General features: G+C 43.7%; 4 non-coding genes across 4 annotated transcripts; all 4 read left to right on the forward strand.

The window, feature by feature from the left end:
• Window positions 1–15,834: 15,834 nt before the first annotated feature.
• TRNAK-UUU (transfer RNA lysine (anticodon UUU)) lies at window positions 15,835–15,907 on the forward strand. The gene has a single exon. It is a non-coding gene; the product is annotated as a tRNA-Lys (tRNA).
• Window positions 15,908–20,441: 4,534 nt separating this feature from the next.
• Window positions 20,442–20,514, forward strand: TRNAK-UUU (transfer RNA lysine (anticodon UUU)). Its single transcript has one exon. It is a non-coding gene; the product is annotated as a tRNA-Lys (tRNA).
• A 10,842-nt stretch (window positions 20,515–31,356) lies between these two features.
• On the forward strand, window positions 31,357–31,429 carry TRNAK-UUU (transfer RNA lysine (anticodon UUU)). Its single transcript has one exon. It is a non-coding gene; the product is annotated as a tRNA-Lys (tRNA).
• Window positions 31,430–43,492: 12,063 nt separating this feature from the next.
• On the forward strand, window positions 43,493–43,565 carry TRNAK-UUU (transfer RNA lysine (anticodon UUU)). Its single transcript has one exon. It is a non-coding gene; the product is annotated as a tRNA-Lys (tRNA).
• Window positions 43,566–72,089: the final 28,524 nt, after the last annotated feature.

The following is a 72,089-nucleotide window of genomic DNA, read 5'->3' on the forward strand; positions in this document are numbered from 1 at the left end:
GAAATGGACGAGAAACTGCCATAATGGTTAAATAAATATGTGAAGTGAGAGACACGCCTAGCGTATGAAGTTCGATATTAAGGAATTCTCGGTGTGACAGTATAACGGACAGGTCTTTGATTATCAGCCAGGAGATCCGGGGTTCGAATATTGGAGTCGAAAATATTACTATTACTTTACTGGACTCCGTTACATTATTGTGTAATTTCTCCATACTAATAGTCTTTGCATTTCCACTCTAACGTTTGCAATGGGAGAGAGAGAGAGAGAGAGAGAGAGAGAGAGAGAGAGAGAGAGAGAGAGAGAGAGAGAGAGAGAGAGAGAAAGCGCTTTCTCAATTACACCCTTTCTTTCTTTCTTTCTTCTCAATCCGGTTACCCTCCAGGGTTGGTTTTTTCCCCTCGGACTCAGTGAGGGATTTTACTTCTACCGCCTTAAGGGCAGTGTCCTGGAGCGCGAGAATTAGCGTCAGGGTGATACAACTGGGAAGGAGGACCAGTACCTCACCCATGTGGATTCACCTGTTATGCTAAACACGGGCCTTGTGGGGGTATGGTAAGATTAGAAGGGATATACAAGGTAACGGACGCTTGCTTCCCTCTCCCTTAAATTATGTACCATCCGGTATTTGCCTGGAGGAGAAGTGGGAAAGCACGGAAAACCACTTCGAACATGGCTGAGGTGGGAATCGAGCCATTCTCTAATCACTTGACCTCCCGACGCTGTTCCAGCCCTCGTCCCACTTTTCAAATTTTTGGTAGAGCCGGGAATCGACTCCGGGTCTCCGGGGGTGGCAGCTAATCACACTAACCACTACGCACAGAGGCGGACTATTAAACTATACTGGATTATATTACAATATAATGAGGGCTTTGTCCATTAATTTCCAAAGAACAAAAGAGAAGTACTTACTCATTATCCGTTATCTATTATTGAGGTTCTGTGTCATAACTCACATGATTACTTCCACTAAGTTTAAGGCTATGATTGCGGATATGACTGTTGCTCAAGGCAAGTAATTAGTGTATTCGCTTGTTCCAATATTATTGGCTTTACGTCCCACTAACTACTTTTACGGCTTTCGGAGACGCCGTGGTGCCGGAATTTAGTCCTGCAGGATTTATTTTCCGTGCCAGTAAATCTACCGACACGAGGCTGACGTATTTGAGAACCTTCAAATACCACCGGACTGAGCCAGGAACGAACCTGCCAAGTTGGGGTCAGAAGGCCAGCGCCTCAACCGTCTGAACCACTCAGCCCGGCTATTCGCTTGTTTATCGAGTGAATTTGGATTCAATGCCCCACTCAAATTCTAATTGGAAAATCACTTCGAGGATGGCTGAGCTGGGAAAGGAACTTACCTCCACCTGTAGCCAGTAGACAGTAATGATCACCTTTCAATATTAAAAGCTTAGCGTAGAACGAGAGGAAAACTCGGAGTAAGAGTATTCTAAGTTTGTAATCATCTAGGCCCTACACAGAAAAAAGTTAAAGTCACTCCAGTCATTTAGAAATGGTCATTTCTGACATAGCACATAAGAATGCATATTTAAGATGCAGCCAAGTTTGAATCGTTCTTATCCTGCTACATTCTTCTTCTTCTTCTTCGTCTTCTTCTTCTTCTTCTTCTTCTTCTTCTTCTTAATCTGTTTACCCTCCATGGTCGGTTTTTCCCTCGGACTCAGCGAGGGATTCCGCCTCTACCGCCTCAAGGACAGTGTCCTGGAGCTTCAGACTCTGGATCGGGGATAAAACCGGGGAGGATGACCAGCACCTCGCCCAGGCGGCCTCACCTGCTATGCTGAACAGGGGCCTTGAGAGGGGGTGGCAAGATTGGAAGAGATAGACAAGGAAGAGGTAAAGAAGCGTCCGTGGCCTTAAGGTAGGTACCTACCATCCCGGCATTTTCCTGGAGGAGAAGTGTCAAACCACGGAAAACCACTTCCAGGATTGCTGAGGTGGGAAGCGAAACCACCTCTACTCAGTTGACCTCCCGAGGCTAATGGATCCCGTTCCAGCCCTCGTACCACTTTTCAAATTTTGTGGCAGAGCCGGGAATCGCACCCGGGCCTTCGGGGGTGGCAGCTAATCACACTAACCACTAACCACTACACCACAGAGGCGGACGACATAGCACATAAGACTGCATTTAATAAGCAGCCAAGTTCAATCGTTATTATCCTGCTGCATCTTGGAGGGAAATTTTCAGATGTCTAGTTTAATGTACATCTGCGGGTATGCAGTTCGAAATAAAAATTGTACACCCCTACGCCGCAGTTTTAAATCTGCGCCTATAAATCCTCCTGTACAGGAGAAAACCTGAACTTTAAAAACTGGATCAACTCATAAGTTTCTCAGAAGATGTCACTACCATAAATTTTGTGATTACGAACTTGTCAATACTGTGTGGATTTCAACTTGTTTGGTTTTCCATTGATCAAGAAGTGTGGACATTCTCTTATAGATGTCTGAACATGCACCCTGGTGCGAAGTGAAGGAACTTTTTTTTAAAAGAAATTTTGTATTCATAAGTTTTCTTATTATTAAATTTCGTTCTTTCATTTGTGGGTTGGCAATATTAATCTTTTCTTTCCGCCAGTTTTGAAGTTAGCCAATCAATTATTTCTGTAATTATTTTTAGACCAATCGTGTCTTTCTTCTTCGATTTTGATGTGTAACTTTTAGCCAGCCAATAAAAACCTATGGGTGTGGCTGTTTTATTCATGAAAGGTCTCGAATTTTCCTCGAGGGTATAAAAACTGCTGATTTTCTTGTCTCTCGGCCACATCATCAACATTTAATTTAGTGCATGGACGTGTAGCAGGACGCGGAAAGCGCATCTTTCTTCAGGCAGCAGTTCTTCAATAAGGTAATTGCCGCTTAACATCTTTATTTCTTGCTAGCTCAGCAGTTTAACCCGCGGGGAAGGTCCGAAGCCTTTACTATGTAACCTGTCTTCAACCATGTAATTTGCCGTCGCTTTTGTAAAACTTAATATATCTTTAACTGTAAATCGGGGATAGAGAGTGCTTTACCCTCTCGAGCTCCCCTTCATTTTGATTTTAGGTGACTATGTTTTCGTAACCGATTTTCTACTCTTCCTTAATGTGATAAATTTATTCTGTATACGAGTAACCTCCATAGTTTGGGAATAGTCCCTTGGCCTCTTAGGTTTTAAGAAGTTTCATTCAGGAGTGCAAGTATACGCTGTTGAACGCCATGTGGTTTTTTTTCGTCCGAGGTCAGCACAATCAGACTGCTACAGCCCCAGTGGACGTGGGACAGAGTCACGCGCCTCACCGGCGTCAGTGAGTTCCGAGACTGGGACGAGCGTGGGTAACGGTATTGTGTTTGTGCGCTACAACATGGACCACGGCGTCCTAATGCATATTTTGTACAGTGTTAATAGTTTTGTGAATAAATGAAGTATGTAATGTACATTATGTTGGCCTTCCCTTTGCACTTAATGAAGTACATTTCGTGGACTGTTGGGAAGAGCTAGGCCTCGTTCAACACGAGTAAGCAACTCGAAAACGAGACCGAACATTTTGGTCCTCCGGTGCCCGATGTGATTCAGTGACGATATTACATCTCATAATCTGCGCATTTAGGCCTATTAGTGATTACAGTTTATTGAAAAGTGTTTACATTTGTGTAAGTACGAATGTGTTCGTTTTACCGCCAAACTTACAACCACCCATGTGCTAAGTACTGCGCAGTAAGGTACAAATGAGTGACTTCAACTAACGTGCCGTGTATGTGATTCACAACCATTTTCTACATGAAACACTGTGACTTGTGATGTGATTGACTGAGTTCTAATACAGTTCTCATTCATTTTAAACTTCGAGATTGAAGCGTGTGTTGCCGCCATCTTGCGCGGACGAATACAGTCTTGCCAACCCAATTGGTGGAGATTCCAAGGAGTACTAATCCAGATCCGTAGCAGTAGTTCCAGAAGTGACCACCAGAGTGCAGCCCAGCCGCGCAGTGCTCTTTGGTTCTCAGCCCTGATGTGGAAGGATACATCCTCCTGATCTGTAAGTAGTCTGGCATTCCCAGTCCTTTATAATATATCCATTATTTCTTGTTATCCTTCACCATGGATCCTGTCCAGCGAAAAGGTCTCATAAAGAAGAGAGCAGTTATTAAGTCTCGTATAAAGCGTATAGCTAGTTTTGTCAGTACATTTAACGAAGGCTCAAATCTGAATGATATTAGAGTTAGGCAAAGACTGCTATGTTCAAGTAAGGAGGAATACAACGATGTTCAAACCCAGTTAGAAATTAGCAATACCGAAGAAGTTCATGATGCAGATAAGGAATCCACTGGAGAACTCATCCTAGAAATAGAATCTAAGATGGAAACTCTGTTGAATGCAAATTCGAGTGCAACTTCACCCGCAACATCTAGTTCTTCAAATACCAGTAGCATGTATGAAATAAGACTCCCTACAATTTCACTGCCAAATTTTACAGGAATTATTTCTGAATTTATTAATTTTCGAGATACCTTCCAGAGCCTAGTAATTAATAACCATACCTTAACAGAGGTACTATTACCTACTATCATGCTGGTCGGGAGAACCTCACAAATTAATTGAAAGCTTGCCTGTCACTGAAAGCAATTTCAAGGTAGCTTGGGAATCGTTCAGAGATATAATAACCCCAAATTGATTGTAGACCTACACGTTAAGCAACTGCTAGATCTTCCGTCAGTTAAAACAGAATCAGCTAAGGATTTAAGTGTGTTGCTAAATCAACTGCTGAGCAACCTGAGCGCTATTGAAGTAATGGAAATAGATGTGCCTCTGCATGAAATTTTGTTGTCTCGCTTAGTGCTAGATCGAATAAGCCTCGGTCTAAGAAAACAGTGGGAGACTAAATCCTCAGATAAGAAGTTCCCTCGCTTGAAGGATTTAGTAGCTTTCTTGGAGAATAGTTGTCAAACTATGGAGCTAATCAACCCCAAAAAAAACCAAGCGACAAGCAACAGGTCGTATCCAAACATGGTGGTGATAAGAGCAGTAAGAAGTCCTTTGTCACAACAGCAACTCATTGTGAGTTTTGTAAGGCTTCTCACACCCTAACAAAATGCCCTAAGTTTCGTGAAGCCAGCGTTGGAAATAGAATAGATTTCACTAAGCAGTGTAAACTTTGTTTTAACTGTCTGGGTGCTAATCATACTTTAAAGGAGTGTAGTTCAGGAAATTGTCGAATCTGCAATAATAGACAACATACTCTGTTGCACAAGGAGCAGAGTACTTCCTACAATGCTTCTACTACATCAGAAACCAACCAGACTCAGCAGCAAACCTACTGTGCTGTGAAGAGCAACTATACTCATGTAGAAGTTCTATTGTCAACAGCTCTCGTAGTGGTCACAGACAACCGTGGGAATGCACATCAGTGCCGAGCGCTACTTATAGTGCGTCTCAAATGCATTTCATGCCCAGGCGTTTGGCAGATCGCTTAGGGATTGAATTGAGTCGGCACTCACTGCCTATAAGGGGAATTAGTGATACTAAGGCAACTGAATCATCACATATTTGTCAAATCCAAGTTACATCCAGGGTCACAGACTACACTACCCCTATTTTTGTGCTGTACTTCCTCGCATAACTGGTCAGCTCCCTACAGTACAGCTTGACACGTCTGACTGGCAGCTACCACAGGACATTCCCTTGGCGGATCCTCAATTTAGTACACCAGGTGAAGTTGATTTACTACTGGGGGCTTCTGTGTTTTTTGACATACTGCATCGTGGTCAACTCACGAGAGAAAATCATCCTGTACTACAGGACACTGAATTTGGCTGGATTTTATCAGGCAAGATAACACCACACTCTCTAAAGTCTACCAGCAACAAAGTAATGTCTTGTCTTGTGCGCGGCAATGAACTGCACATACAGGTCGAACGATTTTGGCAACAAGAGGAAGTAAAGATGTCTACTCCGCGTTCTAAGGAAGAAAGTCAGTGCGAAGAACACTTTGTGAACAACATCAGTAGGGATAGCGCCGGAAGATATGTTGTAAGACTGCCTATTAATCCACACCATGAGGAACTTGGGGATTCGTTTAAATACGCCACTCGTTGTCTCAGTCAAACTGAACAGCGGTTACATCGCCAACCAGACTTGAAGAAGGACTATATTGAGTTCATGACAGAATATGCTGATCTTCATCACATGGAACTTGTGACAACGCAAACTAATAAGCCAACATATTACCTGCCGCATCATGCTGTAATTAAGCAGTCCAGCACTACCACTAAGGTCAGAGTCGTCTTCAACGCCTCTGCTAAAACTACTAGTAACTACTCACTGAACGATATCTTGATGGTTGGACCTACGGTGCAAGAAGACTTGTATTCTATCATCTTGAGATTTAGAACACATAAATATGCCTTCACTGCAGATGTTACAAAAATGTACAGGCAAATTCTAGTTCATCCTGATGACCAAGATCTGCAACGCATTTTATGGCGTTCATCTCCTAATGAACCTATCCAGATTTATCGACTCTCCACTGTAACTTATGGTACCTCAGCAGCGCCATTTTTAGCCACAAGATGCTTGGTACAACTTGCCAACGATGGTGCACTGCAATACCCAAGAGCGTCGGAGATATTACGAAGAGACTTCTATGTTGATGATGCTCTGAGTGGAGCAGATACCATTGGACTACTGTGGCATCCTCTAACGGACATCTTCCAGTTTGTAGCTACCAGTCACATCCAAAAGACCACAACCTGAACAAAACGTAGTGTGTTATCCTGCATTTCATCCATTTTTGATCCTTTGGGACTCTTAGGTCCAGTAATAATAAAATGTAAAATTTTCTTGCAACACTTATGGCTGGCGAAAGTGGACTGGGATCAGCGTTTGCCTCCTAAGCTATTAACCACTTTGGAACAGTTTCACGCACATTTGCCATCACTCAATGACATTCGCATCCCTCGAAAAGTGACGGGAGACGGAGGAATTAAACGATATGAGTTACACGGATTCTCTGATGCTTCAGAAAGGGCCTTTGGAGCATCTGTTTACCTGCGGAGTATAGATGTCAAGGATAATGTAACAGTAGTGCTGTTAAGCTCCAAATCCAGAGTAGCACCACTGAAACAGATTTCCCTCCCTAGACTTGAACTGTGTGGTGCATTACTCTTTGTAAAATTAATGGATAAGATTAGAACTGCACTTAACCTAAAAATTGAATAAAACTACTATTGGACTGATTCTACTATAGTACTAGCTTGGCTTGCAGGAGAGCCCGCATCGTGGAAAACGTTTGTTGGTAACCGAGTGTCTGAGATACAACAACTTTAATCTGTAGAACAATGGAACCATGTGACGTCACAGGACAATCCAGCTGACATCATTTCGAGAGGGATTGAACCACATCTTCTTCAAAACAATCTGTTATGGTGCGCGGGACCATCCTGGCTCTACCAGCCACCGTCAACCTAGCAGTCAGCGACATGAAGAAAACTTCCGAACTCACTGATGTACCAGAGCAACGGAAACGAGCTGTTTGCTTACTTGTTGTTAGTCATTTGCTTCAAGACTTAGTCCAACGCTTTTCTTCTTGGTCACGGCTGGTGAGAGTCATGGCCTTCATACTGAGATACATGAACAACCTCAGGCTTGCTGCTTCAAGGAGACAGTGGGAAGTCTGACTGTAGTAGAACTTCAAAAGGCATCGCATAGGATCATTCGTACTGCCCAAGAACGAGAATATGGCAAGGAGATTCAAGATCTGCGACTTGGAAGACCGATCGCAAAGGACAGCAAGTTGAAGTCTCTTCATCCCTTTGTAGATGCAAACCAGATGCTTAGGTTGGGCGGCAGATTGGAACAATCTCAAGCTCCGTACAGCTAGAAACATCCCATCATCCTACCACCTAATCATCATGTGACCAGGTTGTTAGTAATGTGCGAGCACATGCGACTTCTGCATGCTGGACCCCAACTTTTGCTTGCAACCATTAGACAACGATATTGGATACCTAATGGTAAGTCTGTCATTAGGCACATAACACATAAGTGTCTCCCTTGCTACAAGTTGAAGGCAAGTACATCAACTCAACTCATGGGCCAGCTCCCACACCACAGGGTAGAACCCAACAGACCATTTTTGAACTGCGGAATTGACTATGGGGGTCCACTTTACATTAAGCAAGGGACCAGTAAGAGCAAAACAAAGGTAAAATATTATATTGCTCTATTCATCTGCATGGCTACCAAGGAAATCCATCTTGAACTTGTCTCTGACCTGTCTACTGATGCGTTCCTAACTGCTCTGCGTAGATTTACATCGCGTCGGGGTATCTGCCAGAATATCTACAGCGACAATGGAAGTACATTAGTGGGAGCAAGAAACGAGCTACGGGAGCTTCACACCCTCTTCAGATCTCAAGTACATCAGAGGAAGGTGGATGACTTCGCATCTCAATGTGGAATACAGTGGCATTTTATTCCACCGCATGCCCCTCATTTTGGTGGGCTGTGGGAGGCTGGCATAAAATCTACTAAGTCCCATTTGAAGAAGGTTGCAGGAAATCTTGTACTGACTTTTGAAGAAATGTCCACGTTTTTAGTCCAGATTGAGGCATGCCTGAATTCGAGACCAATAACCAAATTGTCTGATAATCCTGATGACTATTCATTCCTGAGTCCCGGTCACTTCCTGATTGGAGAACCTCTCACAACCATCCCAGAGCCAGATTTACTTACAGTTTCCGGTTCTCGTCTGTCCAGGTGGCAACTACTTCAGCGTTGCAGGCAGTACTTCTGGAAGCGGTGGTCAAGGGACTATCTATGTCAACTCCAGCAGCGGACTAAGTGGTCAGCAGGAAGGGTAAACCTTCAACCAGGAACTCTGGTTCTTCTCAAGGAAGACAACTTGCCACCTCTCGTGTGGCAGACAGGGATCGTGGTAGATACGCACGCAGGTGCTGACGGCTTGGTGCTAGTTGCCACTATTCGCACTCCCAAGGCGACCTTCAAACGCCCAATTGCAAAACTTTGTGTCTTCCCAGAAGAGGTTGAAACTGTATATAGTGAAAAAGTGTAAGAGGTGTAATCTTTCATGTGCTAAACTTTTTTTTTCATTTGACTTTTCAATGTGAGTGTTCATTTTTATTGTTCTTAATAATATTTGTGTTTGTAATTTATATATAAATTAGGTGGGCGGTACGTTGAACGCCATGTGTTTTTTTTCGTCAGAGGTCAGCACAATCAGACTGCTACAGCCCCAGTGGAAGGGGGACAGAGTCACGCGCCTCACCGGCGTCAGTGAGTTCCGAGACTTGGACGAGCGTGGGTAACGGTATTGTGTTTGTGCGCTACATCATGGACCACGGCGTCCTAACGTATATTTTGTACATTGTAAATAGTTTTGTGAATAAATGAAGTATGTAATGTACATTATGTTGGCCTTCCCTTTGCACTTAATGAAGTACATTTCGTGGACTGTGGGAAGAGCTAGGCCTCGTTCAACACGAGTAAGCAACTCGAAAACGAGACCGAACATACGCCTCCATTCATTTTGTATTTTGGGGCCATTTACTTAACCTATTCTTTTTCTGCTAAGGCCCAGTAGATTGGGTACAAGATACCCCCGTTTCAGTGGTGTAATTTGTGCCTTGATGGTAAGTGATTGTAAGGTATGGTATGCCTTTAATAGACTTAGAAAACTGAGAGCGATCCAGCTCTTTTATGTATTGGAAATGTGCCTCTATGAGGCTTGACATTGCTAGGTGGGAGCAAGTGCTCCATGTAATTAGGCGATTTCTGCCCTTTGGTAGTATGTGTTTGTGAGCTGAGAACTCAGGAAATGTAAATCTTGGGGCTTGAAGCCCAGCTTGTTAAATTGTCTCTAAATCTTGGATTTTCTGGTCTTGTACCCGAGTGTCGGTTACTTGTTGACTTGTTGTTACGTGTTAAAGTTTCAAATTCTATGTGAAAATTGTTAAGTTTTCCTATTTTCGAAAATATAACCTTTAATGAAATTTTAATTCATATCTCGGCTTTGTGGATAGACCCATTCCAGCCCGCACCTTCTTTCACCTCTGCATTCCACGGGTATCCCCGTAACAAAAATAATAATAAGAAGAAGAAGGAAAGAAATAATAAGGTGCAGTGTATGTTTAGAGCCGCCTCTGTGGTGTAGTGGTTAGCGTGATTAGCTGCCACCCCCGGAGGTCCGGGTTCGATTCCCGGCTCTGCCACGAAATTTGAAAAGTGGTACGAGGGCTGGAACGGGGTCCACTCAGCCTCGAGAGGTCAACTGAGTAGAGGCGGGTTCGATTCCCACCTCAGCCATCCTCGAAGTGGTTTTCCGTGGTTTCCCACTTCACCTCCAGGCAAATGCCGGGATGGTACCTATCTTCAGGCCACGGCCGCTTCCTTCCCTCATCCTTGCCTATCCCTTCCAATCTTCCCATCCCCCTACTAGGCCCCTGTTCACTATAGCAGGTGAGGCCGCCTGGGCGAGGTACTGGTCATACTCCCCAGTTGTATCCCCCGACCAAGAGTCTGAAGCTCCAGGACACTGCCCTTGAGGCGGTAGAGGTGGAATCCCTCGCTCAGTCCGAGGGAAAAGCCGAACCTGGAGGGTAACCAGATGATGATGATGATGATGTATGTTTAGGCCTTGCGCATAGATTTAAAGATCTGAAATGCCTCGGATACTGCACAGACTGTAACTCGCAACTGACAGCCGGAACAACTACAGACCGCACTACAGAGCCGGAATAGCTCAGTTGGTAGAGCATTAGGCTTTTAACCTAAGGGTCCAGGGTTCAAGCCCCTACTCGGGCGACTGACTTTTTACTGACATAAAAGAAATGTTATTCCTTTTAGTTGAATCTTGTGGTAAAAATGAAATGGCGTATGGCTTTTAGTGCCGGGAGTGTCCGAGGACATGTTCGGCTCGAAAGATGTAAGTCTTTTTAGTTGACTCCCGTAGGCGACCTGCGCGTTGTGATGAGGATGAAATGATGATGAAGACGACACGTACACCCAGTCCCACTGTTAGGGAAATTAACCAATGATGGTTAAAATTCCCGACACTGCCTGGAATCGAACCCAGGACACCTGGGACCAAAGGCCAGCACGCTAACCACTTTGCCGTGGAGCCGGACGAATCATGTGGCATTATGTGATTATCACTAACTTCTTTCTTCTTCTTTCTTAATCTGTTTACACTCCAGGGTCGGTTTTTCCCTCGGACTTAGCGAGGGATCCCACCTCAACCGCCTTAAGGGCAGTGTCCTGGAGCTTTAGACTCTGGGTCGGGGACAGAACTAGGGAGGATGACCAGTACCTCGCCCAGGCGGCCTCACCTGCTGTGCTGAACAGGGGCCTTGAGAGGGGGTGGCAAGAATGGAAGAGATAGACAAGGAAGAGGTAAAGAAGCGTCCATGGCCTTAAGGTAGGTACCTACCACCCCGGCATTTTCCTGGAGGAGAAGTGTCAAACCACGGAAAACCACTTCCAGGATGGCTGAGGTGGGAATCGAAACCACCTCTACTCAGTTGACCTCCCGAGGCTGATTGGAGCCCGTTCCAGCCCTCGTACCACTTTTCAAATGTTGTGGCAGAGCCGGGAATCGCACCCGGACCTCCGGGGGTGGCACCTAATCACACTAACCACTACACCATAGAGGCGGACGACATAGCACATAAGACTGCATTTAAGAAGCAGCCAAGTTCAATCGTTATTATCCTGCTACATTTTGGGGGGCCGCCTCAGTGGTGTAGTGGTTAGTGTGATTAGGTGCCACCCCCGGAGATCCGGGTTCAATTCCCGGCTCTGCCAAGGAATTTGAAAAGTGGTACGAGGGCTGGAACGGGGTCCACTTAGTGTCGGGAGGTCAACTGAGTAGATGTGGGTTCAATTCCCACCTCAGCCATCCTAGAAGTGCTTTTCCATGGTGTCCCACTTCTCCTCCAGGCATATGCCGGGATGGTACCTAACTTAAGGCCACGGCCACTTCCTTCCCATTTCCTTGTCTTACCCACCCAATCTTCCCATCCCTCCACAATGCCCCTATTCAGCATAGCAGGTGAGGCTGCCTGGGCGAGCTACTGGTCATTCTCCCCAGTTGTACCCCCGACCCAGAGTCTGAAGCTCCAGGACACTGCCCTTGAGGCGATAGAGGTGGGATCCCTCGCTGAGTCCGACGGAAAAACCGACCCTGGACGGTTCACCAGATTGAGGGCCATTTTCTCCAAATCGAGTTAAACCTGGTATAAATTAAACCCGTTTAACTTTAGTACATAGTTTAAAGTTGCGTCCATTTTCTCCACCAATTTCTGACACTCGTTTAGTTTAAACGGGCGAGCTGTCGTTGGCGCTAAGGTTGGCTGCACTGAAGGAATAGTCGAAGGCATGGTCGATTGGAATTGGCCAATGACCGACATTTTTGTAATAATATCAGCTGTTTGTGGCGAATTAATGCTATCGTGCGTAGTGAATAAAGAACAAATTCGGCGGGATATTAGCTTTACTCTTCTTCTTCTTAATCTGTTTACCCTCCAGGGTCGGCTTTTCCCTCGGACTCAGCGAGGGATCCCACCTCTACCGCCGCAAGGGCAGTGTCCTGGAGTTTCAGACTTTGGGTCGGGGGATACAACTGGGGAGTATGACCAGTACCTCGCCCAGGCGGCCTCATCTGCTATGCTAAACAGGGGCCTTGTGGAGGGATGGGGCGATTGGATGGGACAGGCAAGGAAGAGGGAAGGAAGCGGCCGTGGCCTTAAGTTAGGTACCATCCCGGCATTTGCCTGGAGGAGAAGTGGGAAACCACGGAAAACCACTTCCAGGATGGCTGAGGTGGGAATCGAACCCACCTATACTCAGTTGACCTCCCGAGGCTGAGTGGACCCCGTTCCAGCCCTCGTACCACTTTTCAAATTTCGTGGCAGAGCCGGGAATCGAACCCGGACCTCCGGGGGTGGCAGCTAATCACGCTAAACACTACACCACAGAGGCGGACTATTAGCTTTACTGATAAATAAATTGTTTACATTTGTGCGAAGTGTTGTCATATAATTCTACCTATTGCTGTCTACAATTTATTGGAACGCACTTTTATTTCTTATTTTTCTCTGTCATGCTTTACCATAAACAAGTACCGTGGGCCTAATGCGTGTCTTTTGATGTCTGTATTGTCTTACGGAACACACGGGAACGTTTAAAATTTTAAAATCCTGGTCTTTCAGGAATAGGCCTACGGTATTCCTTTCCTCAGAAAATCAACATTTATGTGAATTTCAAGTAAACAAATTCCAAGCATGCTCGGGATCTATCTTCTATCAAAATCCATCACCCTCGGCCGGGATCAATCTCTCAAACCTTGGATCCAGCAGACAGACCACTGAGGATGTGTTATTTGGAGATGTATTACTTGATTCCATATTCGTTTATAACATAACCAAGTTCGCGATATGTCGTACTGTATGCATAATACTCTTCTCCCTATAGCATTAATATTTCTATTGCTGGTATGCTGGCAATAGATAGGCTACGATGAAACATTCTTAACTATAATCTATTCTATTACAAGTTTACTAGCAAGCATGAAATACTTTATTGTTTTTTCTGATCCTATAAATATATAATCTAGCGATTAGAAATTGTATACCACCGCCTCTCCTACCGTGCCGGTCAACATTCTGATGGTAAAAATATTTTCGACAAATTAGACTCGAACCGCTTTGTCACGGATTCGGACATTGCTGACTTCACGCTTTAGCGACCACAGCCACCAGGTACCGCATGAAGAGCGGACGTATTACACGACTTATGTAGGAATATTTTTATGCTTTACATTACAGTATTCATACCACGAACAGTATTTTACAGTATATAATATTATAAGGAGACTGCAATTTAAGGTCTGTGGTCCCCGTTGTTAATGAAAAAAATGCCTGCTGCATCATATCTTAAAGCAACCAGAATCATTGCTTCTAGCGAAATAGCATTGTTTCGTGCAGTTGACGTTTTAAATGAATCCTTCTTCGATACTAGACAATCCTTGCTGTTCGCTTATGAATTATAAATCCATCAAAGAACTCCGTTACATCCGATTTTCCAAGATTGTAAACTTTTGTTGGAACGCGGCTTCTTAACCTCTCTTGCACATCAAAATTATTTCCTATTTAACCAAAGACTTCAATAAATTCTCCCATTTTTCTAATGCTAATACTAGGTTATAATTTTAGTACGTTTTTCATTAAAGTGCTGCAGTACTGGTAGTCAAAACTAACCCTTCTATTAGGAAAATCACAGATACGGTAATAAAATGTCAAGAAAGTTGAATATAAACAGCAGTTTAAACCAACAATATAGAAGGTTTAACTCTGAGCCAGGTTTAAACTTGATACAAAGTTTAAACCAATATGGGGAAAATGAATGTTAGTTTAAACTCAGACTTAAACCAGATTAAAATAAACCTAGTTTAAACTCATTTGGGGAAAACGGCCCTAAGAAGAAGAAGATGAAGAAGAAGCTTAACTACTTATGTAGTCCTTTGTTTCTTCCACAATTAACGATATAAACATACCACTCACGATAATAAGTCCAAAACTGTACTTTATTGCACCACTAATCCTCCTCTCTCAAAGTAGGGATCATCTGTTTCACTATGTCGATTTTAAGCATCATCAGGAAATCGAAAATTGCATGGAATGCTCAGGAAATTAATGTTTTAGTTTGGACCTGGAGAGTGTGGGCATGAAAAGAGCATCATTTTAAAATGGCTACTGTCAACATTCTCTAATGCAATTATGAAGAAATATTCATATACCGAGCTTGATAGCTGTAGTCGCTTAAGTTCGGCCAGTATCCAGTAATCGGAAGATAGTGGGTTCGAGCCCCATTGTCGGCAGCCCTGAATATGGTTTTCCGTGGTATCCCATTTCCACACCAGGCAAATGCCGGGGCTGTACCTCGGCCACTTCTAGCCCTTTCCTCTCTCATCGTCGCCATAAGACGTAAAGCAACTTGCAAAAAAAATTGAATACGAATGAAGAACTTGAAGTAAGAGGAATGAGGCTAAAAACCAGAATAAAAGACGCTGTCGTCTCACAAGAAATGTTTAAACCTGTGAGTACTATTATTTCGACATATTTTTTTTAAATATCAAAGCAGTTATGATTTTATCATTTATTAGAATCTTCTTGCTATATATGTTTATTGCATAATGATATTCTTGTTTTAACATTTTTATTTTATGCTAGCTGTAGTACCCGGCGTTGAACGGATAGTTTTTGAATATTTAAGATTTGTTTTACCAGTTAGTTACGAATTGAATTTTTATAGAACTTTCTTCTTTCTGAATCTGCTTTTTCCCTCGGACTCGGCGAGAGATCACACCTCTACCGCCTCAAGGGCAGTGTCCTGGAGCGTGAAACATTGGGTCGGGGGATACAACTGGGGAGAATGACCAGTACCTCGCCCAGGCGGCCTCACCTGCTAAGAGTCTTGTGGGGGATGGGAAGATCGGAAGAGGGAAATTAAGTGTCATCCCGGCATTTGCGAAACCACGGAAGATCACGTCAAGTATTAAAGAAGTGGGAATCGAACTTCCCTTTACACAGTTGACCTCCAGAGGCTGAGTAGACCCCATTCCAGCCATCGTACCACTTTTCAAATTTCCTTGAAGAGCGGGAAAACGAACCCGGGCTGCTGGGAGTGGCAGCTAATCACACTTAGCAGCACACCACACAGGCGGACGCACATAGATCTAAGGATCTGAAATGCCTCGCATACTATACATACTGTAACACGCAACTGTCAGCCAGAAGAGCCAGACTGTGAACAGCTGAGCCCGAATAGCTCAGTCGGTAGAGTATTAGGCTTTTAACCTAAGGGTCCAGGGTTCAAGTCCCTGTTCGGGCGGAAATTTTTAATCTGGCATAAGAACTTCTTCACTCAATTGAATCATGAATGTCAGACACTGAGGCGATACCCGACTTTGAAATGGAGGAAGAAAATAATGAATGAAATCCACGTAATTTTCAATTTACGTTGTAAGAAGTAGTCCTCCTCTGCGGTGTAGTGTTTAGCGTGATTAACTGCCACCCCCAGAGGCCCGGGTTCGATATCCGGGCCTGCCGCGAAAATTTGAAAAGTGATAAGATCCTCAGCCTCGGGTGGCAACTGAGTAAAGGTGGGTTCGATTCCCACCTCAGCCGTTATGTAAGTGGGTGTCCGTGGTTTCCTACTTCTCCTCCAGGCAAATGCCGCGAGGGTACCTAACTTAAGGCCACGGCCGCTTCCTTCCCTCTTCCTTGTTTATCCCTTCAAATCTTCCCATCCACCAACAAGGCCCCTGTTCAGTATATCGGGTGAGACTGCCTGGGTGAGGTATTGTTTCCCCCCAAAGCTGTATTCACCTACCCAAATTCTCACGCTCCAGGACACTGGCCTTGAGGCGGTAGATGTGGGATCCCTCGCTGAGTCCGAGGGAAAAACCGAACCTGGAGGGTAAACAGATTATTAAGAAGAAAAATAAAAATAAGTTATATACGCTGTGGATTGCGGTTACTTGAGTTTAAATTACACTGAAGGAAAAGGTGTAATTGCAACACCCAGAAGTAGTGGTGCTACATTGCTGTAATTGAACACGCAGGACGAGTGTTAGGTTAACATTCGATGATTGCACTTTCAGGTCCCTCTGACAGCAAGTTTGGAAAACAATCAATACAGGATGTGCCCTACACGAGCTGCAATACATTGATTAATTCGTCGAGGCATGGAGTCAATAAGGCCCTGGATCGCTTCCTGAGGAATTGTGACCCATGCTTGCTGCACTGCACGGGTCAGTTGTTCCAGAGTTGTGGGTGGCTGAGGACGGTTGGCCAGTTGTCGACCCATCATGTCCCACACATGCTCAATAGGACTGAGGTCCGGGGATCTGGCGGGCCATTCTAAGAATGTGATGTCGTGGATAGCTCTCTGGAGATGCGTGCAGTGTGAACCCGGGCATTGTCCTGCTGAAACATCCCATTAGCAATGTTCGCCATCATGGGGACAACCACTCGATTGAGTACCATATCAATACACTGTCGAGCAGTCATAGTGCCCTCAACAAGCACTAATTGTGATTTCACATTAAAGCCAATAGCTCCCCAGACCATAATGGTTTGTGTTGGCCCTGTGTGCCTCTCGACAAATAATATCTGGCCCTCTCTCCGGTACGTCGGCGCACACAATTCCGGCGATCACTGCGGTCAAGACAGAAGCGCGATTCATCACTAAAGACAACAAAATGCCATACGTCGACCCACGTCGATCTTTCTTGACACCAGGCCTGCCTTACACGTCGCTGTTGTGGGATCAATGGAACACCTTCTGCAGGGACACGGGATCGTAAGCCAGCTGCACGCAGGAGATTACCAACTGTTTGATGTGTAACGTGGGGTGCCACAGTTGCTCGAATTTGCTCTGCTGTTGCATGGGGTTCAATCCGGGCCATCCGAATGATGAGGTGATCCTCTTTCACAGTTGTCTGTCGCGCTGGGCATGTGCCAGGTCTACGAGTGTGGGTACCTTCATTTGGTCACTGCTGCCATACACGTTGTACCGTAGATGTCTGTCGGCCAACACGTGCAGCGACAGTCCTTAGCGATAATCCAGCCTCACATAACCGAAATATCCGAGCCCTCTCAAACGGCGACAGTTGTTGATAGCGTGCGCTTCTCTGTCGTTAGGCATGTTTGATGGGGAACACTTCACTGCACAGACTGAAAGTCAACTACGCTACAGCAGAGTCCGTATACTGGAGTTGATTCCTCCGCGACCAATCACGTGGGGAGACCTGTAGCAACAAACCAATGGGTCTGAAACTTTGATCGGTACATACCTACATGTCTGCCTCTGTGGTGTAGTGGCTAGCGTGATTAGCTGCCACCCCCGGAGGTCCGGGTTCGATTCCCGGCTCTGCCACGAAATTTGAAAAGTGGTACGAGGGCTGGAACGGGGTCCACTCAGCGTCGGGAGGTCAACTGAGTAGAGGTGGGTTCGATTCAGACCTCAGCCATCCTGGAAGTGGTTTTCCGTGGTTTCCTACTTCTCCTCCAGGCGAATGCCGGGATGGTACCTAACTTAAGGCCACGGCCGCTTCCTTCCCTCTTCCTTGCCTATCCCTTCCAATCTTCCCATCCCTCCACAAGGCCCCTGTTCAGCATAGCAGGTGAGGCCGCCTGGACGAGGTACTGGTCATTCTCCCCAGTTGTATCCCCCGACCAAGAGTCTGAAGCTCCGGGACACTGCCCTTGAGGCGGTTGAGGTGGGACCCTTCGCTGAGTGCGAGGGAAAACCGAACCTGGAGGGTAAACAGATGATGATGATGATGACATACCTACATGGCATCGTTCCATATCTTGAAAATCAACACAAACGACCAATGGCTTCATGGTGTTGCAATTTCCTTTTTCTTAAGTGTATGTGATAACCTCACCAAAAATCCAATCGTGCTTACCGGGAATCAAATCAGTTATCAGTCAGATTATTTATTTGAAGGCTACTGTACATTTATTTGGTAAATACATTTACATGGTTGTTGTAAGTTAATCTTTGGCCCAGGCAGCCCCACCTGCTATACTGAACAGGGGCGTTGTGGGGGGCAGGGAATGGGGAGATTGGAATGGATAGACAAGGAAGAGGGTAGGAAGCGGCCGTGGCTCTAAGCTAGGTACCATCTCGGCATTTGCCTGGAGGAGAAGTGAAAAACCACGGGAAACCTCTTCCAGGATGGCTGAGGTGGGAATCGAATCCACCTCAACTCAGTTGACCTCCCGAGGCTGAGTGGACCCCGTTCCAGCCTTCGTAACACTTTTCAAATTTCATGACAGAGCTGGGATTCGAGCCCGGGCCTCCGGGCTTGGCAGCTAATCACGCTAAAAAATACACCACAGAGGCGGACAGACTTTGATTGTGGATAGTAAATATCTATATCCCCACTACTTCCTCACTAGTAACGAAACTCCGTCACCATTTAGAGGCTAGATATTACTATCGGATGTCTGATAAGATTTTGATGCTTTTTTCAGAAATTCAGTGAATAGGGAAAATCGCACAACACTGTACAAAATCAAACAAGAACTTGTTGAATTATATAAAGTCCGCCCCTGTGGTGTAGTAGTTAGCGTGATTTGCTGCCACCCCCGGAGGCCCGGGTTCGATTCCCGGCTCTGCCACGAAATTTGAAAAGTGGTACGAGGGTTGGAACGGGGTCCACTCAGCGTCGGGAGGTCAAATGAGTAGAGGTGAGTTCGATTCCCACCTCAGCCATCCTGGAAGTGGTTTTCCGTGGTTTCCCCACTTCTCCTCCAGGCGAATGCCGGGATGGTACCTAACTTAAGGCCACGGCCGCTTCCTTCCCTCTTCCTTGCCTATCCCTCCCAATCTTCCCATCCCTCCACAAGGCCCCTGTTCAACATAGCAGGTGAGGCCGCCTGGGCGAGGTACTGGTCATACTCCAAAGTTGTATCCCCCGACCAAGAGTCTGAAGCTCCAGGACACTGCCCTTGAGGTGATAGAGGTGAGATCCCTCGCTAAGTCCGAGGGAAAAACCGAACCTGGAGGGTAAACAGAAGATGATGATCATGATTCTGAATTATATAAATATTGTGCATTACGTTTTGCTCAATGAATAACAGGAAATTTACTTTTTCCTTTCTTTCTTAATCTCTTTAACCTCCAGGGTTGGCTTTTCCCTCGGACTCAGCGAGGGATCCCACCTTTACCGCCACAAGTGCAGTGTCCTGGAGCGTAAGACATTGGGTCGGGGGTTACAACTGGGGAGAATGACCAGTACCTCTCGCAGGCGGCCTCACCTGCTCTGCTGAACAGGAGCCTTGGTGGGTGATGGGAAGACTGGAAGGGATAGACAAGGAAGAGGGAGGGAAGCGACCGTGGCCTTAAGTTAGGTACCATCCCAGCATTTGCCTGGAGGAGAAGTGGGAAACTACGAAAAAAACACTTCGAGGATAGCTGAGGTGGGAATCGAACCCACCTCTACTCAGTTGACACCCCGAGCCTGAGTGGACTCCGTTCCAGCGCTCGTACAACTTTTCTAATTTCGCGGCTGAGCCGGGAATCATATTCGGGCCTCCGGGAGTGGCAGCTAAACACACTAACCACTACACCACAGAGGCGAACGACATAGCACGTAAGACAGCATTTAAGAAGCAGCCAAGTTCAATCGTTATCATCGTGCTACATCTTGGAGGGAAATTTTCAGATGTCTACTTTAATGTACATCTCCGGCTATGCAGTTCGAAATAAAAATAAGAAGAAGGAAAGTAATAATAAGGTGCAGTGTAAGCTTAGGCTTTGCACATAAATTTAAAGATCTGAAATGCCTCAGATACTGCACATACTGTAACTAGCAACTGTCAGCCGGAACAACTACGCATCGCACAACAGAGCCCGAATAGCTCAGTTGGTAGAGCATTAGGCTTTTAACCTAAGGGTCCAGGGTTCAAGTCCCTGTTCGGGCGACTAACTTTTAACTGACATAAAAGTAATGTTAGCCCTCTTAGTTGAATCATGTGGTATTACGTGATTATCAGTTACGTCAAACAAAATATAACGCACAATGAAGCTTAACGTCCGCCTCTGTGGTGTAATGGTTAGCGTGATTAGCTGCCACCCCCGGGGTGCGGGTTCGATTCCCGAATCTGCCACGAAATTTGGAAAGTGGTACGAGGGCGGGAAGTCAACTGAGTAGAGGTGGGTTCGACTCCTACCTCAGCCACCCTGGAAGTGGTTTTGCATGGTGTCCTACTTCTCCTCCAGGCAAATGCCGGGATGGTACCTAACTTAAGGCCACGGCCGCTTCCTTCCCACTTCCTTGCCTTTCCCACCCAATCTTCCCATCCCTCCACAAGGCCCCTGTTCAGCATAGCAGGTGAGGCCACCTGGGCAAGGTACTGGTCATTCTCCCCAGTTGTATCCCCGACCCAGAGTCTGAAGCTCCAGGACACTGCCCATGAGGCGATAGATGTGGGATCCCTGGCTGAGTCCGAGGGAAAAACCGACCCTGACAGGACACCAGATTACGAAGCAGAAGATGAAGCTTTGTTTTTTTGTTTTTTTTTTTTTTTTTTTTTTTTGCTAGGGGCTTTACGTCGCACCGACAGCACCGACTTACGGCGACGATGGGATAGGAACGGCCTAGGAGTTGGAAGGAAGCGGCCGTGGCCTTAATTAAGGAACAGCCCCAGCATTTGCCCGGTGTGAAAATGGGAAACCACGGAAAACCATTCTCAGGGCTGCAGATAGTGGGATTCGAACCTACTATCTCCCGGATGCAAGCTCACAACCGCACGCCTCTACGCGCACGGCCAACTCGCCCGGTAAGAAGAAGCTTGAATACTTATGTAGTCCTTTGTTTCTTCCACATTTAGCGAAATAAACATACCACTCACGATAATAAGTCCAAAACTCTACTTTAATGCACCACTAATCCTCCTCTCTCAAAGTAGGGATCACCTGTTTCACTATGTGGATTTTATCAATCAATCAATCAATCAATCAATCAATCAATCAATCAATACTGATCTGCATTTAGGGCAGTCGCCCAGGTGGCAGATTCCCTATCTGTTGCTTTCCTAGCCTTTTTCCGAAATGATTTCAAAGAAATTGGAAATTTATTGAACATCTCCCTTGGTAAGTTATTCCAATCCCTAACTCCCCTTCCTATAAATGAATATTTGCCCCAGTTTGTCCTCTTGAATTCCAACTTTATCTTCATATCGTGATCTTTCCTACTTTTAAAAACGCCATTCAAACCTATTCGTCTACTAATGTCATTCCACGCCATCTCTCCGCTGACAGCTCGGAACATACCACTTAGTCGAGCAGCTCTTCTTCTTTCTCTCAATTCTTCCCAACCCAAACATTGAAACATTTTTGTAACGCTACTTTTTTGTCGGAAATCACCCAGAACAAATCGAGCTGCTTTTCTTTGGATTTTTTCCAGTTCTTGAATCAGGTAATCCTGGTGAGGGTCCCATACACTGGAACCATACTCTAGTTGGGGTCTTACCAGAGACTTATATGCACTCTCCTTTACATCCTTACTACAACCCCTAAACACCCTCATAACCATGTGTAGAGATCGGTACCCTTTATTTACAATCCTATTTATGTGATTACCCCAGTGAAGATCTTTCCTTATATTAACACCTAGATACTTACAATGATCCCCAAAAGGAACTTTCACCCCATCAACACAGTAATTAAAACTGAGAGGACTTTTCCTATTTGTGAAACTCACAACCTGACTTTTAGCCCCGTTTATCAACATACCATTGCCTGCTGTCCATCTCACAACATTTTCGAGGTCACGTTGCAGTTGCTCACAATCTTGTAACTTATTTATCACTCTATAGAGAATAACATCATCCGCAAAAAGCCTTACCTCCGATTCCACTCCTTTACTCATATCATTTATATATATAAGAAAACATAAAGGTCCGATAACACTGCCCTGAGGAACTCCCCTCTCAACTATTACAGGGTCAGACAAAGCTTCACCTACTCTAACTCTCTGAGATCTATTTTCTAGAAATATAGCAACCCATTCAGTCACTCTTTTGTCTAGTCCAATTGCACTCATTTTTGCCAGTAGTCTCCCATGATCCACCCTATCAAATGCTTTAGACATGTCAATCGCGATACAGTCCATTTGACCTCCAGAATCCAAGATATCTGCTATATCTTGCTGGAATCCTACAAGTTGAGCTTCAGTGGAATAACCTTTCCTAAAACCGAATTGCCTTCTATCGAACCAGTTATTAATTGCACAAACATGTCTAATATAATCAGAAAGAATGCCTTCCCAAAACTTACATACAATGCATGTCAAACTTACTGGCCTGTAATTTTCAGCTTTATGTCTATCACCCTTTCCTTTATACACAGGGGCTACTATAGCAACTCTCCATTCATCAGGTATAGCTCCTTCGACCAAACAATAATCAAATAAGTACTTCAGATATGGTACTACATTCCATCCCATTGTCTTTAGTATATCCGCAGAAATCTGATCAATTCCAGCCGCTTTTCTAGTTTTCAACTTTTGTATCTTATTGTAAATGTCATTGTTATCATATGTAAATTTTATTACTTCTTTGGCCTTAGTCTCTTCCTCTATCTCGACATTATCCTTGTAACCAACAATCTTTACATACTGCTGACTGAATACTTCTGCCTTTTGAAGATCCTCACATACACACTCCCCTTGTTCATTAATTATTCCTGGAATGTCCTTCTTGGAACCTGTTTCTGCCTTAAAATATCTATACATACCCTTCCATTTTTCACTACAATTTGTATGACTGCCAATTATGCTTGCCATCATGTTATCCTTAGCTGCCTTCTTTGCTAGATTCAATTTTCTAATAAGTTCCGTCAATTTCTCCTTACTTCCACAGCCATTTCTAACTCTATTTCTTTCCAGTCTGCACCTCCTTCTTAGTCTCTTTATTTCTCTATTATAATAAGGTGGGTCTTTATCATTCCTTACCACCCTTAAAGGTACAAACCTGTTTTCGCATTCCTCAACAATTTCTTTAAACCCATCCCAGAGTCTGTTTACATTTTTATTTACCGTTTTCCACCGATCATAGTTACTTTTTAGAAACTGCCTCATACCTGCTTTATCAGCCATATGGTACTGCCTAACAGTCCTACTTTTAAGACCTTCCTTTCTATCGCATTTATTTTTAACTACCACAAAAACAGCTTCATGATCACTAATACCATCTATTACTTCAGTTTCCTTATAGAGCTCATCTGGTTTTATCAGCACCACATCCAGGATATTTTTCCCTCTGGTCGGTTCCATCACTTTCTGAATCAGCTGTCCTTCCCATATTAACTTATTTGCCATTTGTTGGTCATGCTTCCTGTCGTTCGCATTTCCTTCCCAATTTACATCTGGCAAATTCAGATCTCCCGCTACAATCACATTTCTTTCCATGTCGTTTCCCACATAGCTGACTATCCTATCAAATAATTCCGAATCCGCATCAGTGCTACCCTTTCCCGATCTGTACACTCCAAATATATCAAGTTGCCTATTATCTTTAGAAATGAGCCTTACACCTAGAATTTCATGTGTCTCATCTTTAACTTTTTCGTAGCTTACAATTTCTTCTTTCACCAGAATGAAAACTCCCCCTCCCACCTTTCCTATCCTATCTCTACGATACACACTCCAGTGCCGTGAGAAAATTTCTGCATCCATTATATCATTTCTCAGCCATGATTCAACTCCTATTACAATATCTGGTAAATATATATCTATTAAATTACTTAATTCTATTCCTTTCTTTACAATACTTCTACAGTTTAGCACTAACAATTTTATGTCATCCCTACTTGATTTCCAGTTCCCTGTTCCCTTATCACCGCTCCCTAGGCCATCCCGTTTTCCTGAATGTACCTCCCTATTACCCTTCCAAACAAATTTCCTAACTTATACGTACCACTGCGGTTTAAATGAAGGCCATCCGAGCGCAGATCCCTATCTCCTACCCACCCATTAGGATCTAGAAATTTCACTCCCAGTTTCCCACATACCCACTCCATAGTCTCATTTAAATCCCCAATCACCCTCCAGTCAGTATGCCTCCTACACAGTATTCCACTAATAACAATCTCCGCTTTCTTAAACTTCACCCGTGCTGCATTTATCAGATCCCACACATCTCCAACTATGTTGGTACTTATATCAGCTTGTCTTACGTTGTTGGTACCAACGTGAAACACTACCACCTTCTCCTTCCCCTCCTCCCTCTCTTCTACTTTCCTCAACATCTGCCTCAACCTAATTCCTGGATAACATTCTACCCTGGTTCCCTTTCCTCCACACACTTTCCCCACGTGTCTAACGATGGAATCCCCCATGACCAGAGCCTCAACCCTACCCACCTCATTTGATCCCCTCCCCTCCTGGTCAGCCGTATCTTTCCTGATAGCTGCAGAAGCTACTTCCTCCTCCATTTTCTCCTTCCCATGACCCTGTTCCACCTGTATTTTCCTATTCTCTACTCTACATTTCCCTTTCCTACCTTTTCCCTTCCTCCTACTTCCATGCATCTCAGCAATAGTTCCCTGTCCCTCATCTTCCCTCTCTTGTTCTACCTGGAGTGACTCGTACCGATTTCGCACAGACACCTGGTCTGAATTCTGATCCTGAATAGAGCCCTTGGCCTGCAATCTCCTTCCCCTTAGAACATTAGACCACCTGTCTTCTACAACTCCTCCCTTTCCTTCCCCTCCCTCTTTTACACCTACTGTAACCTGTACATTGTTTGAGGGAGTCCTATCTTCCTTCCTGTCTTCTGTGAGAATCCTAATTATCTCCCTCAAACTTTCCAACTCATCCCTCATACCCCTCAATGCCTCACCACACCCACAATAAGTACACTCGCGCTCCTTAGCCATTCTTTACGGGGGAAAAATTATAAATTAAAAAAATAAAGTACCTTATTTGCAAAAAAAAAAAAAATGAACGGAGGGATATATTGTCTGGGATAGTACACAACAATAAGGTAATTAATATACGACTACACTACAATACTACTTAGTTGTGCTCTATTTTTTTTATCCTACAACCCCTAACAGTATAAAAACTGCTGTTAATTACTGAATATCGAAAGTAATACACAAGAACTACACAATTCCAAACTGCAATCAAGCCTATCCTAATTTCAACAATATTTTAGTAAGAGTTTCTACGGATACCTCTACTACACCAGTACTACACAAATATTTTACAATAATAAAATAAGCACACTAAATTCTAATAGGATATTACTCGTATACTACTGTACAGTACACTACAGTAATTTTTAAACTACCTTCAGACGTATCCTAATTACGATACCGGTACCGTACCGTATGTCACTACTAAGCACAACAGAAATGAAATTTGCAAGAACTACTGTACTCAAAGATTACCAACAAAGCTAAATGCTTAGACAAATTATTATTAGTATTAGGGTCTAATAGATACACACGAAAGATAACACACGAATAAAGCAGGCAAGATACGGCACTATCTAAATGTACCGTACTGTATCTATGCTACAATGTATCTACACTACACTATACTGCGTTTGGTTAAATGCTTAAGTATCAAAAGGATTGCCGTACACGAAGAAAAACACGAATATAACTGGCAAGCATCATAAGGAATCGAAAATTGCATGGAATGCTCAGGAAATTAATGTTTTAGTTTGGACCTGGAGAGTGTGGGCATGAAAACAGTATCAGGTATCAGAATCAGTGACAGGTTACTGTCAACATTCTCTAATGCAATTATGAAGAAATATTCATATACCGAGCTTGCTAGGTGTAGTCGCTTAAGTGCGGCCAGTATCCAGTAATCGGAAGATAGTGGGTTCGAGCCCCATTGTCGGCAGCCCTGAAGATGGTCTTCCGTTGTATCCTATTTCCACAACAGGCAAATGCCGGGGCTGTACCTCAAATAAGGCCACGACCACTTCTAGACCTTTCCTCTCTCATCGTCGCCATAAGACGTAAAGCAACTTGCAAAAACATTTGATAACGAATGAAGAACTTGAAGGAAGAAAGGAATGAGGCTAAAAACCAGAATAAAAGACGCTGTCGGCTCACAAGAAATGGTTAAACCTGTGAGTACTATTCGGTCTACATTTTTTAAAATATCAAAGCAGTTATGATTTTATCATTTATTAGAATCTTCTTGCTATATATGTTTGTTTCATAATGGCATTCTTGTTTTAACATTTTTATTTTATACTAGCTGTAGTATCCGGCGTTGCCCGGATAGTTTTTGGATATTTAAGATTTGTTTTACCAGTTAGTTCATCATCATCATCATCATCATCTGTTTACCCTCCAGGTTCGGCTTTTCCCTCGGACTCAGCGAGGGATCCCACCTCTACCGCCTCAAGGGCAGTGTCCTGGAGCTTCAGACTCTTGGTCGGGGGATACAACTGGGGAGTATGACCAGTACTTCGCCCAGGCGGCCTCACCTGCTATGGGGATGGGAAGATTGGAAGGGATAGGCAAGGATGAGGGAAGGAAGCGGCCGTGGCCTTAAGTTAGGTACCATCCCGGCAATCGCCTGGAGGTGAAGTGGGAAACCACGGAAAACCACTTCGAGGATGGCTGAGGTGGGAATCGAACACACCTCTACTCAGTTGACCTCCCGAGGCTGAGTGGACCCCGTTCCAGCCCTCGTACCACTTTTCAAATTTCGTGGCAGAGCCGGGAATCGAACCCGGACCTCCGGGGGTGGCAGCTAATCACGCTAACCACTACACCACAGAGGCGGCGACTACCAGTTAGTTACGAAGTGAATTTTTATAGAACTTTCTTCTTTCTTAACCTGCTTTTTCCCTCGGACTCGGCGAGAGATCACACCTCTACCGCCTCAAGGGCAGTGTCCTGGAGCGTGAAACATTGGGTCGGGGGATACAACTGGGGAGAATGACCAGTACCTCGCCCAGGCGACCTCACCTTCTAGGAGCCTTGTGGGGGATGGGAAGATCGAAAGAGGGAAATTACGTGTCATCCCGGCATTTGCGAAACCACGGAAGATCACGTCAAGGATGAATGAAGTGGGAATCGAACTCCCCTTTACACAGTTGACCTCCAGAGGCCGAGTAGACCCCATTCCAGCCCTCGTACCATTTTTCAAATTTCCTTGCAGAGCGGGAAAACGAACCCGGGCTTCTGCGAGGGGCAGCTAATCACACTTAGCAGCACACCACACAGGCGGACGCACATACAGTAGATCTAAGGATGCGAAATGCCTCGCATACTGTACATACTGTAACACGCAACTGTCAGCCAGAAGAGCCAGACTGTGAACAGCTGAGCCCGAACAGCTCAGTCGGTAGAGCATTAAGCTTTTAACCTAAGGGTCCAGGGTTCAAGTCCCTGTCCGGGCGGCTATTTTTAATCTGGCATAAGAACTTCTTCACTCAATTGAATCATGAATGTCAGACACTGAGGCGATACCCGACTTTGAAATGGAGGAAGAAAATAATGAATGAAATCTACGTAATTTTCAATTTACGTTGTGAGAAATAGTCCTCCTCTGCGGTGTAGTGGTTAGCGTGATTACCTGCCACCCCCAGAGGCGCGGGTTCGATATCCGGGTCTGCCACGAAAATTTGAAAAGTGATAAGATCCTCAGCCTCGGGTGGTCAACTGAGTAAAGGTGGGTTCGATTCCCACCTCAGCCGTTCTGGAAGTGGGTTTCCGTGGTTTCCTACTTCTCCTCCAGGCAAATGCCGCGAGGGTACCTAACTTAAGACCACGGCCGCTTCCTTCCCTCTTCCTTGTTTATCCCTTCAAATCTTCCCATCCATCAACAAGGCCCCTGTTCAGTATATCGGGTGAGACTGCCTGGGTGAGGTATTGTTTCCCCCCAAAGCTGTATTCACCTACCCAAATTCTCACGCTCCAGGACACTGGCCTTGAGGCGGTAGATGTGGGATCCCTCGCTGAGACCGAGGGAAAAACCGAACCTGAAGGGTAAACAGATTATTAAGAAGAAGAAAAAGAAGAAGGAAAAGATTAGATACGCTGTGGCTTGCGGTTACCCAGAAGGAGTGGTGCTACATTGCTGTAATTGAACATGCAGGACGAGTGTTAGGTTGACATTCGATGATTGCACTTTCAGGTCCCTCTGACCGCAAGTTTGGACAACAATCAATACAGGATGTGTCCACCACGTGCTGCAATACATTGATTAATACGTCGAGGCATGGAGTCAATAAGGCCCTGGATCGCTTCCTGAGGAATTGTGACCCATGCTTGCTGCACTGCACGGGTCAGTTGTTCCAGAGTTGTGGGTGGCTGAGGACGGTTGGCCAGTTGTCGACCCATCATGTCCCACACATGCTCAATAGGACTGAGGTCTGGGGATGTGGCGGGCCATTCTAAGGTTGTGATGTCGTGGACAGCTCTCTGGAGATGCGTGCAGTGTGAACCCGGGCATTGTCCTGCTGAAACATTCCATTAGCAATGTTCGTAATCATAGGGACAACCACTGGATTGAGTACCATATCAATACACTGTCGAGCAGTCATAGTGCCCTCAACAAGCACTAATTGCGATTTCAGATTAAAGCCAATAGCTCCCCAGACCATAATGCTTTGTGTTGGCCCTGTGTGCCTCTCGACAAATAAGACCTGGCCCTCTCCCCGTTACGTCGGCGCACACGATTCTGGCGATCACTGCGGGCAAAACAGAAGCGCGATTCATCACTAAAGACGACAAAATGCCATTCGTCGACCCACGTCGATCTTTCTTGACACCAGGCCTGCCTTACACGTCGCTGTTGTGGGGTCAATGGAACACTTTCTGCAGGGACACGGGATCGTAAGCCAGCTGCACGCAGGTGATTACCAGCTGTTTGTTGTGTAACGTGGGGTGCCACAGTTGCTCGAATTTGCTCTGCTGTTGCATGGGGTTCCATCCGGGCCATCCGAATGATGCGGCGATCCTCTCTCACAGTTGTCTGTCGCGCTGGGCATGTGCCAGGTCTACGAGTGTGGGTACCTTCATTTGGTCACTGCTGCCATACACGTTGTACCGTAGATGTCTGTCGGCCAACACGTGCAGCGACAGTCCTTAGCGATAATCCAGCCTCACATAGCCCAATTATCCGAGCCCTCTCAAACGGCGACAGTTGTTGATAGCGTGCTCTTCTCTGTCGTCGAGGCATGTTTGATGGGGAACACTTCACTGCACAGACTGAAAGTCAACTACGCTACAGCAGAGTCCGTATACTGGAGTTGATTCCTCCGCGACCAATCACGTGGGGAGACCTGTAGCAACAAACCAATGGGTGTGAAACTTTGATCGTTACATACCTACATGGCATCGTTCCATATCTTGAAAATCAACACAAACGACCAATGGCTTCATGGTGTTGCAACTTCCATTTTCTTAAGTGTATCTGATAAACTCACCAAAAATCCAATCGTGCTTACCGGGAATCAAATCAGTTATCAGTCAGATTATTTATTTGAAGGCTATTGTACATTTATTTGGTAAATACATTTACATGGTTGTTGTAAGTTAATCTTTGGCCCAGGCAGCCTCACCTGCTATACTGAACAGGGGCGTTGTGGGGGGCAGGGAATAGAGAGATTGGAATGGATAGACAAGGAAGAAGGAAGGAAGGAAGGAAGGAAGGAAGGAAGGAAGGAAGGAAGGAAGCGGCCGTTGCTCTAAGTTAGGTACCATCCCGGCATTTGTCTGGGGGAGAAGTGAAAAACCACTGGAAACCTCTTCCAGGATGGATGAGGTGGGAATCGAATCCACCTCAACTCAGTTGACCTCCCGAGGCTGAGCGGACCCCGTTCCAGCCTTCGTAACACTTTTCAAATTTCATGACAGAGCCGGGATTCGAGCCAAGGCCTCGATTCGGTTGCCGGCTCTGCCACGAAATTTAAAAAGTGGTACGAGGGCTAGAACGGGGTACACTGGTTCGATTCCCACCTCAGCCATCCTCAAAGTGGTTTTCCGTGGTTTCCCACTTCTCCTCCAGGCGAATGCCGGAATGGTACCTAACTTAAGGCCACGGCCGCTTCCTTCCCTCTTCCTTGCCTATCCCATCCGATTTTCCCATCCCTCCACAAGGCCCCTGTTCAGTATAGCAGGTGAGGCCACCTGGGCGAGGTACTGGTCATTCTCCCCAGTTGTATCCCCCGACCGAGTGTCTGAAGCTCCAGGACACTGCCCTTGAGGCGGTAGAGGTGGGATCCCTCGCTGAGTCCGAGGGAAAACCGAACCTGGAGGCTAAACAGATGATGATGATGATGGTGATGATTATCCAGTGACTTTTGGAGGGGTCTGCCTCCGGGGTTTAGTGCTTAGTGTGATTAGCTGCCACCCCCGGAGGTCCGAGCTCGATTCCCGGCTCTGCCACGAAATTTGAAAAGCGGTACGAAGGCTGGAACGGGGTCCACTCAGCCTCGGGAAGTCAGCTGAATAGAGAGTTCAACTGAGTAGTGTTTTTCCGTTGATTCCCACTTCTCCTCCAGGCAACTAACTTAAAACAACGACCGCTTCCTTCCCTCTTCCTTGATTATTCATTCCGGTCTTCCCATCCCCCCCCCCCCGCAAGGCTCCTGTTCAGGATAGCATGTGCGGCCGCCTGGGAAGAACTAACCCTGGAGGGGAAACGGATTAAGAAGGAAAGAAGAAAGAAAGAAATAAGGAAAGAATTAGCCGTAGCGTGTGTTTGGGCCTCGCACACAGATTTAAGGATCTGAAAAGCTTCGGATACTGCAGATAGTGTAACTCGCAGCTGTCAGCACCGCAGAGCCCGAATAGCTCAGCCGGTAGAGCATTAGGATTTTAACCTAAGGGTCCAGGGTTCAAGTCCCTGTTCGGGCGATTACTTTTTTCTGATATGAAGAAACTACTTGCTCTCAATTGAATCACGTGGTATTATGTGATTATCAGTTTCGTTAAACAAAATCTAACCCTGAACCCTTGAACTTACCATTCCATCGTTGGTCGGCCACGGCTGCTATAGTAGAACAATTTAGAACTCTTAAATCTTGGGTCGTTGCGGGGATAAATTCGGTCACGATCTTAACCAAACGATGGGGTTCAGAAGAGAGCCTAACTACTTGAAATGAGGAGCAAAAATGTGCTTACTAACTTTTATTAAACTGAAAGAGCACGATAACATCGTTAATTTAATATGCATTCTTGCCACAAAAATATATAAAAAATTGAATTATTAATTTTTGGAAAGTTCCAAACACAGTCACATTACATCACGTCACTTCGTTTCTTCCAATGTCGAAGAGTTGCTTCGGAGAAGCTAATATGTTAGTGGACAGCGAAACTGAAAAACTGAAAAAGGGAAGACCTGAAAACCGGGCGCCTATTTTCCAAACAAGAACTGAGAGTTAATCCACACGATCCGTGGAAAATCTGACTTTCAACCATTAGAACGCCTGATTTTCTCTTAATTAAGGTTATCCACCAGTCAAATACCCTTCACGGATACGGAACATCCGCCGAATGGACCCTTAATCGAACCAAACTGACTATCAGTTGCTTTGGATAGGTTGCGAAATATTATGGGAAAGCATGGTGTTCACTACAAGTTAATGGCATCATTCACAATTGAAATAAAATTCCACCATGTATTTGTCATTCATGACACCCTTAAGTGATACGTTAATCCCGATGCTAACTGTGCATCACCCAAACAACTGTTCGGAAGGAACCAACAACAACATGATCCGAGAGGATCTTACGTTAAGTCGTTCTAAAGGAACAAAAACTGCGAAATGCAGGAAACACTTACTAATCATGCATTTATAAGAAATGCCAAACACTGAAGTTAACCAAAAAGTGAAAAGTCACTTGAAAATATTATTATTAAACCGATTTTCAGGTTAGAAATGGAATTATTATGCTTAATAAAATTACCAGTCCACGCTAAAATTTACTATAATTTTAAGGAATTCTTTCCCTTGACAACAATGCTACCAGTACAGATCTCTCTATTTACTGTCTGTCCCAACACACTACCGGTAAAGTGATTACTTACTTACCTACTATGAATAAGAATGAAAATACGACAAGGTGAAAATAAAATAAAATACTGGCTGACGAATCGAAACCACATTCGCAACTCAAGTCTCATTCTAAAACACTGAGTGTCAATATGCACACTATCAAACGAAAAACAGACGTCAAACGAGAAACAATGAAGTTCGTAAAAATAAATTAACATCTCAAAGTCATACAGCTTAACACGCACGAAGAAACACAGTAAAAATATTTAATCTAGATCGGGTCGATGTCCCATACTTGGACAGCCCTCATTTATCAACAACAGTCCCGTTATCTCAATGAGAGCTTCGCATAGACCCTCTACAATAAATCATATCGTACTGTAACTGCTACCTTCCCCCAGGCCACTTCACAAAAGAAATAAAAGACAGGAACATCTAAACCGAGACTTGAGTGTGTACAGCTACCATCCCAGACCTATCGTCGGGCTCACTTGAAATCTGTACACCCTAAACCTAATCAGTATATACATGATGCCTTCCAAATCCTATCGTCGGGCGTGACCTAGGACGTCTCATCACCAATGACTCCAAGAATAAACACGTGACGTCCTAAATCTATCGTCGGGCGTCAAAGTGGGTCGCACCACGTCTCCCTTAACATATCAGGCGAACCGCAATTTCCAACAAACCTCCAACAGTAACACTGAATCTGGTCAGACAAAAAAATACGCACGACGGAACCACGTCTCTATTATCAAAAGAATGCAAGTCGAAACACTGTAAGTACCTACCTCTCGAAAAATACAACAAGTGTCTACCTCATCATAATATGTGAACTCAAAAATAAATAGACGTGACGAACGATTCTCCACCTCGAACACAATCTCAGCCTGTGCACTGAAGTGTCAGGGCTGCCAATGAAAATTCCCAACACACGTTTCCCTTTTAGTGGATGCCTTCAAAATAATAATCATCACCATCACATTCGAAATTCGCAGATCGCCTATCATCAATTCCAACCATCTTATCCATGACCTCTCCAATGAACAAATTAAATATAACCCAACCGTGTGTCCAAAGTGCTCTTTAATCCTGGAGGCCGTACCTTATCTTAACAAAAATCACTGGATGTTTACTACCCAGACCTTTACATTTTACTAGAGTCGTTTTCACTTGGAATCATTCTATAAATTTACAATGCTTCACATCATAGTCGTCTCAAGTTCGGATTGATTGCGGAAAACAATACAGCCTGTTTCACACAGCCTGTTCCTAAATACTTCCTCTACAAAAATGTCTCAACACTCTTTCTCATCGCTTTATTTCAGCGGTAACACTTCTCTCTCATCTTCACGTACATATAAATTCATCGCTTTCAATCCCTTTTCCTTCAAGACCCCTTTTCATACTTCGATCCCCTGGTGAAAACGACAACCATTTTTAAGCACATCTCTGACTTTACTATAATTACGACTTTCGAACCTCAAAAATCCAAGAGCACACATCGACCTTTCGCAACATTGGTATACACGATGTCTCAAAATTTTCTTCCCATTAATGACTGTGACTCTAACAAATTTTATTGACATTATCTAAATATGCCTACGATCCTTGTAAAAATAACTGGTTAAATGAAATTTGACATAGAAGAATTTCCTTATCCCGCGGTAGACATTATTATTATTATTATTATTATTATTATTATTATTATTATTATTATTATTATTATTATTATTATTATTATTATCGACCAGCATTTCTGAATGCAACTGACACCTGAAATTACAATATTCGCCACGACAAATTTACACTTATAACGTTCACAAATCCGCACTTTGAATGATATCTCATCTCAACACAAAATTTTAAGCGTCGCATTTTACCGTTCTTGACATGAAATTTACACACTGAAAATTTTCACACGCTGACCAAAATTTACAACGCCTTTCGCCTGATAATTACGCATATCACCCGACAATCATCTGGAAATTTGGTTAGGACAGACAGTAACTAACTAAACTAACTACAACATAATATAAAATAGACAGACCTGCACAATGGTGACATTCTCAGCATTCTGATTACATCATCTCCAGCAACCTCGCACTTAGCCCCTCATTTTCACAGATAACATTTTCATATTTAAAAACTCACTCATCCAAACACTACCCTTCACACACACACGAGATTAAAAATTACCATAAATAATGCACTTTCTTTGTAACTTGCACCACGAACTTCCCTCGTTCTGCAGTCGGCTATAACTGTCTGATGCGTCTCCCAGAGTGGTTTCTCTCCCCGTTGTTTCAACAAGAACAGGTGTTCGGCCGATAAGGGAGTCGAACTATTTTGAATCGCTTCCCCCAGACCTTCTTCACTTACAAGAGTACAGGAAATGATAAAAATAAAATCTGCTGTGTATTTTTTCAACCAGCCTACACCTTCCCAGTTCGTCTGCAAACGTTCACAGCTTCTCCAATTCACTTTTCTTCTTACTAAATATATGGACTTTAGCCACGAACATGTATTGAAATATTGTCGGTCAATCTGGCGCGAAATTCTAATGACGGCGGGCACAAGCTCCCGCGGCTTCAAGTTCCAGATCGACACTGAAAAATCTACGGTGGGGGGTTTCTTTTATAATTTCCGGAAGGACGCTATCCCCTCTATGAGGCTCGGTTGTGAAATCTGCCAAATTTGCTTCTAATAGACCAATTTTGATAAGACTTGTCCCAGAACTCAGGACAGACTTGCACTTATGTTCGATGTTAATTTTATAATTTTTCTACACTCACAACATGAGAAATAAATTGTTTCTGCCCGTGCGTTTCGCGCGTTTTTCTTCTGCCCACGACCTTGGCACGTGTAACTAGCTCGCTGTTCTCACGCTAACACACACTTGGGCTTAACTGCATCTAAATTGTCCCTGGTGTCACTACCTTCACAGAGGGTGTATGAATAATTTTGCTTATATATTTCTTCCTTTACTATCTTGTCAAAATCCCTCGTTGTGCAGAATTCATTAATTTAGAAAATTGTCGGGCACTCGAGTTCCACCGAGGTGTCCCGGCAATCCACGAGCTCGCCTTGCGGGAACCTTCCCACGCAACATCGGGCTCTTGGGAGCGCAAAATGGCTGCCCTCAAACATACAGTCGTTTCTGAATACCAAATAAATATTTGAGAAAAATAAAAAAATTTTCTCACCGTAGAATTATGGGTTCATAATCCACCTACAACCACGAAATGTTTACCCAGAAAGGGGAAATATTTAAACAGATATATTCCTTCAAAATTCTAAAGTATACATGGGAATTTTGATACAGATGAACCATGATTCTACGTAAACTTTCCCAGCCGATCTCACTCTTGACGTAGGGCTCTGTTATTTTCACGTATTTCCCTGTTTTCTTCTTCCAACAATAGGATTGCGTTACAGATGTCATCAACAAAGTCTTCTCTTAAGAATGAACATTGTAAACATTCAGCGTCTTCCTCTTCTTTACTCCCACTGCTTGCCTGTCCTTGGAGTTGTGCCTCGACCTGTCTTCCTCTCGACGTGACGATCATATTTACTGGTTGTACCTCTTCTTCTTCTTCTTCTTCTTCGGTGACCATTTCCCCAGCTGGCAAGGCTGCGTCATCCTGTAGTGGAATTCTTTCTTCGGCTCTATGATAAACCTTTAAGTTTAATTGGGTTGCCTTCATCATTTTATTGGGAGTTGCTAGGAGTCTATTTCTGGCTGTTATCGATGTTATGTGCGTCATTTGGTTGTCTCTGCCGCCTGCCTCTCTCTCTCTCTCTACACCTGTTATCTGCATTTCACTGAAGGGGCTCTCCGGCATATCTTTCCTTTATCAAAGAAACAATGTTGACGGGCTGTAACATCTACCCACAATAATGGTGCTTTCTCGACGTATCCATCAGCTGTCCTCCATCCACGTTCTTCATATATCTTGGCCTCCAGGACATCTTCCATCAGATCCTCAAAGAATTCCTTTACATTTAGGTGCGGGTCTTCCTTCAATTGGTAAAACTGGTCCTGATATCTCCCAGTCCTATTAAAGACGTTCGCGATCCTTAAGTTTTGAGATTTTCTCGCCTCAACGTACAAATTATGGCCTTTAGCATTTGCGTCATTTTCAACTTTCAATTGACTACCAAGGTCTAGATTATGATCCTCCACAGCTTGACTCACATTTCCAACCATCTTTGGTTGCCTGTCCGCTGTACTGATCTCATCACTAACTTCACTCTCCTTGAGTTTGACCTTCTCGTCCGTCTGCTCCTGGGCTAGGGTATTCTTTCTCGAATCCTGTTCACACTGACTATTGACATCCTCGGAATCTTTGGTGTGGACGATCCTACTCTGTTTATCGTCATTAACGTTCTTTCCCATTTCATCTGCTCCCTCTTTGAATTCTGGACCACCAATCTCAGTCTCTGGAATCTGATTCTCAAGTTGCACGTGTCCATCGGTCATTTCTTTAGGGCCTACCTTTGAACCATTATTATTTCTCTTGCAAACATTTCGTAACTCACCCACACTACTCTTTAAATCGTTAAAAGTGTCTTTCAGGCTAACCTTCAACTCATCTACCCCACTCTTTAAATCATCATGACCTTTCTTCAAACTAGCTCGAAAAGCATCCATACTACTCTTTAACTCCTCAATCTTACTTAACCGATTCTCATTATGAACCTTCATGTCCTCTCTCAACTTATCATTCCAGCTATCCAACTTACTATGTAAACTCTCCATTTTACTTATCCGACTCTCATCACGAACTTTCATGTCCTCTCTCAACTTCTCATTCCAGCTATCCCATTTACTATGCAATCTGTCTATCTTACTATCCAAGTTCTCATTGAACTTTCTATGTAAACTCTCATTATGAACTTTCATGTCCTCCATCATCTGCATTAGCAGATTCACGGTCACCTGACCTTCCATCTCACAATACCACAAAGAATACAATAATGAGTACGCTGGCTGTTGATGCAACCAGAATACTCCAAACTACTAAGGAAAGAATTCACTATCTACTGCGTTTTCACATACAAACGCTGTTATAATTTAATACCGAAACTGACAACATTCCAACAGTTGTCTTATAAAATTTTGTTTACATGGCTGGTATCACAAAATTGTTTAATGAAAAGGAAATTCTAAAGTTAATAAGTTACTCTGGATAAATATCCCAAATGGTTTCGCTTCCGTAAATTAAGTAAATGAAGAACATGTTAACGCATAAACTTTGAATGTAATTCAGCGTTACCACTTCCAAAATTTATATTGGCAACATGACATAAGCTTCAATACAGCTTTAAATACTGGTTTCCTAAAATGCATTGTGACTGTTATTATTATTATTATCTACCAAGTAGTTACGCTCCTCATTAAACGTGTTAATATCTAGCACTCTCATTGGGCATAATTCGTTTAACTGTGGCTCAGCCATAATTTTCACCCGCTTGTATTATTTATAATGTGGCTTAAGCCTCAACATTATTTTATATTTTTCTAACATTTATTTTCAATGGATAATTTCATTATCGTTATCGTGGCATCGTATCGTTATCGCGACTTTGGGCTCCTCATCGTTATCGTGACATTAAGGCCCCAAAGTTGATGGCGCCACTTCTACTGAGGCCCAACGTGTACTATTATTCTACCATTGGTCATCATTTAACTGATGTCAACCAACATGACTCGTAGTTCTTCCTTTAATGCACTCAAGCCCTCTCTGTTAAGTGACTTAAGCCATCACGTTGGTGTTATTTCTTACTGTCCTCCAACGTGGAATATTATCGTCCTCCTCATCGTGACTTAAGCCCCACAGTTGGCGCGACACTTCTACTGAACCCTTGAACTTACCATTCCATCGTTGGTCGGCCACGGCTGCTATAGTAGAACAATTTAGAACTCTTAAATCTTGGGTCGTTGCGGGGATAAATTCGGTCACGATCTTAACCAAACGATGGGGTTCAGAAGAGAGCCTAACTACTTGAAATGAGGAGCAAAAATGTGCTTACTAACTTTTATTAAACTGAAAGAGCACGATAACATCGTTAATTTAATATGCATTCTTGCCACAAAAATATATAAAAAATTGAATTATTAATTTTTGGAAAGTTCCAAACACAGTCACATTACATCACGTCACTTCGTTTCTTCCAATGTCGAAGAGTTGCTTCGGAGAAGCTAATATGTTAGTGGACAGCGAAACTGAAAAACTGAAAAAGGGAAGACCTGAAAACCGGGCGCCTATTTTCCAAACAAGAACTGAGAGTTAATCCACACGATCCGTGGAAAATCTGACTTTCAACCATTAGAACGCCTGATTTTCTCTTAATTAAGGTTATCCACCAGTCAAATACCCTTCACGGATACGGAACATCCGCCGAATGGACCCTTAATCGAACCAAACTGACTATCAGTTGCTTTGGATAGGTTGCGAAATATTATGGGAAAGCATGGTGTTCACTACAAGTTAATGGCATCATTCACAATTGAAATAAAATTCCACCATGTATTTGTCATTCATGACACCCTTAAGTGATACGTTAATCCCGATGCTAACTGTGCATCACCCAAACAACTGTTCGGAAGGAACCAACAACAACATGATCCGAGAGGATCTTACGTTAAGTCGTTCTAAAGGAACAAAAACTGCGAAATGCAGGAAACACTTACTAATCATGCATTTATAAGAAATGCCAAACACTGAAGTTAACCAAAAAGTGAAAAGTCACTTGAAAATATTATTATTAAACCGATTTTCAGGTTAGAAATGGAATTATTATGCTTAATAAAATTACCAGTCCACGCTAAAATTTACTATAATTTTAAGGAATTCTTTCCCTTGACAACAATGCTACCAGTACAGATCTCTCTATTTACTGTCTGTCCCAACACACTACCGGTAAAGTGATTACTTACTTACCTACTATGAATAAGAATGAAAATACGACAAGGTGAAAATAAAATAAAATACTGGCTGACGAATCGAAACCACATTCGCAACTCAAGTCTCATTCTAAAACACTGAGTGTCAATATGCACACTATCAAACGAAAAACAGACGTCAAACGAGAAACAATGAAGTTCGTAAAAATAAATTAACATCTCAAAGTCATACAGCTTAACACGCACGAAGAAACACAGTAAAAATATTTAATCTAGATCGGGTCGATGTCCCATACTTGGACAGCCCTCATTTATCAACAACAGTCCCGTTATCTCAATGAGAGCTTCGCATAGACCCTCTACAATAAATCATATCGTACTGTAACTGCTACCTTCCCCCAGGCCACTTCACAAAAGAAATAAAAGACAGGAACATCTAAACCGAGACTTGAGTGTGTACAGCTACCATCCCAGACCTATCGTCGGGCTCACTTGAAATCTGTACACCCTAAACCTAATCAGTATATACATGATGCCTTCCAAATCCTATCGTCGGGCGTGACCTAGGACGTCTCATCACCAATGACTCCAAGAATAAACACGTGACGTCCTAAATCTATCGTCGGGCGTCAAAGTGGGTCGCACCACGTCTCCCTTAACATATCAGGCGAACCGCAATTTCCAACAAACCTCCAACAGTAACACTGAATCTGGTCAGACAAAAAAATACGCACGACGGAACCACGTCTCTATTATCAAAAGAATGCAAGTCGAAACACTGTAAGTACCTACCTCTCGAAAAATACAACAAGTGTCTACCTCATCATAATATGTGAACTCAAAAATAAATAGACGTGACGAACGATTCTCCACCTCGAACACAATCTCAGCCTGTGCACTGAAGTGTCAGGGCTGCCAATGAAAATTCCCAACACACGTTTCCCTTTTAGTGGATGCCTTCAAAATAATAATCATCACCATCACATTCGAAATTCGCAGATCGCCTATCATCAATTCCAACCATCTTATCCATGACCTCTCCAATGAACAAATTAAATATAACCCAACCGTGTGTCCAAAGTGCTCTTTAATCCTGGAGGCCGTACCTTATCTTAACAAAAATCACTGGATGTTTACTACCCAGACCTTTACATTTTACTAGAGTCGTTTTCACTTGGAATCATTCTATAAATTTACAATGCTTCACATCATAGTCGTCTCAAGTTCGGATTGATTGCGGAAAACAATACAGCCTGTTTCACACAGCCTGTTCCTAAATACTTCCTCTACAAAAATGTCTCAACACTCTTTCTCATCGCTTTATTTCAGCGGTAACACTTCTCTCTCATCTTCACGTACATATAAATTCATCGCTTTCAATCCCTTTTCCTTCAAGACCCCTTTTCATACTTCGATCCCCTGGTGAAAACGACAACCATTTTTAAGCACATCTCTGACTTTACTATAATTACGACTTTCGAACCTCAAAAATCCAAGAGCACACATCGACCTTTCGCAACATTGGTATACACGATGTCTCAAAATTTTCTTCCCATTAATGACTGTGACTCTAACAAATTTTATTGACATTATCTAAATATGCCTACGATCCTTGTAAAAATAACTGGTTAAATGAAATTTGACATAGAAGAATTTCCTTATCCCGCGGTAGACATTATTATTATTATTATTATTATTATTATTATTATTATTATTATTATTATTATTATTATTATTATTATTATTATCGACCAGCATTTCTGAATGCAACTGACACCTGAAATTACAATATTCGCCACGACAAATTTACACTTATAACGTTCACAAATCCGCACTTTGAATGATATCTCATCTCAACACAAAATTTTAAGCGTCGCATTTTACCGTTCTTGACATGAAATTTACACACTGAAAATTTTCACACGCTGACCAAAATTTACAACGCCTTTCGCCTGATAATTACGCATATCACCCGACAATCATCTGGAAATTTGGTTAGGACAGACAGTAACTAACTAAACTAACTACAACATAATATAAAATAGACAGACCTGCACAATGGTGACATTCTCAGCATTCTGATTACATCATCTCCAGCAACCTCGCACTTAGCCCCTCATTTTCACAGATAACATTTTCATATTTAAAAACTCACTCATCCAAACACTACCCTTCACACACACACGAGATTAAAAATTACCATAAATAATGCACTTTCTTTGTAACTTGCACCACGAACTTCCCTCGTTCTGCAGTCGGCTATAACTGTCTGATGCGTCTCCCAGAGTGGTTTCTCTCCCCGTTGTTTCAACAAGAACAGGTGTTCGGCCGATAAGGGAGTCGAACTATTTTGAATCGCTTCCCCCAGACCTTCTTCACTTACAAGAGTACAGGAAATGATAAAAATAAAATCTGCTGTGTATTTTTTCAACCAGCCTACACCTTCCCAGTTCGTCTGCAAACGTTCACAGCTTCTCCAATTCACTTTTCTTCTTACTAAATATATGGACTTTAGCCACGAACATGTATTGAAATATTGTCGGTCAATCTGGCGCGAAATTCTAATGACGGCGGGCACAAGCTCCCGCGGCTTCAAGTTCCAGATCGACACTGAAAAATCTACGGTGGGGGGTTTCTTTTATAATTTCCGGAAGGACGCTATCCCCTCTATGAGGCTCGGTTGTGAAATCTGCCAAATTTGCTTCTAATAGACCAATTTTGATAAGACTTGTCCCAGAACTCAGGACAGACTTGCACTTATGTTCGATGTTAATTTTATAATTTTTCTACACTCACAACATGAGAAATAAATTGTTTCTGCCCGTGCGTTTCGCGCGTTTTTCTTCTGCCCACGACCTTGGCACGTGTAACTAGCTCGCTGTTCTCACGCTAACACACACTTGGGCTTAACTGCATCTAAATTGTCCCTGGTGTCACTACCTTCACAGAGGGTGTATGAATAATTTTGCTTATATATTTCTTCCTTTACTATCTTGTCAAAATCCCTCGTTGTGCAGAATTCATTAATTTAGAAAATTGTCGGGCACTCGAGTTCCACCGAGGTGTCCCGGCAATCCACGAGCTCGCCTTGCGGGAACCTTCCCACGCAACATCGGGCTCTTGGGAGCGCAAAATGGCTGCCCTCAAACATACAGTCGTTTCTGAATACCAAATAAATATTTGAGAAAAATAAAAAAATTTTCTCACCGTAGAATTATGGGTTCAACCCCTCACTGCAAAGTGTTGCCATGAGGCAACATATCACGTTTCACAGATACAGATGGACAGCCGTTGTTTTGCGGCACACCTTCAACTGTACAGGCTATCAAACATATACTATACCAGTGAAGCATTGTGGGTTTTTTAATATATCAGGTGTCAAAATAGCCCCAATACCAAGGAAGAGGCCCACGTTCGATACCCGGCTCTGCCACGAAATTTGAAAAATGGTACGAGGGCTGGAACAGGGTTCACTCAGTCTCGGGAGGTCAACTGAGTAGAGATGGGTTCGATTCCCACCTAAGCCATCCTGGAAGTAGTTTTCCGTAGTTTCCCACTTCTCCTCCAGGTAAATGCCGAGATGGTAGTAGGTACCTAACTTAAGGCCACGGCCGCTTCCTTCCCTCTTCCTTGTCTATCCCTTCCAATATTTCCATCCCCCTGCAAGGCCCCTGTTCAGCATAGCTAGTGCGGCTGCCTGGGCGAGGTACTGGTCATTCTCCTGAGTTGGATCCCGCGACTAAGGGTCTGAAGCTCCAGGACACTGCCCTTGAGGCGGTAGAGGTGGGACCCGTCGCTAAGTCCGAGGGAAAAACTAACCCTGGAGGGTAAGCAGATAAAGAAAGAAAGAAAGAAAGAAAGAAAGAAAGAAAGAAAGAAAGAAGAAAGAAAGAAAGAAAGAAAGAAAGAAAGAAATAATTAGCTGCACTGTATGTTTAGGTCTCGCACATACAGCTAAGGATCTGAAATGCTTCAACTGTCAGCCGGAACAGTTACGCCCTGCTGCGCAGAGCCCGAATAGCTCAGTCGGTAGAGCATTAGGCTTTTAACCTAAGGGTCCAGGGTTCAAGTCCCTGTTCGGGCGACTATTTTTTTATGCGGCATACAAAACTTCTTTTTCTCAATCGATGATGATGATGATGATGATGCTTGTTGTTTTAAGGGGCCTAACATCGAAGGTCATCGGCCCCTAATGGTACGAAATGAAATAACAAAAATTTCAAACGCATCCACTGACCAAACTGAAATAAAAAATGTCATGAAGAATGAATGGATGGACATGAACCTTACAAAGACAAACAAACAAACAAACAAACAAACAAAAACAGTGGATCAGACACAAAAAAATATCGTGAATAATAGTATTACTGACCAAGGGACCACTTATAAAGCACAATGATGCTAATAAACTTATCGGTAGTAGACGAGAACCATGATATTTCTCAAGCTGCGGTACTAATCAAAGGTAGCGTAAACTCACGGTGTTCCACACAAGATGGTACTACTCACAAGTATTGTACTTCGTACAGGTAACGCAGACCTATGGTGTTTTGCACACAATGGCGCCACTTACAGCCAACGCAAATCGATGAGTTTCCTCACCTAGGTGTACTAGTCACGGGTGCCGGTCCCAAGGGCCCCGTGGTGTTCCTCACATAGTGAGTACTAATCACAGGCAACGCAGACCCACGGTGTCGCTCATATAGCGGTACAACTCACAGGCTACGCCCAGACCCGCGGTGTTGCCCACAAGGGTACAACGCACGGGTACTGGAATCCACCTTTTTACTGCAACTAATCACAAACCCCTTTCGAACCAAGCTAGTGATACTACTCGCAAGTACATGCAACCCATGGTGTTCCCCGCATGATGGTACGAATCAAGAGTAGTTTCATGGTTCTAATTCAATCATTCCTTGGTCGCCCCTAGTAGTCGTCTCTTACGACAGGCAGGGGATACCGTGGGTGTATTCTTCGTCTGCCTCCCCCACCCATAGGGGGTGTGTGTTTGGTCCGCGAGAGGTATTTTATTTCCCTCAAGTCCGCCGGCAAGCCGATTAGCACCCCCCTATCCGCCACCTGGGACGCGCCACGTGGGAGTATCACCTCTCCCCGTGCTACGCCTGCGTAGCAGGTTCGTGATTTCTCAATCGAATCATGTGGTATCAGTTTCCTCAAACAAAATCTAACACATAAATGAAGCTTAACTACTCATGTAGTCCTCCTTTTCTTCCAAAATTAACAATATACCACTTCTTTCTTTCTTTCTTTCTTTCTTTCTTTCTTTCTTTCTTTCTTTCATAATCTGATTACCCTCCAGGTTGGTTTATCCCTCGAACTCAGCGAGGGATCGCACTTCTACCGCCTCAAGGGCAGTGTCCTGGAGAGTGAAACTTTGGGTCGTGGGATAAAACTGGGAAGGAGGACCAGTACCTCACCCAGGTGGCCTCACCTGCTATACTGAACAGGGGCCTTGCGGGGGGGGGGATACTGGAAGGGATAGACAAGGTAAGGAAGCGGCCGTGGCCTTAAGTTAAGTACCATCCCGGCATTTGCCTGGAGTAGAAGTAGGAAAGCACGAAGAATTCGAGGTTGGCTGATTTGGGAATCGATACCCCTCTACTCGTATTGACGTCCCAGCCTCCGTACCAAATTTCAAATTCGTGGCAGAGCCGGGAATCGAACTTGGGGCTCTGGAGATGGCAGCAAATCACGCTAGGCACTCCACCACAGAGCCGAACAACATACAAATGTCGGTGATAAATTCAAAACTCTACTTGATCGCACACTAATCGTCTTCTCTCAAGGAAGGGATCATCTGTTTCACTATGTGGATTTTATGCATCATAAGGAAATCGAAAAGAGCCTCCATGGCTCAGGCGGCAGCGTGCCGGCCTCTCACCGCTGGGGTCCGTGGTTCAAATCCCGGTCACTCCATGTGAGAATTGTGCTGGACAAAGCGGAAGCGGGACAGGTTTTTCGCCGGGTACTCCGGTTTTCCCTGTCATCTTTCATTCCAGCAACACTCTCCAATATCAATTCATTTCATATGTCAGTCATTAATCATTGCCCCAGAGGTGTACGGCAGTCTTCGGCGGCCGGCATAATTCCTATCCTCGCCGCTAGATTCCATTCCTGACCCGAAATTCCTGAAATCTTGCTGTGGATTTTCAAGGAAATCGAAAAATGCCTGGAATGCATGGGGCATTCATCAGTTTTGGTTTGGATCTGGAGAGTGCGGGCACGAAAACAATATAATTGTAAATTTGGTGTTGCTAACATTCTCCAATGCACTGATGAACAAATATAGAAAACGAATGAAGAATTTGAAGTATGAGAGGAATGAGGCTAAAGACCAGAAATTGAGGAAGTTTTCGACTAACGAAAAATGTTTAAACTCTTGAGTACTAATACATCATCATCATCATCATCATCATCTGTTTACCCTGCAGGTTCGGTTTTCCCTGGGACTCAGCGAGGGATCCCACCTCTACCGCCTCAAGGGCAGTGTCCTGGAAATTCAGACTCTAGGTCGGGGGATACAACTGGGGAGTATGGCCAGTAGATCGCCCAGGCGGCCTCACCTGCTATGGTGAACAGGGGCCTTGTAGGGGGATGGGAAAAGTGGAAGGGATAGGCAAGGAATAGGGAAGGAAGCGGCCGGAGCCTTAAGTTAGGTACCATCCCGGCATTTGCCTGGAGGAGAAGTGGGAAACCACGGAAAACCACTTCCAGGATGGCTGAGGTGGGAATCGAACCCACTTCTACTCAGTTGACCTCCCGAGGCTGAGTGGACCCCGTTCCAGCCCTCGTACCACTTTTCAAATTTCGTTGCAGGGCCGGAAATCGAACCCGAACCTCCGGGGGTGGCAGCTAATCACGCTAACCACTACACCACAGAGGCGGCGTACTAATATGTATTTGAAGAGTTTTTCATTATAATCGCAGGCCCCCTTGCCTACTACCAGTGACAGTCAATGTGGAGAGTTTTAATTATAACGGCAGGCTCCCTTGCTTACTGCCAGGCACATCGATTTGGGGAGTTTTCATAATAATGACAGGCCACCTTGCCTACTGCTGGTCAGAACTGAGTTGGAGAGTTTTTCATTTTAATAGCAGGCCCCCAGGCAGGCCTACTGCCAGTGACAGTCAATGTCGGGAGTTTTAATTATAAGGGCAAGTCCCCTTGCCTACTGCAGTCACAATCGAGTTAGGAAGTTCTTAATATAACGGCAAGCTCCTTTGCCTACTGCCAGTCATCGTCTATTTTGGGAGTTTTTAATTATAACGACAGGCTCCTTTGCCTACTGCCGGTGAGAATTGAGTTTTGGATTTCGTATTTATAATCAAGGGCTGTGCTAGTGCGAAGAGTTCGAAATTTATTTCTTGCTAGCTGATGCTCGCGTGGTCTTCACTTTAATGCGATAATATACTCAGGACGAGTACCCGGCATGCGTTGCAACGCAAATCAAAGAATATATTTGTATTTTAAATTTGATTATTGAAGTGCTTTGGAATATACAATATTTTTAGATTTTCCGTCTGGTGCGTACACGAATAAATTAGAAGGTATTCCGACTCGTGAGCAGGACACATACAGTTGTCCATGTGAGAAGCATGGATTTTCCAAATGTGGTCCACACACTTGTAACGATTGTCCCTGTGTTTTGTTGATGGCCATTGCGAATGCAAGTCGCACCGGAAAGTGCAAACGTTCAAATTTGAATGGCATATCTATCGGAATCATAGAGATGCGTGGCAATAGTACGGAATATCTTCTCTTTTAAATTGTCCGTTTAAAATTGTAGCTTCGATGTTATTGTTCATCTTTTTCACCGATGCTGGTATCGTTGCAAAGTCGTGGTGGATTGATGGTTCGGAGAAGAATGATAGGCACGCCACTCTTGAGTAATAAAACGTGCGGTGGCATTTCTGGAAAATCAAGTGAAATCAAGAATGCTGTTGGATAGTTCACAACTTCATCTTGATGTACACTGACTGACAGAGCAAATGCAACACCAAGGAGGAGTGGTTCGAAAGGGATGAAAGTTGGGGAAAGAACAGAGTCGGCACGGACGAATAATTGATGTTTATTTCAAACCGATATGCAGGTTACACAATGCGCACGGCATCGACTCAGTAGGATGTAGGACCACCGCGAGCGGCGATGCACGCAGAAACACGTCGAGGTACAGAGTCAATAAGAGTGCGGATGGCGTCCTGAGGGATGGTTCTCCATTCTCTGTCAACCATTTGCCCGGCGTGCACGTCTATGCTGTGGAGTCAATGGTAGTCTTCTGAGCGGACGCCGGGAGTGCAGGCCTCCTTCAACCAATCGACGAGAAATTGTTCTGGTCGATATTGGAACAGCCAGGGTGTCTTGCACATGCTGAAGAATGGCGGTTGACGTGGCGTGCGGGGCTGCCACCGCTTGGCGGTGGATGCGCCGATCCTCGCGTGCTGACGTCACTCGGGCTGCGCCTGGACCCCTCGCACGTGCCACATGTCCCTGCGCCAACCATCTTCGCCACAGGCGCTGCACCGTGGTCACATCCCTATGGGTATCGGCTGCGATTTGACGAAGCGACCAACCTGCCCTTCTCAGCCCGATCACCATACCCCTCGTAAAGTCGTCTGTCTGCTGGAAAAGCCTCCGTTGACGGCGGCCTGGCATTCTTAGCTATACACGTGTCCTGTGACACACGACAACACGTTCTACAATGACTGTCGGCTGAGAAATCACGGTACGAAGTGGGCCGTGTCCCATTTATCGTTCGCTACGTGCGCAGCACAGCGGCGCATTTCACATCATGAGCATACCTCAGTGACGTCAGTCTACCCTGCAATTGGCATAAAGTTCTGACCACTCCTTCTTGGTGTTGCATTTGCTCTGTCAGTCAGTGTATTACAGTATCGATGGAACTGTACGTTGTCGCATCGCCCGTTATTTCTTTTAGAATGCTGACATTGATGGCATTGACATAGTCGTTTTTGGCTGCTAATCTAGCACGTGCAGTGAGCCACTCATGATGTCTGTAATTCTGTGCGATATTCGTTTGTGGTCGCTGTAAATTTACAGAAGTTTGTTGGCAATGTGATACATTGTGTGGATTTATCGATTGCCATTTTTCCTATTCCCAATATCCAAAAATTGTCTTGCGAAACGTTCAGCAGAAGCATCAAGTTGTAGTTGTCCCCGCATATAGGTCTTCAAAGTCAATTTCTGTACGTGTCTCCATAAAATTGATGATTTGTAACATGCATTAAGTTGTCAGCGGGTGTTGAACGTGGTATAACTGGTAGTTTTTTTAAATTGAAAATCACCAGACAATAAAATGAGTGTGCCACTGAAGAGCTGTGCATTTCCTCTAAAATCTTTTAGAGTGCGATGAAGCGCTTCCAGTGCTTTTTTGTGTGCCAGAGTACATTTGTCCCATACATTTGTTGACATGATTGGAGCACTTTACCCATTGCAGAATGTTTGTTGATAATGCATGTTGGTGTTTCAGTGAATTGTATAAATGACAATTTCAGTGCTGAATATGCTGTTCGGCCACCATCCAAAAGAGTTTGCGCAATTCCAGATAAAGCGATTGTCAGTGCAATTTGTTTCGTGATCGTACGGTTCCAAAAATGGGTGAAATGAGAAAAGTTTTGCCTGTGCCTCCGGGCACATCTGGGAAATACAATCCGCCACTTTGGTTTGTAATTGCATGCATAATTCCGTCATATGCTTCGCGTTGTCCTGGAACCAATGTCGGGAGATTCGTTTGAACAAATGTACGCAATCCATCATCATCAAAGTGCGTTTCTGGATCGAGAAGATCGTTTGTAGATTGATTCGGTGCAGCCATTCCCAATTGTACCAGTGCTTTGTTAGCGATTGCCAAACACATATCCTCGATCGAAATCAATGCCTCATTATACACATTTGCTGTGAATTGAATGTCCGGATTTTGATATGTTGCACGCAAACGATGAAGAATGTCTTCACTCATGTGGTCTTTGTATTTTTTCCAAAGATCTTTTGGATTGGATAGGAAGCACGTTGTCAACATAACTGCAAATAATCTGCGCATTTGCTGTGGCTGAGCAGTATTCGATGCATCAGTGAGTGAGGTGTCCCAATGTGCATCGTTTTCAAGAAGATATAATTCTTGGCAAGATTCAAGATAAGTGGAATATACTTGACTATTAACTGTTCGCAAACCTTGGAAGGATGTCGGTCCACGTACGTTAATTAACAGTAATCGCAAGTAAAAGCATTCTGAATTGTTTGGCTGAACAGTGTACAGACGGCCTAACGCGTCGGTTGAATATACACTGACTTAGCAAATGTCATGGGATAGTCACCTAATAGCGTGTGGGGCCTCCTCTGGCCCTGCGAACTGCAGTGAGACGCCGTGGAAGTGAGTCGACAAGTCCCTGGTAGTCCTCTGGACGCAGCTGACACCAAATCGTTTGCAGAGCGGCCGCCAGTACTGGTCTGTTGGTGGGTGCAGGATCCATGGCACGGAGCCTGCGTTCCAGGACATCCCAGATATGCTCGATAGGGTTCATATCGGGCTCCTGGGTGGTCATGGCAGTCGTTGGACCTCCGCTGCATGTTCCTGGAACCATTCCCGCGTGACGTGGGAGCGATGTGGCGGCGCGTTATCATCTTGAAACACCGCAGAACCGTAAGGGCGCTGGAAGGCCAAAAATGGGTGGAGATGGTCTCCACAACATACCACGTACCATCAAAGTCTCTTCCAGAACAACCAGGGGGCCCATTCCATACCAAGAAAATACACCCCAGACCATAACAGAGACACCAGCGCCGTGGACCACACCTTCGAGGCAGGCGGGATCCATCGCTTCATATGGTCTGCGCCATACACGGTGCCTCCCAACGGTATGGTGCAGATGAAATCGTGATTCGTCCGACCATATCACGTTACGCCATTGTGCCAGTGTCCATCCCTGGTGACTGGCGACAAATGCGCGTCGTTGTGCCCGATGACGTTAGGTTAACTGTGGCACCAGTGTGCGGCGCCGGCTCCCATGCCCTATAGAACCCATCCTCCTACGGATTGTCCACTGGGAGACGTGTCTAGCACGGCCTGTTTTGAATTGAGCCGTGATTTGTTGCACTGTTGCCCGTCTGTCACTATTGACAATCCGTCTCAGATGTCGCCGGTCACGGTCATCGAGGGTGGCTGGACGGCCGGTCGTTCGTCTGTTGTGGACAGTGACACCCGCATTCAACCATTGACGATACACCCTGGACACGGTTGATCGTGTGAAGCAGAATTCCCGCACCACTTCCTATATCCCACTTCCCATCCGTCGGGCACCGACCACCATACCCCGTTCGAACGGTGTCAGCTCACGACGACGCTCCATGTTACACCATTCACATGCACAGTCACTGCTCACAAGGTCTCCTATACAACTGCCGCTGGCACAGGGGGCGTGCGGTGCGCAGACAACACACCTGCGCATCAGTGCTTCGCTATCCCATGACATTTGCTCAGTCAGTGTAAACTGAGATATCCTTTAACTGCTTTACCTTGTTTGCGACGTTGAAACTTCACCACTGACGCAATCCGTGTGTAGTAAGTTGGCACTTGAGAATAAAGTAGCGCCTCTGCAAACATATCAACGCCGCACAATGACAAAAATGCAGTTAACTTTGTTGGCGGTGGTGACAACGCTCTTGCACGTGCATTTCCTGATGTGAAGTACACGCGCTGTCCGTTTTCGGGGTGCACTGCCAAATGAATGGATGACGTTCATAGATTGGAAATTATAAAATACGCCATACTGCTTCATTGCTACTAATGTAGCGTCGCTGTTGATATTGGTCAATTACACCGATAGATGCAGTTGCATTTTCCATTCTGAAAACTACCATATCGATTACTTTTTTGACATATTTGCAAATGTACTCGACAGATTTCACCGAATTGCAATACTCAACATTGATGTGTGCTTTGTACGTTTTTGAAATTATCGGTGAATACGGTACAACCCAACGAATATCGACTTCAACGTCATTGTCTCATTCTTTTAAAAAGATAGATTTGCCTATCTTCAGTTGATCGTCGACGATAGAGTGGATATCCGCCATTGCCAGTAATAGTCTCGACAAGTAAGTCACTTGGATATCGTTTCGTGCATTTTCCATCAGACATGCATGGCGAATTGTTGTTGAATAAGCCACATGGGCCAGGAATCATGTTTTTGGCGACATTTCAAATAAGTGTGGGTTACTGATGATATATGGTATTTCTGCTGAGATGACTTGATCAGCTTGATCGTGTGTGACTTTTTCGATCAACCACATCAAAATGTGTGCATGTGGCAATCCTCTTTTTTGCCATTCAGTGGAATACGTCCAACAGCGTGCCGCTCCAAAAACATGATGCTTGACAATGAAATCCATTAATGATTTCAATTTTTGTTTGAACAAGTGCTTCCCGTTGCTGGACTGTTTCATTAAACGTGCTGTTTCCGAAGCTCGATATGGCTTTTTCTTTCGTGCTTGAGGTGTAGATCGACCAATCGCTTTTCGTTTTGGTGGCATTAAAATTCCTCTTGTAAAAAGAAAAGAAAATGCGTGTGATATCTATCTTGGTATTATCTAATGTCGACCGGCAATCGGAATTTCACAATGCAAAGCCACTTTTTATGACACTCACGAACGAAATGTTTTTATTTTTATCATTTGATTAAATTAAATTCTCTCAAGCGCGTGCACTCATACACCGAAAACACGCAAACTGCCGGTAAATTATATGAAATACAATCAATTATTGAAACGACTACGCGTAACACCTATTGTAAAATGGATTTACTTTGAGGTGTAGATCGAACAATCGCTTGTCGTTTGGATGGCGTTAGAAATTCACTTGAAAAACCGAAGAAAATGCATGGGATACCTATTATGTAATGTATACCGGCAATTGTAATTTCACAATCAACACAAACATCACATTTTACGTCACACATGAACATGTATTTGATTCAATTGCATAACAGGAAACACATAAACTGCCGCTAAACCAAGACCAACTACAATGATATCAGACTTGAAAGACTAAAGAATTATTTCAAACGAAAGCTTATCATTTTACTAACAATTATAGGTCCAGATTTGAGGGTATTTATAATTATTTTTCTTTCCTTATGCAAAAATAAATTGCAATAAAACCTCGAGAACAACGCCATTTTGTTGGACGGAAAAGCTATTTCCTGGACCAATATCAGGTCGTACGGAAGAAAAACGTCTTTTTGGTGGACGGAAAGGCTGAGCCTTGGACCAATAGCAGAGTAAATGCGCCCTCGACATATTAAAATGAAAGGCTGCGCCCTGGACCAATGTCATGTCCTGTTTTAACTACGCTAATGGAATGTACGTAAGAACAACGCCATTTTGGTGGACGGAAAGGTTGCTTGACTTTGATCTTTCATAAATAACCTTTATCTCACGTTACAATATTTATTCCTTCGTATGTTTCATCATATTATTTGCCACTGACACTATTTGGTCAGCGACTTCATAATAGCCGCCCTTCTTCAATAGTCAATGAACAGTGTTTTATTTTATAGTATATGCCGCCTAAAATATCATTTAAAAAGTACATCCGGACCTTTTTTACTAAAACATCGACTCTTGTATACCGCACCCATCCCATTTATAATTTATTTCTACCGTACCTGAAAGTTTTCTGCTGCTTTGGTTGCTCTCCCTGATATGTTGTAGGGAACATGCCTTATATATAAAGATGTTCTAGGTACATATTGTGACCGTTCACGACACTGTCAATAGCATGTCGTGATACACTGTGATAATAATATGCCATTTTCCGCGTCATTCTGTGATGATTAGTGCCATAACTAACATATTCTTGCACTATACGGGGCACGAATGACTCGCCGCTGGCTCAAGAGGTGAATGTCTCATTACGCGCACTAACCAAAGCGAGTCATGCGCCAGGCAGCAATTAGAAGTTTTCTCTCTCTTGTGAGAGTGAGTAAGAAGAGGCAAATACCACGTGACAGTCAGTGGGCTGTCCTTAACTAAGTCGGGTTAACCCATGAAAACAATTCCCTGTGTATTTGCTAGTACATTCATTGATGGCAACCGGAAACCTTCACTTATTAATAATAATAATAATAATAATAATAATAATAACAATAATAATATTAATGACATGGATCCTGACATACGTAACGAATATTTACAAGTAAGCGCTCGTCATAATCAGAGAATTTTATGTTTAATTATGACATCAAAATGTATTCCACTTACTTAACATATCATCCATTGCGCGATGCTTAAGAGTGCGGCGAATTACGAAAAGACGTCATGAGTCTGGCCGTGCGAGCCTAAACTGGATTTTTCCAAAGCGTAGCGTCATCTACCAGAAAAATACCAGGTGACGCTTTGAAGATTCTGATTAAACCTATGATCTGATACGGATGAGATTCAATCAGTGGATGCCTTAATCAACTTCGAGAAATGGGTATTAGCGGATCGATGCGTGAGAAGAAGGCGTGTTTATCCCCCTCCACCGATCCTAACCCTCTTAAGCATAAAAGAAATTGAACCGAAGGCTACACATCCATTATCTTCAGTATTTTCCGATCGTTCAGACGTACAGTCAGTCTTACTTTCAGTGCGGTTGTGTAACATGTTCACTGTATAGTGCACTGCAACGTTTGTACCATATGAGTTGTGAAATACAGTGCAAATTATTCATGAGTTATATTTTTTGGGCTTATGCCGTGTAAATAATTGTAAACACACTCAACAATTATTTACACGGCATAAGCCCAAAAAATATAACTCATGAATAGTTACACGGGCCGTGAAAGTCTAAATGATAATACAGTGTAAATTATCGGCCTCATACGCCACGAATTGTAAATTGTTTATTTACTGTGAGGTTCCGTATTGTGTTACAATCACCAAAGTGAGTGGAGGAGGGATAATCTGCTTACAGTGAGCAACAGCTCGGCAACATTTATGTATGTACAAGTAAATGTGTACATGACGAAAGTAAAGCACGACTGATCAGATAAAGTGAAGTGCCGTAAAAACGCAGTTAACATTACGGCTATAGGGTCGAAAGGAGAATTTGATAAGAAAAATAGTGGCTTACCTGTAATAATAATAATAATAATAATAATAATAATAATAATAATAATAATAATAATAATAATAATAATAATAACAATAAAACGGGCATTGTCTGCCGACCGGGCGAGTTGGCCGTGCGGTTAGGGGCGCGCAGCTGTGAGCTTGCATCTGGGAGATAATGGGTTCGATTCCCACTGTCGGCAGCTCTGAAGATGGTTTTCCGTGGTTTCCCATTTTCACACCAGGCAATGTTGGGGTGGCACATTAATTAAGGCCACGGCCGCTTCCTTGCAACTCCTAGGCCTTTCCTATTCTATCGTCGCCATAAGACCTATCTGTCGGTGCGACGAAAAGCAAGTAGCAAAAATAATTCTTTCTGAATCCGTTTACCCTCCAGGGTTGGTTTTGCTCTCGGGCTTAGTGAGAGATCCCACCTCTACCACCTTAAAGGCAGTATTCTGGAGCGTGAGACTTTGGGTTGGGGATATAACTGGGGAGAAGGACCGGTATCTCGCCCAGGTGGCCTCACCTGCTATGCTGAACAGGAGCCTTGTTGGTGGATTGGAAGGGATAAACAGCGAAGAGGGGAGGAAGTGGCTGCGGCTTTAAGTTAGGTACCATTCCTGGGCGAGAATTGGGAAACCACGGTAAACCACTGCGAGGATGGCTAAGGGGGGGGGGGGAGAATCGAACCCCCTCTACTCAGTTGACACCCCGAGGCTGAGTGGACCCCGTTCCAACCCCGGTACCAATTTTCCAATTTCGTGGTAGAGCTGGGAATCGAACCCAGACATCCGGAGGTGGCAGCTAATTATTATTATTATTATTATTATTATTATTATTATTATTATTATTATTATTATTATTATTATTATTATTATTATTATTATTATTATTATTATTATTATTATTATTATTTGCCCAGATCCATCTCTGGTGAGATACAGTGAGCAGAGTGCACTGAATCTCCTGGTATGGGCTAGATAAAGTTTTTCTTAACTTTTATTTGTCTATCTCGGTCTCTTCTTTGGCTTTGACGAAATGAAAGCGACTGAGGAATGAGCTTTTCTAGTAATGCCATTCCTTATACAGCTAGTCCCTTTGATGAACAATGTGAAAGACATTCCTAGGATCGTTTTTGGCATATTTATTTCAGTCGGCTTGGCAGATTGTTATGTAATAGCACATTCTGGCTCGATTAGGAAAGCAACTGAAAACTACATCACTTCTCATTTCTTTAGTACGTCAATTCGGTCAATCCTAGGATCAGTACAAAGAATGGTTTGGTGCAGCCTTCCATGCCACCCTATTCTGTGCTAACATTTTCATTTCTACGTAAATGCTGCATCCGACATCTCCTCTGATCTGCTTGTCATATTCATACCTTTGTCTATCCCTACTGTTCTTACCGTCTACACTTCCTCAAAAACCAACTGTACGAATCCTGGGTGTCTTAAGATGTGTTCCACTGTTCTATCTCTTCTTCTGGTCAAATTTAGCCAAATCGATCTCCTCTCACCAATTCAATTCAGTCTCTTCATTCCTAATTCCTAATTCATTCCTATCCATCTCATCTTCAGCATTCTTCCGTAACACCACATTTCAAAAGCTTCTGTTCTATTTCTTTCTGAGCTAGTTATCGTCAATGTTTCACTTCCATGCAATGCCACACTCCAGGCGATTTTTTTCCTATTTGTTTTACGTCGCATCGACACAGATAGGCCTTATGGCGACGATGGGATAGGAAAGGCTTAGAATTGGGAAGGAAGGGCCGTGGCCTTAATTGATATACAGCCCCAGCATTTGCCTGATATGAAAATGTGAACCACGGAAAACCATCTTCAGGGCTGCCGACAATGGGGTTCGATCCCACTATCTCCCGGATGCAAGCTCACAGCTGTGCGCCCCTAACCGCACGGCCAACTCGCCCTGTAGTGAGGATCTTTAGAAACACTTCTAATTCCTTAATAATAATAATAATAATAATAATAATAATAATAAGAAGAAGAAGAAGAAGAAGAAGAAGTAGAAGAAGAAGAAGAAGAAGAAGAAGAAGAAGAAGAAGAATTGTAAAGAACTGTTTATCAACTTATACATTTCTAAAACGATTCTTTTCATGTACATGATTATGAACCTAGCCTATTATTAGTTGTAAGTACTTTGTAATTAGTGATATAACCATCGTCAACGAGGAAAGTGTGTGAATGTTAAAATGAAGAAAAGATTTCTAGGCTATTTAACCATGTAGAAATGCTCCGACTGTATAATCACAACAGTGTACTCGGCTCGATTTATCGGCCTGTGAATCAGTCGGGTCTGAGGATAGAGGGGTCATCACAAGTATGACGGAAGCCGCAGACGATGAGAAGATAAGGCTATATAAATAATCTTCATGCTGGAAATAACACCACGTCACCCAGAAACTAGGAGACACTTGACTACATTCAGAGCTGTACTGTAATGGACGGACACTATCCCACCGTAACTGAATATTTGGTACCATGGGCAGTCTTTCAATCTGATTCCGATTACGTCCCAAGGCTCGCAGCAAGTATGCAGTAGCGAGCATGGGAGTATAACTCGTTTACATTATTTTCATCTATATATTTAAAAAAAATATGAAAACTAAAGTCAGTCAGTACGGCCATTCTATCCGGTTGATTTCCTTCATTTTTTAACTGAAAGGTATTCATGCACAGATATGTCATCAGGTACTATAAATTACTTAACTTCCACCTTCCTTAAATTATTTTAGTTTTTCAATTTTTTGTCTCCTTGAAGCAATCATATCTTCGGTTTTAATTGAGGTACGGAGTTTTTCTTTTTGCCTAAGAACACTCAGTGGATCAAGCTCTTTCATTTCAATTCTTAACTATTCGAATTGGTTGATTTTGAGGAAAGTTATGAGTGCATATTCAATTTGACATCTCACTTCTTCAACATTTTTTCTCATTGGACCAATCATATCTTTCGTTCTAATTGAGGTACGCAGTTCGTATTGGTCTGAAACACTCAGTGGATCAAGCGCTTACTTTTGAGGTAATAAATACTTTAAATTGGTAGTTTTTGAGAAAAGTTATGAGTTCATTTGTCTCCATGACGAAGATCTTTGAAGGACGTTTTAACGGTTTGCCGCGTAGTGTTGCTCCAAGGAACGTTTAATTCAATTTCTTTGTGTGATGTATTTTCAAGTGTTTTGTTGACATAATATTACGTTCTATTACCACAGCAGCTCATGTGCTTTATTTCATTAACTCGAAACTTTGCAAATATATCCCTGAGAATAGTAACGAACAACACCATACTTTGTACATTGCGGGCGGAGCCAGCGGGAAACTGCTAGTTTAATTCATTAATTAGTTAATTAATTAGAACAACAATTTGCTTTAGGTCACACCGACACAGATTGGTGTTATGGCGAGGATGGTATTGGAAAGGGCTAGGAGTATTAAGGAAGCGACCATGGGCTTAATTGAGGTACAGCACTAGTGTTTGCCTGATGTGAAATTGGGAAACCACGGAAAACCATATTCTGAGATGCTGTATGCAGTAGCGACCATGGGAGTATAACTCGTCTACATTATTTTCATCTATATATTAAAAAAAATGTATGAATGTACTGTACGTGCCCAAACCGTGTAGCCACCTACTCGTTTTTTCTTCTGATTAGTGGTAAGAGGGCATGGTTGCCTAGTAGTACCTCCAGTTAAACCATGTTTCTCATGTTTGTATGTTCCTATTCGGTCTCTCTTGACCAATCACTTTCTCGCTTTTCACTCTCTCGCCCTTCATGGTCCTTCGTTTTCTTCGGCCGACATCCTCATTGTCCATTATGTCGGAGCTTTCCTCGTTTCAATAGGTACTTATTATCTCGTCATCCTCCCCTAGAAATTCATTTCCTTCCATTCTCATATTAATTTAATTACCGAATTTGTATTCAGGGTGATTATTGTTAAGTCTTTATCGTCAAGGGATTCTTCTTAAATCTGAATCGTCATCGAGTAAACTCACGTAGCGCCTCACTATGCTGAACTAACGCTACTAGTTCATAGAGTATGCCCTGGCAGTGGCATTACATGAATGAATATTGAACACAAGCGAAGATTGACACATTGTACAAGGAGCAAGTATTGTCGTAAATTCTTCGCATGCTGTTACCATGCGTGTACAGCGCTTAGTCAGCTGTTAGATATCAAGACACTCTTCATCCTCTCCTTACATTATATGTGAGTAATATTGATGACCATATCTCCCGACTCTTGATAAGTTGTACTACAGCACATCCTAGACAAGTTGTTCAAATGCCGCTGTGTGATCGCCGGCAGTCACCCGTAAAGTTTGCAAACTACAGGTGACCGTCAAAACGCCGCTGTTAAGCAGCTCGGCATTTATAGACGAACATATAAAACACTAACATTGAGCAGGTCACTTTGAAAATGAACTCTGCGACATCTCGGGTGTATTGCGGGTATTATATTGGTTGAACAATGTTTAGCTTAAGAATGGAAACTCCCCCCCCCCCCCCATTGAGCAAGTTGACCTTGCGGTTAGGGTCGCGCAATTGTGAGGAGCTTGCGTTAGGAAGATAGTGGGTTCGAACCCCACTGTTGGTAGCCCTCAAGATGGCTTTCCGTGGTTTCTCATTTTCACAACAGGCAAATGATAAGGCTGGACCTTAATTAAGGCCACGGTCGCTTCATTCCCACGCCTAGCCCTTCCCTGTCCCATCGTCGCCATGAGATGTGTCTGTGTCGGTGCGACACAGCATTGCTAACCGTACGATCTGGATCGTACATGTACGATAATTCGATGCTATGTACTATCGTACGATCCAACCTGCGGATCGTACGCCTATTGTACGTTCCTATGACGTATCGTAAATTTTGTCTTTTCTTCTCTTTAAAATGCGTAGATTTTGTTCCAGTCTGCCTCTGTGGTGTAGTGGTTAGTGTGATTAGCTGCAATCCCCGGAGGCCCGGGTTCGATTCCAGGCTCTGCCACGAAATTTGAAAAGTGGTACGAGAGCTGGAACGGGGTCCACTCAGCCTCCGGAGGTGAAATGAGTAGAGGTGGGTTCGATTCCCACCTCAGCCATCCTGGAAGTGGTTTTCCGTGGTTTCCCACTTCTCCTCCAGGCAAATGCCGGGGTGCTACCTAACTTAAGGCCACGGTCGCTTCCTTCCCTCTTCCTTATCTATCCCTTCCAATCTTCCCACACCCACAAGGCCCCTGTTCAGAAGGTGAGGCCACCTAGGTGAGGTACTGGTCCTTCTCCCAGTTGTATCCCGCGACCCAATGTCTCACGCTCCAGGACACTGCCCTTGAGGTGGTAGGGGTGGAATCCCTTGCTGATTCCGAGAGAAAAACCAACCCTGCAGAGTAAACAAATTAAGAAGAAGAAGAAGAAGAATATTTTTTATTCCTTCTTTTATTCGCGCAAGTTATGTTCTACCATAAATGACAAGTTCGAAAGAGATAGAGAGACTTCGAGTAATGAAATTCCCAAAAGGGAATTTACCGAGAATGGGCTCTTTCCTTTCTATGTTACTTCACGGTCTCGTGCCTGTACTGTAATCAGTGGATCATAGCATTCGCCTTCAGCAGATTGACGATGACTGGAAGAAATTACCCTTTGTCAACGCCAATGATAACATTGAAGCCTGCTCTGAAGCAGATTAATTTTGGGCTAAGTTACAGGAGGTGGAAAACACGTTTGATGAATGTGAGTTTCCCGCACTTCCAGACTTCGCACTCTGTGTTTTTTTTTTTTTATTATTATTTTTTTTTTTACTCCCTCACTCGAAAGCTGATTGTGAAAGGATATTCAGCAAAATTAATCTCATTAAAGTGAAACATAGAAATAGGCTAATTACTTCTACAGTGAATGGATGCTTGCTGGGCAGTCAGTGTGTTCGAGTGAATGTTACGTGCAGAGATTTCAAACCGTTGGAGAACATGCTCGGAAGGATGACTAAAGCAGAGTTGTACAATCAACCAGCAAGCTCAAGTACGGGCACTTCAGAACCATCTACTGTGAGTGTGCCTAGAGATTCCAGAGAAGAAAATGATGATGATGATGATGATGATGATGATGATGATGATGATGATGATAACGATTTCCAGCTTTGAGGTAAGGCATTTCAGTGACTTTATATCTCATGTTGACTACTTCTGTACAAATTACCCAATTTTTGAGTAATTAAATAAAAATTATTTTCGTATCCTTGATATTAACACAATGACTCATATATATTTTCCATCCTAACCTATTTAAATGTGGAGTTGCAGCAGTGGGACACCTAGCTATCGTGATATAGGTAGTCCGCGGAACGTACAGTTTTATGTGCGGCGAACTAGAGGAACTCGATCTTTCGAAAATTTCATATTATTAACTAAGAATCGAACCGGTCAGCTTCCTCAGAAGCAAACTGCTGCGTAATTGAGATATTAAGTCTGTAAAGAGACTTAAATTGCGAATATTTTAATGGTTATTTTCAGTCGTACTATCCTCTCTTGAAAAAATACGATCTTTTTGGGGTTATTGTACAATCCTGATCATCTCAGAAATTGGCAAGGCTGGTGCGAGGTAAAGCAAATCTTCGTCTACACGGACGTTTTCACGGCCGACTTCGTTGGCGTTTAAACAGCTGCAAGCGCTGACAGGAAACTGACATTCCATAGAACTGAAATAACTTCTATGTTTACCGAACATGGTATGAAACTGTCTTATTTTATTTTAACAGTTGGCTTCACGTCGCACCGACACAGTTAGGTATTATGGCGGCAACGGGACAGGAAAGGCCTAGGAGAGGAAAGGAAGCGTTCGAGGCCTTAATTAAGATACAGTCCCAGCATTTGCCTGGTGTGAAAATGGGAAACCAAGGAAAACCATCTTCGGGGCTCCCGACAGTGGTGTTCGAACCCACTATCTCCTGGATGCAAGCTCACAGCTGCGCGCCCCTAACCGCACGGCCAATTCTCCCGGTAAACTGTCTTATCGAAAAGTGGTAAGGTACTGTGGGAGAGAGTCCCGTAATGTCTCTCTTGAGGACATTTTTCTTTGCGAATTTTTCATAATAATGTCGTCCTTTACATTCCGCTAACTACTTTTTACGGTTTTCGGAGACGCCTAGGTTCCGGAATTTAGTCCCGCGGGAGTTATTTTGCGTGCCAGTAAATCTACCGACATGAGGCTGACATATTTGAGAACCTTCAAATACCACCGGACTGAGCCGGGATCGAACCTGCCAGGTTGAGGTCAGTTGGCCAGCGCCTCAACCGTCTGAGCCACTCAGCCCGGCTCGAATTTTTCAACCAAAACAAGGCCTGAAATATATCTGATTTCCTCTAAGTCCATTTTGAAAGTGACCTGCTTAATATTAGCGTTGTAACTGTTCTTGTAGAACAGCCTTTAACAGCTGCGTTTTGACGGTCAAGTGTAGTGTGCAAATTTTACGGGGCGATTGCAAGCAGCCACATAGCGGCGTTTGAACACCTCGTGTAGAATAGAGGCAAGTCTATTAATTTTGCTCCCGTGTAGATAGGGGCGCAGTACACGCATGCCCAAAAATGGTGTCCTCATATGAACAAAGCATGGTATCCCCCACCACCGCGTTTAACGCACTGCTGCAGGTAGACAGCCCGCTACAAGAGTGCTGTGACTAGTGATGGGATAATCGAATACAAAATAATCGCTTATCCCATCATTTCATTTTACTCGATTATTCGAATATATTTCCCATTCGATTATTTTTCGATTATTCATTCGAATGAATGAGGCAGTTAAATAGTGAATGCTTTCGAAATAATCGAATGAAAAGTGATATTATTAATACAGTTAATTCCCTTATTTAGTTTCAAAATTTACAGATGCGTTTGGAAAAAAAGCGTATTTCTATTTTTCATAAGAGTTCATCTATTCGCTTATTTCAATTTATTATCCATCCGGCATACTTAAACCGAAAAACTGATTCATGACGCATCCGAACATTCTATGCGATACAATTGAACGATATTTGAAACTTATTCGATTATTTATTCGATTATTTAAATAATCAGCTGGAGTGTATTCGAATATTAAAAGTATTCGATGATGTCATCACTAAAACTGAATGGTATTTGAAACTCATTAGATTATTTTACTCCATTATTTGTTCGATTATTTAAATAGGAGGTTATTCGATTATTAAAAGCATTCGATTATCCCATCACTAGTAGTGACTGAAATGGGCACAGTGGCGGATGTATAGCAATACACACACACTGTGCCTTCAGTACTACCCGTTCACTTCCTTTCCCTCCTTTCCAGTACTGGACTGGAGCAGTGTTCGTTGTTTATGCCGGGATACCATTTCTGTGCATGCGTGTACATTCACCATATCCCCTCCCTCGCGTAAGGGACGACTTCAGGAGATGATTTCCCTTAGAATCTCAAGTAGGGACGTGGAATGACGACCACGTTTCCCCTATCCCTTTCAGACCGTGTACGCACAATTGTGCGGGTTCGTATTTTATATATGTCTGAGCTTATTTGACGTTTTCTTGGCGCTAGACCGGACTGCAGTGCTTGTGCGGGACACGTAGCATGTACTTCAGCTGTTTTTATTTAGTGCTTGACAACCAGGGGGCAGGAAGAAGAGTTTAAAAATACAGTTCATTAGGAATATGGCGGGAATCAGTAATACCTAAATAAATATTTATTTATTGCATTCATATTAATCTAGAAGCTTTACTGAATATCAGAATATAATCAATGAAGTGTGTAGATTGTGTAGCAAACGTGAATTGTGAACTTACAACATCGTACGTAATACCATGAGGTTTTGAATGTTGATACGCACAAATGTGCGGGCTAGGTTTCCTTACAGCCAATGCATGCAGGAGTGCTGGGTGCTGTCACAAAAAGGACTGTGAAAGAAAAACTCGTACTCTACATGAGAAATGTAATGTACAAGATTTTAATTGTTTAAAATCGTTCCACATTGTAAAATAGAACATTTGATCATTTACATGTGCATATTCACATGTACTGAGTTGAATTTTTTAAAATTTTTATTTTTTGCAAGTATTGAATGAAGACCTGATACGCACAATTGTGTGGGTTCTGTTTTTCAGCCGAGAGTTCTTAGTTTGTAAAATAAACGGTAAAAACATGTATTTAAGGGCATTTCAGTAAGTGTTTTACGTTTAGACACCTCCAGATTTCCTTCAGGTCTGATGACAAGCTGCTGCTGCCAAAAGGGCAGTAATAGCAAAACTCCTCCTCAATGTGGAAAATGTAACGTTTACTTGTGTTTGAACGAAGATTCAATTGTTTTAAATTATTCCCCACTGTACATTAGAACATTTGATCATGTACATACGTATATTCACATGCATTGAGGTAATTTTTCTTTTTTGTAAGTAGTGAAGTCCTGGCACACACAATTGTGCGGGTGCTTTTTTCCATATGTTAATTTTTATTTTATAGAATAAACTAAAAATATATGTATTTAAGAGAATTTTAGTCAGTTTTTGACATACAAACAAAAATTCACACCGCCAGTTTTATTTCAGGTCTGAAAGGGCTATCTGACTATGACATTACTTCTACTTACTTGTGCCAGGTTTCTTATTTTTATAACTTATTTCCTATTCGACCTTCCTTGCTCAAGATGTCTTCTCTTCCGACCTTGAGGTATTAGGTTTTTGGCCCTAGGGAGTCTCATTTTTACGCCTTTCATTGGCCTTCCATTTCTTATGCCGATGCCCTCATTTGACGAAGTGTTGCAACTATTTCATTTGCCTCTGAGTAGTGGTAATTAACTTCGAATATATATAATTTGCTTTACGTCGCACCGACAGAGATAGGTCTTATGGCAACGATGGGATGGAAAAAGGCTGAGAATGTGAAAGAAGTGGGCTTGGTCTTAATTAAAGTACAGCCCCAGCATTTGCGTGGTGTGAAAATGGGGAAACCACAGAAAACCATCTTCACGGCTGCTGACAGTGGGATTCGAACCTCCTATCTTTGGAATGCAAACTCACAGCTGCGCGACCCTAACCGCACCACCAACTCGTTCTGTAGCTGAACTTCCCGTTGAGAGTTATCACCACCACCTGGACTAGAAATCATCTAACTTTAACAAGACAACTTCCGAAATTGTGGCTTAGAAACAAGCCTGGGATTGAAAGAGTAACTGTGAAGAGAAACCCAATCTAAGGCTTCTTTATCTCTTTGTTTACACCAAGCGAGTAAGGCGTGCGGTTAGGTGCGCGCGGCTGTGAGCTTGCATCCGGGAGATAGTGGATTCCAATCCCACTGTCGGCAGCCCTGAAGATAGTTTTCCGTGGTTTCCCATTTTCACACCAGGCAAATGCTGGGGCTGTACCTTAATTAGGGCCACGGCCGCTTGATTCCAACTCCTAGGCCTTTCCTATCCCATCGTCTCCATAAGACCTATCTGTGTCGGTGCGACGTAAAGTCATTTTCTTTTAACTTTCATTTTCATGGCCCATCTCTTTATTTATTCTATACCATCATTTTTCTTTTACTCTGATTTTTGCTTAGTAGATATTTTTGCCAAGTTTTACTTCCTCTTAAAACATTAACTAACACCAGCACCACCACGGCTAGATATCTCCGGGCGAAAATCCAAACTAAGGCTTCTTTTATCGCCGTTGCGTGTGCGAAAACCGCGAAGCGAAGATGTTGTCGGAGAAGTACTACCCGTAGCACATGTATCAGGACGAGATGTTGATGATGTTTGTATTTTAAAGAGTCTAATGGCTAGGTCATCGACCCCTAATGATACGAAGTGCAACGAAATACAGTTTAAAACTTCAAAATATACCCACTGATTAGAATCTAAAATTAATGATGATGAAAGTGACCATGAATCCAAAACAATCAGTGGATCAGATTCACAATATCTTATTTTCTGGGATGATGTTTGTTGTCCCAATGGGCCCAACATCCAAGTCACCGGACCTTCATAATAGAACTAATCACTGGTAAAGCAAAACCATGATGTTCTCCTATAGTTCTCCTAACACACGTAACGAAAAATCATGTTCTTTCGCATGGTGGTACTAATCACAGGTAACGTAGACCCAGGATATGTGACACATAATGCCATTACTCACAGGCAACACATGCCCATGGTGCTCCACATAAGGGTTCTACTCATACGCAACGTAGACCCATAGTATTCCTCACATACAGGTTCTAATGACGGGCGCCGGCCAGATCCGTGGTGTTCCTCGAGGTGCTAATCACCTGCCACGTATACTCATGGTGTTGCTCACATAGTGGTACTAATCACAGGCCACGAATACTCATGGTGTTGCTCACATAGCTGTACTACTCACAGGCCACGAATACTCATGGTGTTGCTCACATAGTTGTACTAATCACAGGCCACGTATACTCATGGTGTTGCTCACATAGTGGTACTAATCACCTGCCACGTATACTCATGGTGTTGCTCACATAGCTGTACTACTCACAGGCCACGAATACTCATGGTGTTGCTCACATAGTGGTACTAATCACCTGTCACGTATACTCATGGTGTTGCTCACATAGTGGTACTAATCACATGCCACGTATACTCATGGTGTTGCTCACATAGTTGTACTAATCACAGGCCACGAAAACTCATGGTGTTGCACACATAGTGGTACTAATCACCTGCCACGTATACTCATGGTGTTGCTCACATGGTGGTACTAATCACAGGCCACGAATACTCATGGTGTTGCTCACGTAGTGGTACTAATCACCTGCCACGTATGCTCATGGTGTTGCTCACATAGTTGTACTAATCACAGGCCACGAAAACTCATGGTGTTGCTCACATAGTGGTACTAATCACAGGCCACGTATACTCATGGTGTTGCTCGCATACTGGTAATAATCACAGGCCACGAATACTCATGCTGTTGCTCACATAGTTGTACTAATCACAGGCCACGTATACTCACGGTGTTGCTCGCATACTGGTACTAATCACAGGCCACGAATATTCATGGTGTTGCTCACATAGTTGTACTAATCACAGGCCACGAATACTCATGGTGTTGCTCACATAGTGGTACTAATCACCTGCCACGTATACTCATGGTGTTGCTCACATAGTTGTACTAATCACAGGCCACGAAAACTCATGGTGTTGCTCTCATAGTTGTACTAATCACAGGCTACGTATACTCATGGTGTTGCTCGCATACTGGTACTAATCACAGGCCACGAATACTCATGGTGTTGCTCACATAGTTGTACTAATCACAGGCCACGTATACTCATGGTGTTGCTCGCATACTGGTACTAATCACAGGCCACGAATACTCATGGTGTTGCTCACATAGTTGTACTAATCACAGGCCACGTATACTAATGGTGTTGCTTGCATACTGGTACTAATCACAGGCCACGAATACCCATGGTGTTGCTCACATAGTGGTACTAATCACAGGCCACATACACTGACTGACAGTGACAATGCAACACCAAGGAGGAGTGGTTCGAAAGGGATGAAAGTTGGGGAAAAAACAGAGACGGCACGGATGAATAATTGATGTTTATTTCAAACCGATATGCAGGTTACACAATGCGCACGGCATCGACTCAGTAGGATGTAGGACCACCGCGAGCGGCGATGCACGCAGAAACACGTCGAGGTACAGAGTCAATAAGAGTGCGGATGGTGTCCTGAGGGATGGTTCTCCATTCTCTGTCAACCATTTGCCACAGTTGGTCGTCCGTACGAGGCTGGGGCAGAGTTTGCAAACGGCGTCCAATGAGATCCCACACGTGTTCGATTGGTGAGAGATCCGGAGAGTACGCTGGCCACGGAAGCATCTGTACACCTCGTAGAGCCTGTTGGGAGATGCGAGCAGTGTGTTGGCGGGCATTATCCTGCTGAAACAGAGCATTGGGCAGCCCCTGAAGGTACTGGAGTGCCACCGGCCGCAGCACATGCTGCACGTAGCGGTGGGCATTTAACGTGCCTTGAATACGCACTAGAGGTGACGTGTAATCATACGCAATAGCGCCTCAAACCATGATGCCGCGTTGTCTAGCGGTAGGGCGCTCCACAGTTACTGCCGGATTTGACCTTTCTCCACGCCGACGCCACACTCGTCTGCGGTGACTATCACTGACAGAACAGAAGCGTGACTCATCGGAGAACACGACGTTCCGCCATTCCCTCATCCAAGTCGCTCTAGCCCGGCACCATGCCAGGCGTGCACGTCTATGCTGTGGAGTCAATGGTAGTCTTCTGAGCGGACGCCGGGAGTGCAGGCCTCCTTCAACCAATCGACGGGAAATTGTTCTGGTCGATATTGGAACAGCCAGGGTGTCTTGCACATGCTGAAGAATGGCGGTTGACGTGGCGTGCGGGGCTGCCACCGCTTGGCGGCGGATACGCCGATCCTCGCGTGCTGACGTCACTCGGGCTGCGCCTGGACCCCTCGCACGTGCCACATGTCCCTGCGCCAACCATCTTCGCCACAGGCGCTGCACCGTGGACACATCCCTATCGGTATCGGCTGCGATTTGACGAAGCGACCAACCTGCCCTTCTCAGCCCGATCACCATACCCCTCGTAAAGTCGTCTGTCTGCTGGAAATGCCTCCGTTGACGGCGGCCTGGCATTCTTAGCTATACACGTGTCCTGTGGCACACGACAACACGTTCTACAATGACTGTCGGCTGAGAAATCACGGTACGAAGTGGGCCATTCGCCAACGCCGTGTCCCATTTATCGTTCGCTACGTGCGCAGCACAGCGGCGCATTTCACATCATGAGCATACCTCAGTGACGTCAGTCTACCCTGCAATTGGCATAAAGTTCTGACCACTCCTTCTTGGTGTTGCATTTGCTCTTTCAGTCAGTGTATACTCATGGTGTTGCTCACATAGTGGTACTAATCAGAGGCCACGTATACTCATGGTGTTGCTCGCATAGTGGTACTAATCACAGGCCACGTATACTCATGGTGTTGCTCGCATAGTGGTACTAATCACAGGCCACGTATACTCATGGTGTTGCTCGCATAGTGGTACTAATCAGAGGCCACGTATACTCATGGTGTTGTTCGCATAGTGGTACTCATCACGGGCCACGTATACTCATGGTGTTGCTCGCATAGTGGTACTATCACAGGCCACGTATACTCATGGTGTTGCTCACATCGTGGTACTAATCATAGGCAATGTAGACCCACGGTGTACTACACATTATGGCACCACCCATAGGCAACACAGACCCATGGTGCCCTTCATTAAATGGCACTACTCCTATAGTAATCCTCCCGCGATGAAACTAATCACAGACCCAGCTAGAGGCAGTAGCAGTACGAGTTCCTCAGGTAGTAGTGATTATTGCTCTAAGAGGGGGCACAAGCAGGCAAATGTAAAAGTACTAATCGCAAGTAAAGTTGACCCATGGTGTTCCTCGCATTAGTACCACATATTGTCTCATGGTTCCAAAAGTATCATCCCTTGGTCGCCCCTTTTATTCGCCTCTTACGATAGGCAGGGGATACCGTGGGTGTATTCTTCATCCGCGTCCTCAACCCATACGGGGTAGAAAGAAGGAACCGACACTTCGAAGAATGGAGTATCGGGCAAAGAAAGTCAAGAGCCACGAAAAAGCGAGAAAATGAGGAACCCCCTAGGCCTCGAATGTTCTAATAGCGTCGGGGCCAGAAAAGAACAAGTGTTGACCAAGGGAAGTCGGATAGGACAGGTGAAAGTGAGGAGTCTGGCACAAGTAATTGGAAGCAATGCCAGGACTCACCTAACGACCCCGTGGTCGCCAACCCACGCTCCCAAGTTAAGAGCCCCTGTGTCCCCTTTTAGTCACCTCTTACGACAGGCAGAGGATACCGTGGGTGTATTCTTCGTATGCGTCCCCCACCCATAGGGGGTATTAGGACAAGAATTCTTTGTTATAACTAGCAAAATATTGAATCTTACCGTCCAAAATTCTAAGCTGAAATATTTCACATAGCAGCTTTCACAGGCGCAATAGTGATATGCATGTTTGGTTTGCACCCCAGTCTTTTATGGGATTGAGGAGTGATTAAAACGCGGTAAGTGGAGGTCCGCACTAATAGTGATCGTCAGCCTGCTCTTCTGATAACCGATCTATTATAGCGTGCGTGTACATGTCAGGAATCCTCACCAGCGGCTGCAATTAGGGTTTTCGTGAAACACGAAATACTAAAATATTTACATTCATTTGCAAAATTTACGCTACCTGTAGACGAATGATCACGTGATAATTATCCTAACTAAGTTGATACAAACATGGAAGAGGAGGGCGTGGAGGGACATGATCTAATAATTGAAAAATGCAGCTCATCGATTCTGAAGAGAGAAATAAACACCGAGCAAGTTGGCCGTGCGGTAAGGGGTGCGCAGCTGTTAGCTTGCATTCTGGAGATAGTGGGTTCGAACCCCATTGTCGGCAGCCTTGAAGATGGTTTTCCGTGGTTTTCCATTTTCACGCCTGTACTTCAATTAAGGCCACCGAAGCTTTCTTCCAACTCCTAGCTCTTTCCTATCCCATCGTCGCCGTAAGACCTATCTGAGCCAGTGTAAGGTAAAGCAACGTATAAAAATAAAACACAAATTCTTTACTTGATGACCAACATCAACCCTGACCAAGAAATCTATGATTTTCGAGTGGCCTATCACAACTTTAATTTCAATCGCACGTGACAAATAAACATTGATGTACTGTAGTCTGTACCGGAGGTACACCCGCCCCGTGCATTTAAAACTAGCGCCTTGTAGAAGACCATCTATAACGGGAAATCCGAAACTCATTTCGGAAATAGTTTGAACATTTCTCGACAGATATCTCTACTATCAACTTAGATGCGACCTCTGGTGCAAGAATGAACAATTAATTTTTGAAGTACTTTTGTGTGTCAAGGTTTCCTGAACTGAATTGTTTATTGATTTGTTCCTGGTGTTCTAAAGTTATCAACACTTCAATCTCTTTCCACCAATTTCAACCAATAGGGAATTTTGTACATATATTTAATTTATTTAACCAATAAGAAAATTGTGATATTTATTTGATTGTCCAATGGAAATTGTGGGTGTGTAGGGCTTCGACCCAGAGAAATCTGGAACCTTCCTCTCTGCTATAAAAGCTGGGCATTTCGGGCCATGTTGTCTTAGTGGTCGCTCCAGTCAGAGGTTCAGAGTGTACTCATAGAGGAGCCGGGGATTGTCTCGTACATCTTCGGAATGCCCATCAGCTCAAGGTAATGGCAGACCGTTTGTAAACATGTAATAGTCTCAGAAACATAGTTCCCGGGGAAGTTTTCAAATTTTTAGTCATGTACTTTTATTTTCTCAAATGTAAAGTTCAAACTTTAAATGTAAATTTCAAACAAGTCTAAAAAACTTAACCGAACTCAGGGAATAAAGAGTGAGGTACCCTCTTGTATTCCCTCTCAACTTGATATTGAGGTGACTATGATTTTTTAATCTTTAAATTTATCTCAATTTTGTAAACTTTGTCTCCATCTAGTCACTTCCGTAGTATAGGCTTAGCCTCTGAACGTCGGGCCATAAGCCCAACTATGGTTTTAAGTACTTCATGTGAATTTCCAGGAGTGCAAGTGTTCGCCACCTAACATTTTGATTTGCGGCCAGAAACTATAACACCGAGCTCGATAGCTGTAGTCGCTTAAGTGCGGCCAGTATCCAGTAATCGGGAGATAGTGGGTTCGAGCCCCACTGTCGGCAGCCCTGAAGATGGTTTTCCGTGGTTTCCCATTTTCACACCAGGCAAATGTCGGGGCTGTACCTTAATTAAGGCCACGGCCGCTTCCTTCCAATTCCTAGGCCTTTCCTATCCCATCGTCGCCATAAGACCTATCTGTGTCGGTGCGACATAAAGCAAATAGCAAAAAAAAAAAAAACTATAACCTTTTGTTTTTACCAAAGGCCACGTGGAATGGATACTTGTTACCCGTGTTAAAGTCAACTTTATTCATTTCATTTTAAGGCAAATCAGACTTTTGAGCCGATAAGACTGTGAGTACGGTTTGTTTTTGTTAAATGTAGGTTGTGCCTTGGATAGGCCTGGAACGTGAAAATTTTAGAGAATAGTCTCCTAAAGCGTAAATCTGTAGAACAAAGACGCTCTTTCTACTAATATAAAAATTGGGAGATCCATCTCCTTGACTGTTGGTTGAAAGGAGCAGTAACGCTCATGTAAAATTTGTAACTAGGGAGCTTCAAGCTCAAGTTGTTAGTCGATTATTCTGATTTTTCTAATATTGTTACCCAAGCTCACGAGCTAGATCTTGTTCCTATTTTTTTTATTTGCATAGCAAAGTCTAAAGTGTGAAAAAAAGGAAGGAAAAAGAAATATGGCTCAAATTTTAAAGTTTTAAATTAATCTTCCGACTTTTGAATATCCACTCATTCAGGCCTGCACCTTCTTTCACCTCTGTCCACCACGGTATCCC

This window comes from Anabrus simplex, chromosome 4 (genome assembly GCF_040414725.1).
Source record: "Anabrus simplex isolate iqAnaSimp1 chromosome 4, ASM4041472v1, whole genome shotgun sequence".
NCBI classification, from domain to species: Eukaryota; Metazoa; Arthropoda; class Insecta; order Orthoptera; family Tettigoniidae; genus Anabrus; species Anabrus simplex.